We start from the raw sequence: 69324 nt of genomic DNA on the forward strand, positions 1-69324 counted from the left end.
GTGACAAGACGTTCAGTCACCCCCTTTATTTCCTGGGTCGACAACCCTCATCACTTCCATGCGATTGTCTTAAAGAGGATGTTATGTGTTCAGAGCTGCTCTGCACTTTCTCAGCCACAGCTCTATCACTTCAAACGCCTCTGAACTGCTTGTTTACAAGCTGCAGACCATTGATTGTACAGAATTAGTTTGCATTCTAGAGTACAGTACATGTACAACACACAGGAACTGTGGCCATCGTTTTCACTTTCTCTGCTCAAGGCTGTCATCTAGTGGCACCATGTTCAGTCAGTGTGAGAAGGAAAATACACAGGATGTGCTGTATCGCTGATTGCAAAATAATGGCGTATCTTTAATCACACGATGTTATCCTCCCGCCCTCTTTCCTCTGTTTTTTTTCTGTGTGCTTTTTTTCTGAGCGTGGTTTGAGTTTCACACAGCTGTGTGAGATGGGACTGGTGGTGATTTGTAGCACTATAATGGCTCTTCCTCTGCTGTGCTTCTCCTCCCAGACATTAAGATGACAGTTCTCACCTTACCTTGATCATTACTTACAAGAGCAAAGCCTGGTTTCACGGGGTGGATGAGGGCACCAAGTTGACCTGAGGGTGGGTGATGCAAGGCGAGAAAGGGTGGAGGACTTGCAGGTGTTCAAACTCCCCTGGCTATGCACAGGTGCACAGCACCTGCAGCACATATGTTAGTGTGTGTGTGTGTGTGTATGTGTGTTAGCTTGTGCAATCCTGTACACCAGCTGTGCACTATGAAGTTTCTCGCCTTCACACATTCATCACCCTTTCTGAAGCGCACACACCCACACGGGATTAACATACTACATACTGAAGCCCTCATGCATCAGGTGCTCCACACATTTCTGTGAAAAAAGGCCAACGTGTTAGCTCGTGTCATGGGTCAGTAGGTGTATAATCACTTGCTATCTGTCACTAGCAAACAAATGCGTGGCACATCTTCAAGTCAGATCTGATGAGGACATCATGAGACAATACTGTGACCTCTGACCAGGGATTAGAGGAATGAGAAGATGTTGAAACAACGAGGGAACAAAGTGAAAAGAACAAAGCTAACAAAATTAAGCCCTCCAGCCACACTTTAGATGTCTCTTTTTAACATTTTAGAAAGCGTTTGGCAGTGGATAAAAAAAATGGGTAAAAAGGAAATGTCATTGTTATGTGCTGGACACTTCCTGCTTCAGCAGGAAATCTATGCTGGAGCTACCAGTCCTTAACTGCAAACCCCTCTGAAACCTTATACTGCAACTTACAGTGTTACCTGACGTGCATTTCTCTATAATTCTAACTATCCCCTTGTGGGACTAATAAAGGTATATCAAAATCAAATCAAATCAAATCTATCATGTTGCGGACCGGTCTGTTTAGTACCATTGATTCCTCCTGTGCATTTCTGACTACGTTTTCGTTGCAGTTTTTGGATTTACCAGTGAGAGAATAAAATAATTGTCTAAATATAAGGAATCATTTTGATAGCATCAACACAAGGACTCACAAATGTCAGCAAATTCCTATCAGAAAGCAACCTACATGGTAATTAACACATACAGCACCCGCACAACCATGAATGCGAGCGAAAATGTGGGCTCTTACATAGATTGTTTTGTACAACAAAACATTTTGTTAATGGGTTAATTCATATTTTTTAGACAGACAACTAGCTAGAAACGAGTGTATTTTATTGGGTCACGAATAGACTACATTTCATGTAGTCATCTTGCTGTGGCCCAGAGTTTGACTGAAATGTCTCATTTTTACTGTGTCCCACTTAGGGGCTGTAAAGGCATCAGATTTTAATTCCACAATCAATGACATTATTGCCATGCATACAAAAAAAATCCCAATAATAATAGTGATAGCAATAATGAGTCAAATAACTTTTTTGTTCAGTTCCAGTTGCATTCACCTTCTCCTTTGGATTCAAATTTTGCTTTCTAAATTGTTTTTGTGTGGAGAACCTGGGAGTCAGTTTGTTCTGATGCTAATAATTAGATTTAAGTCATCAATTGCATGCAAGTGTCCTAAGTGTGCCGTTTGTTGTCACTGATTCAGCAGGCTGAAGGTCACTTTCAGACTGAAGGGAGTTTAATCAGGAGTCATTGTTCCAAAACAGTGGACCTCCACTCCTTCAGGGGGTTCCCCTCTAAGAAACAAAAGAGAGGAGGAAAGGGGCAGAGGTGACCAAATGAGGAGCTGAAGAGAAGAACTGCTACAGGTCAAAAGGGAGGGATAAAAGATTTAGTATAAAGAGATGAATGGAGCAGGAAGAGAACCATTGCTTCATCAAATAATATGTATATCACTACAAAAGGAGAAAGTAAAGAAGCAGGTACTCTGTAATTATCAATCCAACCAGTGTTTGGAGTATGATTATATTTACAAGTTAGGTCTCGAATCATTTTATTATCACAGACCGACATCAGGAAACTGCTCTGCTGCAGCTAGCATCCAACATAAAACAAAACCAGATCTCGCAAGTACACACATGTATAAACATGGGCACAAACAGAATTTCCTCAGCGTCTGGACAGCATTACGTGGTGTGTAGAGAGGAACCCCCCCCTACATACCCTCCCTCTCTCTCCCTAATTATAGTCTGCATCACTGGAGTCTGAGGGCTCCTGAGAACTTGTTTTATCACTGTATTATGGAAGCACACACACACACAGTAATAGACAGCATGTGCATTAAAACTACCATCTCCAACTAACAGTGTTCTTCTGTTGTGGTGAATATGGGAAGGAAAATACCAAGAGCGAGAGGGCAGAAGTGAAAAGTAAGGAAAGCCGGGGTCTCTGTCTTGTGGAATAATTTGATTTCGCTTGATGATGATGGACAACAAAAGGCCGCTGTGGGAACTGTAAACAACACGCACCGCAAACGATGGTGAGCCGGGTATCATGTGATGGTGCCAGGAACTCTCCCTGTGAAGCAGGGCGAAGGGGAAGTGTGGTGGAAAGGCAGAGGCCCAACTGATAAACAGAGCAAAGGGGTAATGCACATGAGGGCCTGCTACGTCGCTCTCAGGAGATGAATAATGAGCCAGGCTGCATGTAAACTGTGGTCAGGAAACAACAAAAGCTGCTGACTAACTGTAGTGGTGGAGAAGTGGGGACGCCCTGTGATTTGGACTCTTGCCTGCACAGGGAGGCCACCTAAACATGCTCCCTTACTCTGAGCCAAAGCAGAACCGTGGATATAAATGTCCATTCTGTTTTGTTCAATATGTGGGCTCTATGACAGAGTTAAAGTCGGTTAAACTGACGGAGCTAATGTAAAGATGAGGACAGAATTATTAGCACCCCTGTGAAATTTCAATCTTTTTTTTAAGGATTTCCAAAGCGCTGTTCAACAGAGCAAGTCATTTTTAAGACAGGTTTTCCAAACATCCCAGTTTATTTTTGGATTCTTAGACACAGCTGTGGGTTGTACTATGGCTCAGTGAAATGGTCAGTTTCTCAGGGGGCTAATAATGTTGATCCTGGTCTTTTTTTTTTTTGTTCTGAATTATTCTCTGGAATAATTTATCTTTTATTGGGAAAATCAGTATGTTTAGGAATGCTACGCTAAAAAAAACACTTTTTTGATAAAAATTTTGACAGAAAATTTCAATTTTATAGGGCGGGTAATCATTTTGACCTCATCTGTATAAGGTGCACTGGCATCATGGGGGTAAAATTATAGTAAATATGGAAAATATAGACTTATCAATTTTACACATAAAGACCAGTTGCTAGGTAACAGTGTGAAAACACTTTTGGAATGTGGTTATGGCAGAGCTGTGTTATGACAATGACATCAGCAATCTTATATTTGGGTTTTTAGTATCTGAGCATGTGACATACATACATAGATACTGGTGTCTTCCAGGTAGAACGTTCCACATTATGAACTACGCACAACCTGCATTATGAAAGCATGGATCCATGTTTTGGGGAGTCTGGTCAATTCTTAATTACCACATTTTACAATTAACAGCTAAATTATAAATGTTACATTAGAAAATATTTGTTATAGAGATGCACTTCATTTCCCTTTCTCTTACCTAATTTCAGACTCTCAAAAGTACCACTCAGAAAGAACACGCACATTTTTGGTTTATTTGCAAAGAAATAAAAAACAAATAGATTTTTAAAAAATGGGACAACTTGTTTTTCTTTTGAGAGCACTGACAACAATGCGCTGATTAAAAAGTTTCATCTTTTTTAATAAGACACTGAGGAAATTTGGGGATCTTCATCCCACTGATGCGTTCAGTCCCCGCTAACGTCAGATTTGTTGTTCTCCTTGGTGGACTTTTTGTTAAGTCCACTGAAGTACTTCTCTCTGAAGGCATTGTGACCCTGGTAGGCGCTGAAGCGGGGATCTGACAGATGGGCCAGGCTATCAAATTCCTGGAAAGAGACGCAGAGGTTACTGTGTTGAACCTGCTTAACTTAAAAATCTACAAGTTTCCCACAGATATTAAAACAAATTATTCAGTTTACTAAAATATTCTTGCTGCTCCAACCAACATGAAGTCTTGCTAATAAAGTTTTCATTATGAATAACATATATTACATCTTGAAAACAAAGAAATGAAGTAAATAAATAAATGAACAAAATCAGAAACACCTGAATAAAAGGCAGCTTTTATTTTTGCTTTGCTAAATTCCTCCTACAAATCAACACAGTACTCTTTCACAAGGTGTGCACATGTCTGGCATGTTTATAGAATAGGACGGGTTATGCGTGTATTAATAATACACACACAGGTGATGAAATAAAGGAAAAACCTAAGGAGATGTGGAAAACTCAACACAAAAGACGCCTCGTGGCACGTATAATAATGCTGAGCAGGTGTTCCAGGTTTTATATGGATGGGAGAAGGGAAAGACTTAAATGCTTCTGGAAAATTGGATTTTTCTAAGGTGCAGATGGCAAGCGTGCCAGTCTCAAAGGCTTCTCAGGTGGGCAGTGTTTTAACAGGAACAGTGACTAAAGTGGTATGTGGCTTTAGATCTACAGGAAAAAGTACATAGTGGGTAACAAATTTTGGCTTTGTGATGCTTGTGCATTAATGACATTAGATATTATTGTCAGAAGAAAAGAAGCTGCATGTGGAAAAAGTGCTGACAGCCTGTGAGGCATCCTTAACCATACTGCTGAGAAGTGCATGAGTATCATAAACAGCCCCGAAATGCTGCTCAACTCTGAAAATGAGGGGTTCTGTTGCGCTACCGTGACATCAATCATCCCAAGTTTGTTTTGAGTGATCGTCTTTATCACATAAATGAAACATTTCCGTTCTGATTGCAGTGGTCTCTCCCTTGATGAGAATGTCCCCATCCATGCAGCAATAGAGAGGGAGCACTGAATGTGGTTTAAGTATGAAAATAATGTGTATCATATGCTGTGGCCTTTGCAGCCACCAAATCTCAACCCAACTCAACACCCGTAGGACACAACTCTCCACCACCATCATCAAAACACCAACTGAGGGAATAGGATTGGGAAAAATGGCTGATCCCTCCAGTAGTGCTTCACAAGCACACAAGACCATTTATCTGTTACGCAGCTGAAAATCAGCTGTTGTGAATCTCAGTTTTACCTCCACTATTAAGGTAAATGAGGTGAGTTGAGAAATGATGACTCCAATCCTGTGGCCTGTAATTTGTCAAAGACACCCCCTCTTTGCTTGCCGATGCTGCCAAGCAACCTGGAAACGTTTTTTATTGCCGTTCTGAGGAAAAGATTCAGGTTTAAAAGGTAAAAAGACTGACAACATAAGCATGACCCCAGATTGATGAGGATAAAAAGACGTGACTACAAAATTGGCACAGAAGAAAACAGTGGTTCTTTACTCTTTCAGGTGGAGAGTTACATATACTGAATGTAAAAATGAGGTGAATGACAAGCGGTCTTGGTAACCAAACAAATTTTCTAACACCACATAAATAAGAAGAGGTGAGGTTTCTTTATGGAGCTTTACAGGAAACCTTCAAAACAATTAGGCCAACTCCTCCACTGTCAAAACCAGGAAACTGCAGACACACGCATAGTGTTGACACACATCAGGCTGCGAATCCTGATGAGCGCGTGCAGATAGGTGCAGACAGAGGCTAATTTTAAAAAACAAACAAACTACAAAACAAAACAAAAAAACTCTACAGACCTGAGCTATAGATACCAGTCAGATAACCTCACACAACGTGTCTCGGCGTGTGCGTGTCATACCGGGCGCTTTATGGGAGCAATTTGGGGTTTTGAAGCGGAATGGATGTCAGATCCAAAGATGGATTGTTTTCCATACAATGTGTGATTATGCCTTTTAGGGTTCCAGTATAAAAGAAATGAGCCAATCACAGCCAGATGGTGAGGATTTACCCGAGACAGACAGAGAGACACCATCACTTCCAGCGGGAGACATATAAAAGAACACACATACGCACATACTACATCCGTCTCATGATGCGTGCGTTCATGACAAGAAAAAAAAACTCCATGAAAAAACATTAAACGCGTGAAGGAGCAGGCAGACACATGTTCTCATTTTACTAGAAGAAAAAGATGTTATATCAGTTTATGTGTGTTTCATGCACACACATAAACAAATTCTGCAGCACGCACACAAATTTGGTCTGCTGTGAAGATATGAGGTCATTTGTAATGATGCAACCACAATAGATAACCTAAAAACAACATATTTAGCTAGCTGTGATGAAAATGTGCACTTTAAAATCCCTTGGCTTCATCTGGACAGTAACTGGATGAATGACATCACCTGAAGCAAACAGCTAACAGAATGAAAAATAATGACAAATGCCATCTATTTAATTCTTCTAATCAGCATCCGACGCAGCCTGATTTACTGCATTTGCTATCATGTGACGACAAACAGCATGTCCTCGCACTGGAACGGGAAAATATTTTCCTTCTCTGTAAATTAGGCAACCGATTCATTTTGTTTCATCTCTTACACAAACACCCAACATGGACACACCTCTGGTTCTTTGATCTTTTCCATGGTGATCAGACGCCGTGAGGTGTGGCTTGAGAGGGTCTGCTCACAGTTGCTGATGAGCTGGAGACATGGATGAAGAGGAACCATCTCCTCACAGTACCTGGAAAGAGTCCCCACACACACACAGATACACACACACACACACACACACACACACATGCTATAGATCAGTTTAAATGAGGAGGAAACAAAGAGAGAGATATAAAGCTAAACCAATATCCATCATCTGACTCTAATAAATTTTGATTGTACGCATCTACAAGTCTGAATGAGAGGAAGTGTAAGTCCCTTGTGATAACAATGCGCTACAGATTTCATCTGGAGGCCATTAAAAGGCTGCCAGGACACACAGTAATTCTGTCAAGATTACTACCTAACTTTTGCCAGCTCTTTGGGGTTTTTTTTCAGCGCGCTCTAATGTCTTTCTTTGCTCTGTATGTGCTTCATTCTGTTTCTCAAATAAACACGAAACATTCAAGAGGTTCGGTGCCACCACGGCTGGCGAGGCTAAGGTAGCTCATTTTGTGCGAAGATGAAGGTGGAAAAAGTGAATGTGACCTGTCGGGTTGGCTGCTGGCTCTGTCATCGCCGGCCAGGCCGGGTTAGGGCGTATTAACTGCAGCTGATGTATGTGTTTGCATATTTGTGTCAGTAGCACTTTCTCCGAACTACCGTCTCGCCAGCAACTCAGTCTGATTTGTGCATGACTGTTTGCCTTGTTGCCATGGCGGCAGTTGGGGCTCTGGGGTAATGGGATGTTTGGTTGTCGTGGTGACTAGGCAGTGATGCAGCCAGGCAGCAATTCTGAGCTGCCAATCAGGTGCTCAGTATTTCTACCGCACAAATGAACTGCATCATGACAAGGATGAGTTTCTTGTTTTTCCCTATTTCTCTTACATATTGTAATTACAACGTACCATGTTACTAACAGCCTATTTTATTTAACGACTTGTTTCCTTTAAATTACTTAATCTTAATTATTGAGATTGAAAAGATGAGATGGCTTTGATCTCCTGCCCTAGCTCTTTTTTCCCCTTTTTTTTAATTTTCATCATGGACGCGAGCCCATTTTTGTGTGTTTGACATTCTTGTTTTGTCTGGACAGGTATTTAAGATTCACAGTAAAACTGGTTCGAGACTTATCAACATTAAGATTTCCCACATTTCTAATGGGAAACTGTAATAAATTAGTAAATAAACAAAACAATTTTTTTTTTTAAAAATCAATAGATTTAAACAGTATCACAATTTGGCTCACTCACTATAACTCACCACAGAGCGAACAAATGGACAGTCCAAACACAGTCTGTATATAAATGATAGCTGTAGACTTCCGGGGCCAGATTTACTAACACTCCACCAGCACGAACAAAAAAAGAAGAGAAGAAGAAAAAGTAGTGTTTGCATTTATAAAGACAAAATTGGATTTAAATGGTGGAAACTCAGATTTTTGTGACAGACCCTGTTGCACCAAGTACACAAACTTATTTACTAATGTTTGCAAAACAGAATTTATTACTAATTGTAACAGGAAAAAAAAAACATATCTTATTATTTGCGCTTGGTTTTGAAATGAACCGACCGTGCCTGTGCTTAGAAAACAGCACATCTTCTGTAAATCAACCATAAACTAACCACACCTATGAGAGCTATATGGGGTTTGCACTAGGGCTGCCACAAACGATTATTTTGATAGTCGACTAGTCACCGATTATTTTTGCGATTAGTCGACTAATCAGATCATGCATCCATTGGACGTAAAACATACAGCTTATTGCACCAGCAGCATCTGCTCTTATATAACTGTCATTAGCTTACAGCTTTAAGTGTTTAAGGTATGTGCTAACTAAAAATAAAGACAAGATGATAGTTTATTAAATTTTAATGACATTTGCAGATTGTTTCGGTGAAGTTTAATAAACTCCTTGCTATCTAAAATATAACGGGACACCGGAGTATATTCTCGAGCATCTCACAGTTCTGATAATCAGTTGTCTGCTTGACGTTTATTCAGCTGTGTAAAAACTAAAACTTTAATCTCAGCCTAACCGATTTCCTCAGGAACAAATAAAATACTAAAAGAAAAGCCAAACAATAACATTTTTAAGTTATCTAAGTGACTTATATATCATGTTTAACCTGAGCAGCGAAAGAAAGATTTTGATAGTCGACGTAATCGTGACTAGTCGACTAATCGTGGCAGCCCTAGTTTGCACTGACACATTATTTTGCCCCGTTTCAGTGCTGCACCCTTAATCTATCACCAAGGTCTGAGTTGCAAGTCTTTCTTGTTTACAGACTGATGTTCACGTTTCCAACAGACAGGTCGCAGCTTCTGGGTACTACAGGTATCGCTTCCAAGTGTCTGCTTTACTGTAACTGACAGAGAAGACTTGCTGTTTAAGTTCAACAGTTTAACTAAAAATTACAACCGTACTGTTGCATCACACTGAATGTAGAAGCATGCAAAAGCTTAATTATTGCTATACGATTTCTCTGGAAACTGAAACTCGACTAAGAAATTACAATCTGAAAATGTCACCACTACTCATTTATTCATCTAATATTACTTCTGACTATGCAGCTGATTCATATCTTTACTTCCCTTATTTATGTTGTAATTAGCTCACTTTATGGCTTTGATGATGGATAACACATCATCCGTCTCGATACTTTTTCTTCATTTATTTTTTGAGGGCAGAAAAGGAAGAGAGTTTAAGCGGTCTGACCTGGTCTAGGCTCTGTCTTTTGCTGACAGGACTCTGTGTCCCCTGTCATCACACGCACACAGCCCCCATTTTCACGAGGCAGACGGACACACACACACAGTCCCCACTGTTTCTATCACAGCCACTGCCGCAGATACACACACACACATGTATGTGGGGGTATTGGAAACCTGATATCTCCCCTGTAGAGCCCCAGATTAGACCCAGGAGACAGGCTGCGTCTGGGTTTATACACACACACACACACACACATATCCAACAACACAAACACACACACTCGCGGATCAGCCTGCACACCATAGAGACATAGTTCATACATGTGACTTGCCTGGCCTCAGATGTTTATTTTGGCACGGCGCTCTGACAGGCACCGGGTCAAGCACCGATGAGATGAGTAGCAAAGACAAATGTGTGAACATGGTGACACAAACGTGTGCACGTGCGCGTACACGGGACCACACACACACACATTCGTGCATATGTTTCGATGCGTGCAGAAACACAAAGCGGCTAAATGGATAAAAGTCAAAGGGTTGCAAACTGATGTCTCTCAGTCACAAGGATACAATAACAGCCGGTGACTGGATCTGTGATTATCCCATCTGCTTCCTGGTCTTTTAATGAGTGACCAGAAAGCGTTTGAGCCCCGTGGCGCTTTTCCTTGCCTAACGTCCGTTTCTGCCTTAGTTTGTTGTGGTTCATACCTACACAAATGAACACCTGCACTGAGAGTCAGCACTTCGCTTTCTGCAAACACACAGAACCTTTAACAATACACAACTTTGTCTCTGATGAGCCGTCTTAGGCAGCATATAAAGTGCACATTGCTGTCAGTTGTGGTTTGCCGTGGCCCAGCTGTATGGGCAAGAAAGCCTCGGCACACCTGAACATTACTGTAATCCACACAGGTGGTTAGACATGGGAATCGGAATAAAGGGAAATACCCTAAGATAGTAGAAGGTCCTTTGTGAGTGTACAAATCCAGTAAAACACTGTCGTCTGTCTCTCGGATTCACTTTTCCCTTAATAAAAATCACAAAGCCAGTTTTAATTATAGACAGTAATCAGTCATTTTTATAAAATGTAATAGTGTCTGCTATGTATTCCCTCTTTGCTTCATATTGTTTAGTTATTTGGGTAATTAATTAGGCCAAAAACAAATTTAAACCTTGTCGGTTGTGCTTACAACAGGCCTGCATTGTGCACTTCTGGTTTATAGCGTAAGCCTGCCCCCTATTGTACAGATCATTATTTAAAGAAAGGCAAAGACAAACTGAGATAATGAGGTTTGAGCTTAAAATCTGGATTCCGAATTCAAAACTGTTGTTGGTAATCAACAATAACTAAACATGCAGTTGCCATCTTATCTTGGCAGTGACGCACCAGCTCACCTTACACAGCCCGGGTGTTTCCTTATAACTTGTTATAGTCCAAGAATATTGCAATGAATCCTGAAATCCTAACTCAGTGTTCTTTACAGCAGTGAAAAGGGGAATAAAGGAAAAAGAAATTACTAATGTTGTAAATAAGTGTAATTACAAAGCATCCACTGACTGCAATGATACTGATATGAAGATTGAAGGTTTTAAAAGCATCTGAGAGCCGCTAAAAGTCCACACAATATGAAAATAGTTTCAATTGTGTCACTGTATAAAACTGAGGATAGACACCACTTCAAAGATTATAGGCTTGTTTCTAAACTCCCACAATTCTCCAAGCCTCTAGAAAAACTGTTCAATAACCGATTCAACAAATTATTCGATACATTTAAATTACTCCCCGACGGTCAATATGGATTCAGATCAACATCACCATCATTAACTGAATCAATCAAAGAGATTACAGATACTATTGTTTAGAAACGGTATGCAATTGGAGGACTTCAAGGTATTTTAAAAACATTTGATACAATCAGTCATGACATATTAATTAAGGGTTATATTGCACTGAGTAAAAAAAACATTTAATTAATACATGTTTTTTGTGAAGTTGGGTGAATACTCCTGTAACTGCTTGGACTCTGTATGTGGTTTCCTCCAGGGTTCTGTATTGGCTCCACACATGATCATTATTTAAATAAATGCTATTTGTAAGATATATGATGTATTAAAATTAGTATTACTTGCAACACAAATATTTTTTGTTGTGGGGAAAGTAAAGGAGCTGCTGAACTGTAGTAATGTGTCAGCGTGACTCAGTTTACGTCGAAGAGGTATAAAAATATGGTTTTTACAAGGTATAGCGAGAAGTGACCCACTATTTATACACTTTGTGTTTGCACATGTGTATGGATATGTATATATGTCAATCCAAATACACATAACAAGTTGAAAGGACATATTCATGACTGGATAGGGCATAAACAAGAAGCAAAAATGATGCTTATTAGTTAGTTATTACTATTTCAAAAAAAACATTAGCTTGTTGATGCCCTCAGGTGACACTGCATTAAAAACATTATGTGTAAACACAGTCAGCCGTGCCATCCATAAATGCAGGTTAAAGCTCTATCATGCAAAGAAGCAAAGATATGTGAAAATGACCCAGAAACACTGCTGTATATTATATTTGCTTTGAATGCATTGAAAAAGCAGAAGCTTTCAGCTTGGCATCAGATGTCTTTCTGACGCCACCCCAAAATGCTAACAATTACAAAGTTCTACAAATTTAAGTACTGACAAGATAACTGGTAAGTTACCTCCTACACTGAACAGATTTATCATCACTCTGAAAATGTTTATGACTAGGTGATGATGCCAAGTCTGTTTACTCACTCTGGCCTGTAGACAGGCAGCCAGTAGACGAGCCTCCCTCCCATGACCAGGTGATGGGCGGAGAAGTTTAACAGATCTGTGAAGATGTCACTCAGGTGGTACGCCTGTGAGACTGGGACGTGAGACTCTTCAAAACTGTGCAGAAGATTGAAATGAAATACAACATTTAGAACAGAGCAGTGATGGCAAAACTTTGTGGTTTTATTTGGCGTTTCATGTACTAGTTTCCTCAGGACTAAACATTGGACTAATTCCCCAGTTATTTATATATGTATATGTATATATATGTATATGTATATTGATAGATTGATAGATAGATGGATGTTGGTATAACTATAATATGTGATGAACTTACACGCCTTCAGCGGGTTTAGCAATGTCCTTGTGGGAGCCTGTTCTCCTCGTGGCTTCCCGGATACCGTATGGAGCTAACAAGAAAAGTCACACAGTGAGTATCAAAAAAATAAAACAAGAAGAGCTTTCTTCCTGTTTACGAAGAACACAGACAGAATAGATGTAGCTGAGGAACGTGCTAGCTGCAGTACTGCTACTCAAATTCTAAAGAAACATCAAAAATCTTGGAGTGTCCGTAAGCTGAAGAGCCACACAAAACATAAAAAGATGATCCATGAAACAGACAGAAATAATGTGTTCAATAGACTCTAATGAGCAGCACATAATTTTCAAATTACAGCCTGAACCAAAGCTAAAGCTTTTCACTCCCTGTCAGAATCCTGATAATTGTATATTTTCAGAACATTTTTTATTTATTTGTAACAGCTCAAAGAAACAATCAAATCTAAAGAATAACAGAGATATTTAATGAAAGGAGATGTTAAATCCCTTGTGGTCTGGTTAGGGTGAACTAAAGGACCTACGGTCAGTAACGATAGCATCAAACAGAGCAGCATCCCTCCACACAGGCTTGGAGGCATCAGACACCATCACGTCCACGTACATCTTCTGTATCCCGTACTGCCGCAAGTTGGCTCTGATGTTCTCGTCGGGCCCTCGCCACTTTTGGTTTTTACGGCTTGACCGACCTAAAAGACAAAAGGCACCGTCAGCAAATCTGAACAGGGGATTGATCTGATTCAAATAGAAAAACAGCATAAAATAAAACTGCAATCCTTAACCTGTAAGACCCCAACTGCTGCAGGGTGTAATCTCTAATGAGCAGAGCTTACCTTTCCCGTGAATAGTGTTGTAATCAATGTCAGTTCCACATACATAAGCTCCAAAATGAGAACACGCAACCAGCAGGCTCCCTAAAACACATCGACTCACATTAAAGAAAGTATTTACTTTGCTGTCTATAGCTGTCTGTGGGGGGAAGCAACGACTGGATTAACTTACCTGTGCCTACAAATGGGTCAAAAACTAGGTCATCCTGTTTGACCCTGGCATGGTTGGCCATGATGAATGAGAGGCCAGCGTCCATGCTGGTGTTTCCTATGAAGTGTCTGTTCTTCACACTGTGGGAGCGAATCAGATCACGCTGACCGTCTGCTATCTGTAAAATGGAAGAGTTCAGCTGTAGATCGCTCCACATTCATTTAATGTACACAAGTAGCAAAATGCATCTTACCCATCTGCCGAAGTAGATGTAATTGGGATCCTCGGGGATATTGTTGGGGTCTGTGCCATAATCCTCTAATAAGCAGAAGATGTGCTGGGGATTCTTAAGGCTTACTGTCCCCTCAAAAGGAAGATACTCCAAGGCCTGGTGAGATTGCATTTTACTATTAGAATTATTATTATTTTATGTGCATATTTATATGTTTTTACATGCACTCGCACATCTAAATACTTACATCGATCCTTTTGATTCTGTCTGCAAACAGCAAAGTTTTGTTGAATGTGTAGACGTTTATCCTGTATGTGGAGTCTTTGTGCATGAATGGACTCTGCAGGGAATGAAGAGCAGAAACAGAAATGAAATGTGTTATTGTGTAACGTAAACATTTTAAATTAAAGTGCATACACTTGCAAAAATCTGTCTTTCCAACAGAATAGTATGACACAAACTCTAAACAACAAACCATTTTTTCTGAGGGGAAGTTCAGAAGGGATGTTCTGAGTTCACTGAGTGTTTGCCCGTGGCCCCACAGTTCAAAAGCAGACCTAGAAGGACAACCCAACATGAACTAAAGCCACATCTCAGCCAGTCTTGAATCTGTGCAGCATACAGTTATTCCATCATGTGGCTCTTTCACATTCCTAACTGCAAAGCTTAAACACTTACTTTGCACACACAGATCTGGCCATGATGCTGCGGACATCTTCCTCAGACAAACCATCCAGGCACCAGAAAGGAGACTACGGAGAAGAGGAGAGATGTGGAGTGACTGCCGGGAAATGTGGGATCTACTAAAGAGAAACTTCACCATTCTGCTTCCAATAATCAATGTCTTAGATTAGAATAGAGAGTTAGATTAGAATAAGCCCCTCAACATGCAAACCTTTTCTCTGAAGTTTTCACAGGGACGAAATGGTTTCCCTCTGAGAGCCAGCAAAGCTTTTATTTCCTGCATAAGACGGCATATAAAGCGAGAATACTAATGTTACACAAAACAGAAGAATCACATATGAAATATTAAATTAAATGATTACAAACTGGTTCTATGTGACGTAGGCATAAAATAATGCCATAAAACAACGCAATATACTCTATCTGCCAGACCATTTCTCAAGTTTGATGTATTGCTGTGATCAAATTGTAGACATCTCGTCTCCAAAAGAAGGTTACTTTTTTTGTTTGTGTTGGGCTCATACTTTGAATGAGCCCAACACAAACCGAGAGTCAGAGGAGACTCCAGTCTGCAAATTATCGCTTTTTACACGAACAGTTAATCACTCTGAACCAAAGAGAAACCGACAATATCTGATGCTTGTTACCGGTAACCTGAAGTCTAGATTATCCTGGGCAAGATGCAATAAATACTGGAGGCATGATCGACTACTGAAGGCAGCCATTGTTGTCGCAATTTAAAAATACGTCCGGCTTGAAACCGAGCTCTGACACAAAGTACCGCTTGGGGACTGTATTTCTATAAATGGCAGAAAAATTAGGTACTGTGTTTCATTTAGCTATGATACACTCGTATTAAGTTTTGTACTGCCGCTGTTTTATGCTAACATTATCATACATAAGCACAGGTGAATACTTCGTTTTTAATGTTATTTTGCAACCTTTATTTACATTAAAAAAAAACTCCTTATCACTTTTTTCATAAACCTGTGTGTATGTGTCTTTTTAATGTCACAAGTAAGCAAATTTTTGTCATCAGTACACATCGGTATGCTTTACTATTCTGGTCATACATGTGTGGATAAAGTCTGTAATCTGCTTTACATCAGAGCCGTCTTGTAAGACCGCCCCTCCTACTGATTGGCTGTCCGGGTTGTCTCTGCCGTGTCACTGGCTGAAGTTGATGTCCATCACAGTGGTTTTGTCTGGTGACAAAAAGGCATCCATCCGCACTCTTGCCTCTGTCAGCACTGCTGCAGTGTTGTTAAGTTGTATTACTTAGTAACAGTGTAACCAGGATTCTTGCTCTTTGGTCGCAATGAAGCGTAACTGCAGGTGAAGGGAGGATCAGGTCAGTGTGTCACTATTTAGATTTACTACGAGAATCTGAAGGACTGAAAACTTCCAGGTTACTTTACAAAGCTAGATGTTGACTCGTTGTTTTGATAATAACATTATATTAACTGTGTGAAATAAGTAATTTCGTTTTAATGAGCTGTCAGCTGAATTTACGATTTAAGGTTGGGGCTGCCAGTCATAACTGATGTGGTCATACACACAGCTGGATCACAAGAACAGTTGTGTGAAAAATAAGTAGGTGAGATTTAAAGAATTTGGAAACAATAAAGTAACATTGGGAAGATTAAGATGCTGTATTTCTCTGTTGAGAAATGATTGTATATTCAAATTTGTCTTGAACAGAGTCAAACATGGGAACAAACAGCCAGAGCGCCACCGTGGAAACAGAAGAGAACGCCCAAACTCCTGCGGCGTGCATCGTTTCTGTGAAAGGCTTGAAGGAAAACTGGCAGAAATGGTCCAGCGAACACCAGGAGTACCAGAAGCACAATCCCTTCAGTCACAACACCAGACCGAGCACGGTGGTCCCTTCGAGGGGAGGGGATGAGTATGGGAAACCCCTGCAGGGTTCCCTGACAGAGCAACGTGGGAAGGATGCTCACACACACATCAGCCGAGAGGTTCAGGAGCTGTGTGAGGTCATAAGGAGCATTGGGGAGTCGGGGGGCAGCGATGGGAAAGTGATTACTGTAAGATTTGGAAAGTTGTTTGAGCATTATGTGACTATCTCGAATAAACTGGTTGGGATTCTTCTGCGAGCGAGGAAACAGAGACTGGTTGACTTCGAAGGGGAGATGCTGTGGCAGGGGAAGGATGATCACGTAGTTATCACTTTGTTGCAGTGACCAGAAATGTTTAGATGCCTTGATTCATTGTGCGTGCAGTACACGCAGGTACACAGGCACTTGATGTGGCAGCTTGTGCAGACAAAGAACGTGGGGAAACCACTAAATGTCAGTCAAAATGAGAAAAGGTAACTGTTCAAACCTGAGCATTTTTTTCCCTCCAGCAGCTGGTTGACGAGGTGAAAGTGGAGCAGTGAGCAGTTGAGATGACATCAGATTCGCTAATGAGACTGAACCGAAGCCAAAGAGAACATGAGGCTGCCTGTGACAGACATAATGGTGCTATAGGATGAACTTAACCCGACTTGGCCTGACTGCTTCAACATGTATTTATTTTAAGTGTGCTTTGCAATGACACAATATTGCTACAGTTCCAAATTTTGAAACTAATAGTGAAGCTTTAAAGCAATAAGAACCACATCATAAGGAACTATAGACTGAGTACCAGCTCTTATTGAAAGTATGAAAGTACAGGAATATATTTTTTTAAACACACAGCATTAATAGATTAACACTGTCTCCTAATTGTATCATAATAAACATAAGAAACAATGTCTTGTGTGTTAAAGTGTTACTGCAGGTGAGTTAAGAGTGAAACTGAAAAAGGGTCTGTATGTAAACCATACTGAGATACTACAAAGGCACTGAGAAGCAACAGAATACTGTTTATTCTATATTAAAGCCATTCTTAAAGTGCATACCTTTTGTACAGTACCTTTTGTTGTTGTTGGTTTTATTCCAATTACCATTGTAAAGTATAACATCATTTCACAGCACATACTTTCATTCATCTTTCCACATGACATTGAACACCCCCCCCCCCTCCCCCCCCCCCCCCCCCCCATTGTACTTCACTGCTTGATGAGGTCATGAAGAACAAAATAAATTAACATTACTATCAGCGTCAGAGGATTACTGAGTGGTTTTCACAAAATGCAAGCTTGATGTAAGAACACATAGCCAAGATTATCAGTTTATATATGATTGATATCAATAATGCCAACTTTCAGGGGGTTTCTGCAGTTTCATGTTATAGAGCAGACATACAAGGCACGAAAGCAGCTGTGCAAGACAGGAAATCAAACGGCCTGTGAGAAATCTGAAATCCCAGAACACTCACTATACAGTGGGTTTTACACTGTATCTTCTGTGCTGTCTCTGTGTCAGTGTGTACAGGGCAATCTAAGTAGCCCATAATGCCTCACAGAAAATAGCACACTACCTCTGGCCTTTACCCACATTGTATAATATCTTGCACTGTGTCAAAGGGAAATTTACAGTCAGTTTAAAAGAAAGAGAGAAAGACGTTTCATTAATTTGCTGAGATATGCTTGGTATAATATGGACTTATCACAAACATTCATGTCAGTATTTATATTTAGCCAACAATCTAGTACCTTTAATGCAAAAAAAAAGTAGTGTCCCAAGTGTGTTTGTCTAACTGAGCTCACTATACAGTAATCTAAGAAGGAAGAAGGAAGCAAAGCGTACTGAAGTGTTTCTGTAACAGGATGATAATGAACACACTGTTCTATTTTATAGGAATTCAAAGTTGATTGCTCATTGGTCCCTAAAAGCAATACAATTTTATTAGAGCAGATTTAAATAAATTTACCTATCTTGTCCAAACTCCAGTGTTCCTTACAGCACTTGTTAGGGATTTTAAAAGAGGCTTTAAGGCTTTATGTCTCATACTACTTAGGATATAAAATCTCACGCAGGTATATCACCTGTTTAAAATACAGTCATTAGTTGTAGCCAAACAGTCAGCAAAGTAGTTTCCAGTATGACATCTGCAAGACGCCTGATCTGCAAGTCACCTCGGTGCAGTCAGTCACGTATGGCAAGATCTAAATGATCAGTTTGTCTCGCCTTTAGAGTTGAGAAGATCAATCAGCTGGTCTGCCTGCAAAACATTAACAAAGGCAGACAGAACAGAAGTCAGACTGTCAGCAATCTTTCTGTGAGACCCTAAAACGTCACCTGGGTGAACTAAGATGATGCCACTAGGAGTTACCAAACTGAATATATTAATGTGTTGACAATGCAAATCTAGAGGGCAGTTCACTGATGCAATCAAGTTACTTAAAACCAGGTTTACACAGCAATGTCCTTATACAGAACAAGGTAGAGACTGACACTGGTCTACATTTTTTCATTTGAAATTTCCAATACCACACAAAAAGTTTAAATAAAGTTTCTACACAGTAACTTGTAGTACTGAAGTACGGGGCTTACTGTGATGAACCAGTAGGAGTTGAGTCTGTAGAAGAGACGTGACATAAAGCCCATTTGACTGGCAGGTGCCAGGACGTGAAGGTGGAGGTGTGTGACAGAACAGAATGGAGGCCAGTGGAAACCAAATCTGCAGACAAAGAAAAGGGTTTAGAAATACTACTTCTTCTTTTTTTAACTCATTTTATCTGATATAACAACAAAGCAAACTGTAACTAAGGCTATGCTAGTCATCAGCAATTAAACTGCATTACAAATGATCTACTTTAATTCTGACTAGATAAAGTGCTTGTTCTATTGGTAACTAAAAAACAAAACTGACCGCAAAACGGTGAATATTTGGTGGTCTGGTAACAAAAGATGAATGACTAAAACTGTCTGAAGGTCATACATTCATAACCCACTAATGTAAATTACCATGGAGAGCTGTGACGTACCAAAACGAAACCCACCTGACATCACTGAGGTCCGTTATGTTGTTTTTTTCCAGGATTTCCTTCCCTTTGTCGACCATCCGCTTCACTGGACATAAACAATAAAAAAAGATGATCCATTTCAAACATTTACAGTTACTTTTTAAAAAATAGTTTCCAACCATCCATAGCATTAGTCAGTAATATGTCAGCAATATTGTCTGAGGTGATATAAAATGAAAATCCATAAGCGTTACTTAAAAAGTATGCAGTTTAAACTTTACCCAATGGTACGTGGTCTTTAGTGAGGGATTTACAGTTTCCTACATGTTTGGTTGGGACAACAAGGTAGTGATGGGGGGCTCCAGGTTTGATGTCCCTGAAACATGAGATCTCTTCATCCTGCAGTAATAACACAACATAACACACACACACACACATATTTACACTTTAAACGTGAACGACATTACAGAATGCCTCTAGCATTGGTGCCAAATGCAATTAGTATACTGAATATAATGTAATTTATTGGAGTCTGATTTATGTATATGTATATGTATAAATATGTGCTTATTATTCTCTGTATTTTTAATATGAACTGATGCTACGGTTTAACCAACCAGCCTTCGGTATATGTCGGGGGTGAGCCACACCTTTCAACACAGTAAATCAATAACTCTAGAGCTATCGGACTAACTAGCTACAATACCACTCAATTACACTTGTATACAGTGAAATTAAACGTTTCTGAAGGACTAGTTTTAGAGCTTTTACTACTTGTAAACGCAGGTATTGACAATTAAAGTGTCTTAGGCTAGCTAGCAACGCATTCGTAATTATTTATTACAGTTTTCTTACACAGTGAAGAAGCTCTGTGCCCATTTCATTGTTTACAATCCTGCAGAAAATACATTTCTTATCATATCCTTCGGCTGGCACATTGCTGCTGCTTTTGGAAATATCAACCCGAGCAGGTTGTGTATCCTGGATTTCGGCCATTGTGCTGTATAGAGCTGTCAACAATCAGGCATGCTGCGTCGATCCAAGAGAACATCGAACGCATCAAGCTCGATCGTTCGTCGATCCTTTTTGCAGATGTCAGGGAACAGAATTGTCAGAAGAGGGCGACATATTTTCTCATTTCTCTGGTGACCGAATCTGTCGCACACTAACAATTGTGTCAAACGCACCTTTGATGTTCTCTGATGAATACAGAAGGGCCCTCATATGTAACTTTTTATATAAGTCGTATTTTCAGCACTCTCTGGATGGTTGTCTCACAGAAATAAATAAATAAAAATAAACCCAACACTTACTGTCAGAGAACAAAACCAGTCAGTTATCTTACTATATGATCCAAATAGAAGGGGTTAACTAAGGGTTAATTTGCTCAGGCTAGAGAATATTAAAGTGGAAGTGTTGCATTAAAGACTCCGAGGTCTAAAGTCAACAGCACAAAGCTTAACTGAGATAGACGTTAAGTGATGCTATATTGTTAGTCAAGGCTGCAGTGAAACTGCTCCACTTTGTAACTTAAACAAAACTAACCACCTACCAACCCGCCCCTGCATTTACTCATGTGGTTAGCCGTGGTTTTCCCTTACTGTTGGTCTTTCTTAGTTCCTTTCCCCTGTGACACATGCAATGGGTACATATACGTTATGGTCTGTTGTTAGGTGTTTGCAAACAAGTGTGCCTCCTCTGCATTAAACTATGCTGCAAGGCTAAAGACTGTAGTTTAAGGTGTTCAAGGTGATATGAGATGGATTTCTTGAGCAGTCAGGCAGAAATGTGAAAAAAATGTGTTTTTTTGGACTAAATCACATAGTGAGCTGTAGCATGCCATGATATTATTATACACACAACAGTGAGTTTGAAGGGTTGACTTGGCCCCCCAAATCCCCCAGATCTCAATCCACTTGCTAGACAACTCGTTCTGATCCATGGAGGCCTCACCTCATAGCTGACTTCAGTTACCATCTTGGCACAGGTGCTACTCTGGCTGTGATTTCTGGTTGCGGGGGGGTCTTGGAAGCCTGTTTGGGCTGGGCTTGATGTATTCTGTGCAACAGAATAACAAATTAAAATCATTAGTCATTACTGTATGTACCTTTTAATCATGGCTTCTCATCCCAATGCTTTTGTTTAGTTTCTTTGGAACAGAAGCAGCTGATGATTGTAGCGTGGTGATCACAGCCAGGCTCGGGCCTCTTTCTGTGTGTGTTCTCTGTTTAGTGAATTTAAACTGGCTGTAAGTGTGAATTGTTGTCTATCTCAATGTGCTACCCCTGCGACAGACTGACAATTATTACAGTTATTATGATTTTGTATTTTCGGAGTACTTTTTTTTAATTTCGTACTGACATTTTTTTTAGTTCATTTTATTTTCAGTTAATTTCCAGGGATGGATATTCTAGTTTCAACTTTACTTTTTATTGTTTAAAAATGTTTAGTTTTTGTTAGTTTCAGTACCAGTTTAGGTTTATTTTTGTTTTCTTTTTTCAAATATTACGATATGGAAGTTTTATGTCAGAGGAAATATTTGGTCAAACAAGTACAGGTATTACAAAAAACACATGCTTCTTGAAAACAGTTGACTCACAGGCTTGTAGACATCCTGAGTCTCAATAATCAAGCCTAGCAGTGCCTCATCAGGCAAGTTGGAAATGTATTTTACTAAATTAACAGATTATAAAATTAAGGATATTTCCCTTATATTTTTATTTTAGTTTAGTCAGTTTTCAAAGTCCACAGTTTTTTACATTTTTTTTTTCAAAACTGTAGAGTGTAGGCCATTGGACCATTTTCCTTCCTGGATGGATTCTCTGTTTAAATATCTGAAGTGTGTTCTTTCGGTATTTATAGCAGGTAAAATAAATATTGAACATGTCAACAGTTTTCTAAGTAAATATGTTTCTTAGAATTTTATTGACATGAAATTCTAACCAGATGTTGGCAACTACGTCAACATCCGTATCAGCATACAACACTGGCATGCTTCATATAACTTAACGGAAGGATGAATGAAAAAATGTATCTGCTGCCAGGATGATGATGATGATGAAACAAGGGTGGACGTTTCATCAAGACTGATGATCCCGAACACAGAGCCAAGGAGGTTTCAGAGGAATAAAATAAAGCTGGTAAAATAATCCAGCCAATCAGCTGACCTAAATCCAAATGAAATTCTATTGAAAGAACTAAAGGTCAGAGTTCACAGAAGGGGTCCACTGAACCATCAGGACTGTTTGTGTGGAAGAATGGGACAAAATCACACATAGGCAATGTATGCGACTAGTTTCTCTTCATATAGGAGGCATTTTTAAGCTGTAGCCACCAACAAGGCTTTTGTACAAAGGCTTTTGAATAGATTTTTGAAAGTGTGTTCAATGCTTTTCCCCATTATTACACATAACGTGTGGATTGGATGGGTTTTGTGTGAATAGCACCTTTACAAATATATTTAATGAGAAAATTGGTGATGTGTTCAATACTTGTTTACCCATTTTATCTCAGTGATATGGTGAAAGTTGTTACAGCGAAACATGAAAGCAACTGTAAGGAGGAAGAAAAAACTTTAATGTAGTTCTTCAAAAGAAAGAACAATTAACAAAGGGACAGAGGCAATATCAGACTATCAGTAACATGATATTTTGACGTTATTCGTAACAACTGCTGACTACCTCAGTGACTTGGTAAAAGTTCTTATACTAAGAAATGACAGCGACAGTATCAACTGGAAATTTTTTCACAAGAAAAAAGTAGCAGCACCTGCACTGCCTGGCAGTCATATGTAAACTTTTACTATTTACTGAAAGTGTATTTAAATAAACAAATAACCAACGACTAGACAATGTATGTGACATTTTATTCAAAGTGTTTTTCTCTCCAAACAGGCAGGCTGGCGTTTTACTTACACAAAGCAGAACTTATATTTTACAGTTAAGGTCCCTTCTTCCTCCAGTAGCATGTCTAGCAAACAATCAGCTTTTGTAGTGAAATGTTGCCCTTAAATTATTTCCAGTGCTCCTATTTTGATCCTCACTTACATGGAAAATGTTCAAAGCAGCTCAGATCAGCGATTTTGTTCATACCAGTGTTACAGTGATTTCACAATTAAATAGTTAATATAATATGAAGACACATTGACATTTAAACACAGATGTAAACTTTAAAAAAGTCTTTTAAAATTGTCATTTTATAAAAATGTTTTGATGTAAAAATAAAATAAAAATAGACTCTTTCTTGAATCCCATTACAGTAGCTGCCCCATCAGCAGGCTTCAAACTGTACAAGAGGAACTCTGAACCATGTGCACAGACGACAGCAGACGCTCCATCAGGATACGAACAGTAGTGGCTAAACGACCCACACGCCTTGAAGTCTGGGAGCTCCACACAGAACAACAGGTCCTGCTTTGTTTGTAGCTCGGCTTTTTAGATGTTCACAGTCAATTCTGCACAGTCCAGACCTCCAGGTCTTGTACAATAAAGTCCTCATTTGTGGAGAGAGGTGCATTGTGAAAAGTCGCACTGGAAAAGCTTGAACCACGGTACAGATCAGCATCCAGCCACAGGGCAAAGCCACTCCTTAAAACAGAGAACACAATAGCACTTTAATATCAGATCTTTGAAAACTCACTGATAGGAAAACAAATAAATAACTGTATAACTTACCCTCCTCCACCGAGCTGCAATGAATCCCTGTTTCCACTCACAAAGTACGAGTTCAAACCACTCCACTTGTATACCTAGATAACAAAGACATAAAAACATCTTAAACTCTGTGCAGATTTCTACAATAAGTGAAATTATTTCATGAAAAAATCATCCTGTAAATAGACTAGAGGTAAAACATTAATAATAGTTCAACTCTTACCTGGAAGTCGGGATTGAAGCTGAACAAGAAGGTTTCTCCAGTACCGTAGCAGTATTTACTGACTCTGAATGGATCTGAAGAAAAAGCCCCAAACACCTGCAAATACACCAAGACACCAGTTTGTTAAAGGAGATGCTGGTAATGGAGGAATCAGTTTGATTTACTTGGTACAGAAAAGTGCTGGAGACTAAAGAGCAGGATACAAACCTTGTTGTGCATGTCTTTGACCACCAGCAGCACAGGGCTGTCCACCTCAGCCATGTTCCTGTACAGAGTCTTCAGGCTGCTTCCATGGACGGCTGTGCTGTAGACCAGCTGCCATTGATAACCTCGGGTCCTTGCTGGCATGTGAGCAGCAAGCTGTTTGACAAAGAGTTGCTCATCAGATCATGTCCTGACAAAACTAATGCATCACTCCATCTAAAATCAACACTGTTCTTCTGCTTGACTGTCTACAATTTGCATAAAAATATTACGGTGTGAGCACAACTTCCGGGCAATGCTGCCGCTTATGTCATAAATAATGACTGTTGTGAAATTTTAGCTATAAATTTGGAGATGGTGAAGCAGAAAATCATCTAAACAATTGTACGATTGTTTAGATGATTGTTTTTGATAGCTGTGATCCACACACATACATATAAATAAGTGTTATTTACTTTTTCTAGGTGATAGTCATCTAGCAGATGACTATGGTCAGTGAGGACAGGAAGATCATCATCAACTTCCAGCTGGTACTCGGGCTCTTCTTCCTCAGAGGCGTCTGAGCTGCACAGACTCTGGCAGCGTTTGGACTCTTTCACTGTGATGATCTGAAGGAGGCAAGCAGAAAAAGTGTCATCATGTTACACCGCTATCCACTGCTCTCCTTTTATTTGTTATTTGGGACGTTTTTACTGCATTACATATATAAGTTTGATGGCCTTAAGTACAAAGGTTGCAATTCATTTAAACCACAAAACCAGAACTATTGAATGGCAACAAAACTGCAAAGTATGGTGACAGAAAACATTTGAACCTCCACAGTAACCTCACTGCACTTCCTAACACAAATACATTCAGCAGAGTAATCTTACCTCAACATAAGGCTCCATACAGTCACTGGCGATGTAAAGCACCTTAATAGTTTCTGCCAGCCGCTTCATAGCTCCTGATTTCCCTGTCAAGCGCTGCTCTCTGCTGTACCACATGTCTGCTAACCAAACTGCCATCCAGGAGCTCTTTTATATACACTGGGTTACTTTCCCTTTCTATCTGCAGGCTTATTGGTCAGACATATGAGTAGATGTCTGCTGATTGGTCAGCTCTGACATTGAATAGTTTTTTTTCTCACTAAACAGGAAAGTGAAGCCATGTTCTGGGATGTAGAGGGAAAGAGGATGTCCATATATGGACCCTACAGCCTCAGGGATAACCACCAAGCTCTGTGACTACACTTACTGTAAGTCTCTAAGGAGGGCGTTCTGTGTAAAAATGCCTGAGTGTAAGCGTAAGCTCACTGCAAGTCACGAAGGACGGCTTGCTGTGTAAAAATGCCTGAGTGTGTAAAAGAGCTTGAGAATATAAACTTTGGAAGACCTTTGTTTATTACTTCCACATTTAGCTGAGCAGGTTGGTGCAAGTCTTACTTCCTAGCTTTTAAAGGTGGGGTTGAAAGGCTTGTTGAGGAGCTTGTTGATTGTTGCAAAGTGGTGTTCCACAACCAGTATTTTGCTCTGATTTTCTTTTTAATGATATAATGTGATTTTCACTCCTTCTTGTTGCTGTAGCTTCAGGTCTCTGGTTACCATGCACAAAGATAATGTAGAGGTGGTCAACTTTGCATTGCCAAAGGTGCAAAAGTCATTTAGACAGACTCAAAAGTAATTGTACAAACAAACGTTACACTGATATTTTTTTTGTAAATACTTGGATGAAAATCCTTTACAGTCAATAACTGCCTAATTGTTATGAGTCTTTGATTCAGTGTTTTTCTCTGTTCAAGTTTTGGTTTCAGTATATATATACTATAGTCTTAGTTTCTTTAGTGTTTCTATTTTCTTTGTGTATTTTCCTTTTTATAATTAGCCGCAAGCTCTTAGTTCCTGCTTATAGTTTTGTTTACATTTTGTATTTTATGCCTCCCTTGTGTTTCTCCTTCAGTGTCTTTTCTGTTGTTCTCATGTTCTTGCTTTACTTTGGTAGTTTTTTTCTAATTTGTGTCTCACGCTTGCTTTTACTTGCTTGCTCATTGGTTACACCTGCTTTGTTTATCCACCTGTTCCTCTTTTCCTAATCAGCCGTGGTTTATTTAAACCCTCAGTTTTTATATTCAAATGAAAAAATGTTTGGATAGTTAAAAATTTTTAAGATAATCTAAGTATTGTATTTCAAAGAGACATGTTGCATTATTGTTTTTTTTTATCTTCTGTCTCTTGAGGTGGACATTAGGTCTTGTCTTGTCAGAATGATATGCCGGCTGAGTCAGGTAGAAGGAATTTTACTCAGAAGTGTGGAAGTGGACTCATACTTAGAGCTGCCAGGAGATGAGTTGGAGGAGGGCCAGATATCAAAGCAAGAAGGTGAGAGTTCAGATGAAGGACATACCAGGTTTTGAGCAGCCTGATCAGAGTCAAAATGATGACACCCGAAGTCCATTATGGACAAGAAGTAGGGCTGTGAAGTTGTGGGATTTGGTTTCTCAGCTACCATACTGGACACCAGCCTGTGAGGGGAAAAGGAGATCTCCTATCCATGGCAGCCTGCAGCATGCATTCTGTTTAAGAGTTCTCACTTTTGAAGGGGCTTTATTCTCCTCCCCCCATCAAGAGATCATTTGTTACTTCGATGGACTGCTCGTCCTGTTTTTATGTTTCATCCTAGAAAATTATCAACGCAATTTCATTATAGTTGAAAGTAAAGTGATAAAGACAGGAGACGTCTAGATTTACATAAATTGCATAAATCAACTGGATAAAAAAGGAATCAAACTGTGTGTATTCAACTAAAAAGCTTTGTTTATCTCCTTTGAGATTATATTGTAATGGCTACAATCTTGTGTCTCCTATATTAGACAGTTCCTCTTCTTATGGATGTTAGGCACTGTCACACTGTCTCTGCTCAGGGTCCTCAAAAGCTGTCCTCCTCTGAGAAAGCTCAGAGGTGTGACCATCCTCCACCTCATCCTCTGACAGCATTAAAAGGTACTAGGTTGTTGAGTCACGTTGTTCGTTTTTCATTTCCAACACTTGTGTTACACAACTATCCAAGCACTATTCCCAGCAGCCATCGCTTTTAATTGGGTCCCATTGACAGTTTTATGGCCAAAGTCCAAAACTACACCACAGAGCAAAAACAATTAATCCAACTTTGTCGGGTTTGCTGCCAGGGATAGGCTACTATAAAAGTTAAGCGTCAAGGAAGGGTTTTTCACAAAGGCAGAGACGGGCAACAAGAGCCCCAGGTACATTCTCAGGTTTGTTTACTATATTTGTTAAAGAAGTGTGGTTCACAACTTTCTGGCAGCAAAGATGGGCAGAGAGGCTCCCAGTTGCATCTTGAGCAGGATCAAGTTTATTTAACCCTATGTTTGGACTTGTCACCGTTGGCCATAACACGATCAAAGGTTACTTATTTATCCTAATTACTACATTTCAAACAGTATTAATCAACATGTGATTATAAAATAATAAAAAAATAAACAAAACAAGTGTTACGAGCTTCATCAATATAAACGTAGATAATATTTGACCTAAATACATGGTTCTTGTGATTCGATCATGTAGGTTAAATGCTTATCACAGTGATTCCATTATACACTCCAGTGTAGGCATATATGGTGTATATGAGCATATATGATTACATAGTATATTATTGAGTATATGTCCAGTGTATACAGGTATATATGTCGCAAAAAAATCCACAACAAAATCCAGCTGTCGACTACAAAGGTCACTCAAAGGTTTTGGAAGGAGTAAAATTACTGTGTATTTTGTTAGGGTTGAAAATGATTTTAAAAAGCAGTTTTCATTTTTTGTGTACACAAGGCAGTGTTTTCATAAATGTGTCTAGCTGACATATTGGGGGTTGACATAGTAGTGTAGAGGAATTTGCAGCATGCTTACATATCACACTTGGGCCATTCTCTGGGCCAATGGAGTCCAAACGAATGTCCTGAACTAGATAATCAGTAATATTAAATAATAAAGGCTGGGCAGGGAGAGGTTTTGTGCCTGTCTTTTTGATTCCAGGAAAAAGGAGCAGATGGAAGGCTGACAAGAAGTGGACGTGAACAGAGAGGATTTGTAAGGAAACAGCATGACTGCCACATTGCTTCTGGAAGAAGATAGCCATAATAATCATTTGCTATTGTCGCAGTACAAAAACTGCGATGAGGGTCATCCTTTGTGTGAAGACAGATGGTTGATTTCACACAGAGGTCCAGCACTGAAACTTGTAATTTCAACTGCCAAAGCAAATTAAATCTTTTAAACGACAGATATTTCTCCTGTACGTCCTTCTGAAAAAATTTGTTTGGCTTTTGTACAAAGGCTTTTGAATAGATTTTTGAAAGTGTGTTCAATACTTTTCCCCATTATTACACATAACGTGTGGATTGGATGGGTTTTGTGTGAATAGCACCTTTACAAATATATTTAATGAGAAAATTGGTGATGTGTTCAATACTTTACTTGTTTACCCATTTTATCTCAGTGATATGGTGAAAGTTGTTACAGCGAAACATGAAAGCAACTGTAAGGAGGAAGAAAAAACTTTAATGTAGTTCTTCAAAAGAAAGAACAATTAACAAAGGGACAGAGGCAATATCAGACTATCAGTAACATGATATTTTGACGTTATTCGTAACAACTGCTGACTACCTCAGTGACTTGGTAAAAGTTCTTATACTAAGAAATGACAACGACAGTATCAATTGGAAATTTTTTCACAAGAAAAAAGTAGCAGCACCTGCACTGCCTGGCAGTCATATGTAAACTTTTGCTATTTCCTGAAAGTGTATTTAAATAAACAAATAACCAACGACTAGACAATGTATGTGACATTTTATTCAAAGTGTTTTTCTCTCCAAACAGGCAGGCTGGCGTTTTACTTACACAAAGCAGAACTTATATTTTACAGTTAAGGTCCCTTCTTCCTCCAGCAGCATGTCTAGCAAACAATCAGCTTTTGTAGTGAAATGTTGCCCTTAAATTATTTCCAGTGCTCCTATTTTGATCCTCACTTACATGGAAAATGTTCAAACCAGCTCAGATCAGCGGTTTTTGTTCATACCAGTGTTACAGTGATTTCACAATTAAATAGTTAATATAATATGAAGACACACTGACATTTAAACACAGATGTAAACTTTAAAAAAGTCTTTTAAAATTGTCATTTTATAAAAATGTTTTGATGTAAAAATAAAATAAAAATAGACTCTTTCTTGAATCCCATTACAGTAGCTGCCCCATCAGCAGGCTTCAAACTGTACAAGAGGAACTCTGAACCATGTGCACAGACGACAGCAGACGCTCCATCAGGATACGTACAGTAGTGGCTAAACGACCCACACATCTTGAAGTCTGGGAGTTCCACACAGAACAACAGGTCCTGCTTTGTTTTTAGCTCGGCTTTTTAGATGTTCACAGTCAATTCTGCACAGTCCAGACCTCCAGGTCTTGTACAATAAAGTCTTCAGTTGTGGAGAGAGGTGCATTGTGAAAAGTCGCACTGGAAAAGCTTGAACCACGGTACAGATCAGCATCCAGCCACAGGGCAAAGCCACTCCTTAAAACAGAGAACAAAATAGCACTTTAATATCAGATCTTTAAAAACTCACTGATAGGAAAACAAATAAATAACTGTATAACTTACCCTCCTCCACCGAGCTGCAATGAATCCCTGTTTCCACTCACAAAGTACGAGTTCACCCCACTCCACTTGTATACCTAGAAAACAAAGACATAAAAACATCTTAAACTCTGTGCAGATTTCTACAATAAGTGAAATTATTTCATGAAAAAATCATCCTGTAAATAGACTAGAGGTAAAACATTAATAAAAGTTCAACTCTTACCTGGAAGTCGGGATTGAAGCTGAACAAGAAGGTTTCTCCAGTACCGTAGCAGTATTTACTGACTCTGAATGGATCTGAAGAAAAAGCCCCAAACACCTGCAAATACACCAAGACACCAGTTTGTTAAAGGAGATGCTGGTAATGGAGGAATCAGTTTAATGTTCTTGGTACAGAAAAGTGCTGGAGACTAAAGAGCAGGATACAAACCTTGTTGTGCATGTCTTTGACCACCAGCAGCACAGGGCTGTCCACCTCAGCCATGTTCCTGTACAGAGTCTTCAGGCTGCTTCCATGGACGGCTGTGCTGTAGACCAGCTGCCATTGATAACCTCGGGTCCTTGCTGGCATGTGAGCAGCAAGCTGTTTGACAAAGAGTTGCTCATCAGATTATGTCCTGACAAAACGAATGCATCACTCCATCTAAAATCAACACTGTTCTTCTGCTTGACTGTCTACAATTTGCATAAAAATATTACGGTGTGAGCACAACTTCCGGGCAATGCTGCCGCTTATGTCATAAATAATGACTGTTGTGAAATTTTAGCTATAAATTTGGAGATGGTGAAGCAGAAAATCATCTAAACAATTGTACGATTGTTTAGATGATTGTTTTTGATAGCTGTGATCCACACACATACATATAAATAAGTGTTATTTACTTTTTCTAGGTGATAGTCATCTAGCAGATGACTATGGTCAGTGAGGACAGGAAGATCATCATCAACTTCCAGCTGGTACTCGGGCTCTTCTTCCTCAGAGGCTTCTGAGTTGCATAGACTCTGGCAGCGTTTGGACTCTTTCACTGTGATGATCTGAAGGAGGCAAGCAGAAAAAGTGTCATCATGTTACACCGCTATCCACTGCTCTCCTTTTATTTGTTATTTGGGACGTTTTTACTGCATTACATATATAAGTTTGATGGCCTTAAGTACAAAGGTTGCAATTCATTTAAACCACAAAACCAGAACTATTGAATGGCAACAAAACTGCAGTGCATGGTGACAGAAAACATTTGAACCTCCACAGTAACCTCACTGCACTTCCTAACACAAATACATTCAGCAGAGTAATCTTACCTCAACATAAGGCTCCATACAGTCACTGGCGATGTAAAGCACCTTAATAGTTTCTGCCAGCCGCTTCATAGCTCCTGATTTCCCTGTCAAGCGCTGCTCTCTGCTGTACCACATGTCTGCTAACCAAACTGCCATCCAGGAGCTCTTTTATATACACTGGGTTACTTTCCCTTTCTATCTGCAGGCTTATTGGTCAGACATATGAGTAGATGTCTGCTGATTGGTCAGCTCTGACATTGAATAGTTTTTTTTCACTAAACAGGAAAAGTGAAGCCATGTTCTGGGATGTAGAGGGAAAGAGGATGTCCATATATGGACCCTACAGCCTCAGGGATAACCACCAAGCTCTGTGACTGCACTTACTGTAAGTCTCTAAGGAGGGCGTTTTGTGTAAAAATGCCTGAGTGTAAGCGTAAGCTCACTGCAAGTCACGAAGGACGGCTTGCTGTGTAAAAATGCCTGAGTGTAAAAGAGCTTGAGAATATAAACTTTGGAAGACCTTTGTTTATTACTTCCACATTTAGCTGAGCAGGTTGGTGCAAGTCTTACTTCCTAGCTTTTAAAGGTGGGGTTGAAAGGCTTGTTGAGGAGCTTGTTGATTGTTGCAAAGTGGTGTTCCACAACCAGTATTTTGCTCTGATTTTCTTTTTAATGATATAATGTGATTTTCACTCCTTCTTGTTGCTGTAGCTTCAGGTCTCTGGTTACCATGCACAAAGATAATGTAGAGGTGGTCAACTTTGCATTGCCAAAGGTGCAAAAGTCATTTAGACAGACTCAAAAGTAATTGTACAAACAAACGTTACACTGATATTTTTTTTGTAAATACTTGGATGAAAATCCTTTACAGTCAATAACTGCCTAATTGTTATGAGTCTTTGATTCAGTGTTTTTCTCTGTTCAAGTTTTGGTTTCAGTATATATATACTATAGTCTTAGTTTCTTTAGTGTTTCTATTTTCTTTGTGTATTTTCCTTTTTATAATTAGCCGCAAGCTCTTAGTTCCTGCTTATAGTTTTGTTTACATTTTGTATTTTATGCCTCCCTTGTGTTTCTCCTTCAGTGTCTTTTCTGTTGTTCTCATGTTCTTGCTTTACTTTGGTAGTTTTTTTCTAATTTGTGTCTCACGCTTGCTTTTACTTGCTTGCTCATTGGTTACACCTGCTTTGTTTATCCACCTGTTCCTCTTTTCCTAATCAGCCGTGGTTTATTTAAACCCTCAGTTTTTATATTCAAATGAAAAAATGTTTGGATAGTTAAAAATTTTTAAGATAATCTAAGTATTGTATTTCAAAGAGACATGTTGCATTATTGTTTTTTTTTATCTTCTGTCTCTTGAGGTGGACATTAGGTCTTGTCTTGTCAGGATGATATGCCGGCTGAGTCAGGTAGTGTGGAAGTGGACTCATACTTAGAGCTGCCAGGAGAGGAGTTGGAGGAGGGCCAGATATCAAAGCAAGAAGGTGAGAGTTCAGATGAAGGACATACCAGGTTTTGAGCAGCCTGATCAGAGTCAAAATGATGACACCCGAAGTCCATTATGGACAAGAAGTAGGGCTGTGAAGTTGTGGGATTTGGTTTCTCAGCTACCATATTGGACACCAGCCTGTGAGGGGAAAAGGAGATCTCCTATCCATGGCAGCCTGCAGCATGCATTCTGTTTAAGAGTTCTCACTTTTGAAGGGGCTTTATTCTCCTCCCCCCATCAAGAGATCATTTGTTACTTCGATGGACTGCTTGTCTTGTTTTTATGTTTCATCCTAGAAAATTATCAACGCAATTTCATTATAGTTGAAAGTAAAGTGATAAAGACAGGAGACGTCTAGATTTACATAAATTGCATAAATCAACTGGATAAAAAAGGAATCAAACTGTGTGTATTCAACTAAAAAGCTTTGTTTATCTCCTTTGAGATTATATTGTAATGGCTACAATCTTGTGTCTCCTATATTAGACAGTTCCTCTTCTTATGGATGTTAGGCGCTGTCACACTGTCTCTGCTCAGGGTCCTCAAAAGCTGTCCTCCTCTGAGAAAGCTCAGAGGTGTGACCATCCTCCACCTCATCCTCTGACAGCATTAAAAGGTACTAGGTTGTTGAGTCACGTTGTTCGTTTTTCATTTCCAACACTTGTGTTACACAACTATCCAAGCACTATTCCCAGCAGCCATCGCTTTTAATTGGGTCCCATTGACAATTTTATGGCCGAAGTCCAAAACTACATCACAGAGCAAAAACAATTAATCCAACTTTGTCGGGTTTGCTGCCAGGGATAGGCTACTATAAAAGTTAAGCGTCAAGGAAGGGTTTTTCACAAAGGCAGAGATGGGCAACAAGAGCCCCAGGTACATTCTCGGGTTTGTGTACTATATTTGTTAAAGAAGTGTGGTTCACAACTTTCTGGCAGCAAAGATGGGCAGAGAGGCTCCCAGTTGCATCTTGAGCAGGATCAAGTTTATTTAACCCTATGTTTGGACTTGTCACCGTTGGCCATAACACGATCAAAGGTTACTTATTTATCCTAATTACTACATTTCAAACAGTATTAATCAACATGTGATTATAAAATAATAAAAAAATAAACAAAACAAGTGTTACGAGCTTCATCAATATAAACGTAGATAATATTTGACCTAAATACATGGTTCTTGTGATTCGATCATGTAGGTTAAATGCTTATCACAGTGATTCCATTATACACTCCAGTGTAGGCATATATGGTGTATACGAGCATATATGATTACATAGTATATTATTGAGTATATGTCCAGTGTATACAGGCATATATGTCGCAAAAAAATCCACAACAAAATCCAGCTGTCGACTACAAAGGGCACTCAAAGGTTTAGGAAGGAGTAAAATTACTGTGTATTTTGTTAGGGTTGAAAATGATTTTAAAAAGCAGTTTTCATTTTTTGTGTACACAAGGCAGTGTTTTCATAAATGTGTCTAGCTGACATATTGGGGGTTGACATAGTAGTGTAGAGGAATTTGCAGCATGCTTACATATCACACTTGGGCCATTCTCTGGGCCAATGGAGTCCAAACGAATGTCCTGAACTAGATAATCAGTAATATTAAATAATAAAGGCTGGGCAGGGAGAGGTTTTGTGCCTGTCTTTTTGATTCCAGGAAAAAGGAGCAGATGGAAGGCTGACAAGAAGTGGACGTGAACAGAGAGGATTTGTAAGGAAACAGCATGACTGCCACATTGCTTCTGGAAGAAGATAGCCATAATAATCATTTGCTATTGTCGCAGTACAAAAACTGCGATGAGGGTCATCCTTTGTGTGAAGACAGATGGTTGATTTCACACAGAGGTCCAGCACTGAAACTTGTAATTTCAACTGCCATAGCAAATGAAATCTTTTAAACGACAGATATTTCTCCTGTACGTCCTTCTGAAAAAATTTGTACACGACAAACTGGTGACCCCAACCTGATTTTTTCAGTTGGAAAGGAGAAAAGGACAACTGGGAAGGCTCCTGATGGAGTTGCTGTCAGACGCCAGAACTAAAGAGACACCTGATTCCGGTCACTCTCACAGAAGGCCTTCAAAGAAACGGCAAGCAGAGCCTGTTTCTATCGAAATCTGCAAAATTGCATACATACCAAATTTAAATGTGAGTGGTGAGTGGTCGAAGTTCTCTCAGTCAAAATGATGAAGTGTTTATATGATATGATACATGCTTTATGCATAAAGTTGGAATTACAAGTTTAGGTTATGGTTAACAAGGAAATTGGTTTTAAAGGCAATTTTAAATTGCTAAATCACGTGATCAAACCTGTGTCTGTGTGTGCGTGCGTGTGTGCGTGCGTGCGTGCGTGCGTGCGTGCGTGCATGAGTGGGTAGGTGACTTGTGAGAGCTCTCAGTGTAGTTTTTTTCTGCTAAGGGAGCGCATGGGTAAGATTTGTTATCAGTTGTTATCATTTAATACATACAGAGTTACTGTAACTGCTATTTGACTTTGTATTCTGAGTTTCCTTTACATTTTTGTTTTCTGTTATCAGTTGGCAGCTATAGAACTAACTGGTATTTGATTTATGTTCATTTTGTGTTCTGATTCTTCTATTGATTTGCCATCAGTTGTTATCAGTTAATACCAGTAGAAGTTAACTGATAATTGGTTTTGTATTCTGATTCTCTCTTAAGTTTATCTCTGATATCGGGAAACAGCTAAAAAGTTAAATGTTTTTTTGTTTTTGTGCCCGTGTTGGAATTTTGAATTGTTATCAGTCAGTAATCAACTGACAGCTATAGATTTAACTGTATTTGTTTCTGATCCTTGCAGTTGATCTTATTAATTGAGCAGGTGATCTTAGATTATTTTCTTTTACTGGTTGATGACAAGCAATTGGTCTTGGGGTTAGTTGTTTCGCTTTTACATTTGATCTTAGCCTGATCTTATAATTGATTTTTGTCAGACAGATAAGCATTAACAGTTCTAAAATTAATTGCTATTCTGTTTTATTCTAATGATTTTCTTTGATTGACTCTTATCTGTTTAATATGTAGTTAACTGAGTGAGTCAATTCCTAAATTCATTCTCATGTTTGCTTTGTTTGATTCTGAGATAACTACCATTGAATTGATTGTTAAATTAAATCATACTTTTGTTTGATTCATTTCTTATCAAGTATTGATACAGATTCTTTTTGAGTTAATTCGGAAAGTTGAACCTTGACATTTTTGATCTCAACCTTTATTAGTTTAATACAGTTTGTTTGTTTTTGAATTATTTGCCAGCTGGGATGAACAGCTATGATTTTGCTTGCTTCAAATTAGAAACATTAAGTTTGCAGTTTTATTTCAGAATTACTTTTTGTCAAATTGAAATCTGCAGTTTCAGGAAAAGAAAAAGAATTGCTTCGTCAGAGGGACAGGGGGAGACATTTATATACATGTGTGTGTGTGTGTGTGTGTGTGTGTGTGTGTGTGTGTGTGTGTGTGTGTATCCTTGATTGTTTGTTCCCAGATACCCTTTCTCCAGACCCCGTTAAATCGCAATTGTCATGGAAAGAATCTCTTCACTGGAATATACACACAGAAAATACAGGTAAGTTTTCCACACAAGTAAATGAATCAAAATAAGCACCAGAGCCGGGGTTCTAGTAACTGTTACTCATTTAACATTCCTGCAAAGACTGAATCTCAGCCACTCCCTTGAGTAGTGGCTTTGAGAGGAATCAGGAAGCCACGAACCTGGCACGAGTCCCACTAGGACACACACACACGGCAAAAGTAGAGAGGCAAGGTGGCGAACACGGACAGGGAAAACAAAGAGAGAAGGCAAGATAGCACAAAGAGGATAGAGAGAGCATGAGACACTCATGATGTAGAGGTCTCAAAAACTCACAAAAATCATGAATCAAATACAACACCGCAAGTGATAGCCAGAAAATGGGCTGAATTACTTGAATAATTGGATTTTTTTTTTGTTTGTTTTTTTGAGTTTATGTTAAAGTAACAGTAATGTAACCTTTCTTTTGTTTTTGGCCCACAGATGTGAAAAACAGCCGCCCCCCTCTGTATCACTCTGTGTCACCTTTTTCCTTTCCACAGTCAACCCACAACTTTCCTTTGTCCTTGATTGCTTGAGACTATTTTGATGTTGCGGGAAATAACACGATATCTCCCACAAATATACAGAATAATGTTGTTGTTTTTTCTTTTTCTTGTCTCAGGATTTTTTTTTTTTTTGATTGTTGCTGAGGAGTCTAGGTCATTGAGCAGTATCATCTCAAACATGTGAAGCTTCACAATGGATGGATGACTTTTCTTGAATAACTGAACAGTTTGATGTCTGGGAGACTGCAGGTTTTGATAAATATATATTTTAACATTGCGAGTATTTGTCAGTAATTCTCTATTCTTTCATATTACACATAATATATATATATGATATTACACAGAAACATTACCCAGATCTGATATTTAGCATTCTCAGTTTGTTTCTTGTAACACTTGCTTCGTATTAAATACCTTGCTGATGCAACATGTAGTAAAAAATGACACCTACTCAGTTTCAACAGGAAACATAAACCTTTAATGGGATTTCACACAAAAAAAGTGGCAGTGCCAGCGCTGCCTGACAGGTCATAGACAAACTTTAACCATTTCCTGAACAGTGTGTTTAAAAAGACAGAAAATAAACAACTGGGCATATGTGTGTATTTGACGTTGTCATAAAAGTATTTTTCTCTCCAAATAGACAAGCTGGTGTTTAATTTACAAAAAAAAAAAAAGAATTTTTCATTTTACACTTCAGTTGACTTCTTCCTCAAGCAGCACATCCAGCTTATCCAGCAGCTGTTGTAGTGCAATGTTGTCCTTATATTATTTTCAACTTTCCTAGTTTGGTCCTTACTAGCAGCCACAGATTTGACTGGAAAACATTAAAACCAGTTAAAATTGTTTGTCCTAACAGTGTTATACTGATTTTAACAATAACTGGTTAATATAATTAACCAGTTATTGTTAACACACACTCACTTAACCAAAGGTAAAAAAAAAACATTATTTTATAAATATGCATTGATATAAAAATAAAATAAAAATAAACGTTTTCTTGAACCCTGAATATCATTGCAGTAGCTGTAGACTTATCATTCAACGCTGTTTTTTAAAATCCGCAAATGCTCCATCTACACATCTGAGTGACTAAACGGCACACACGCCTCACATTGATGTAAAAATAAAATAAAAATAGACTCTTTCTTGAATCTCATTACAATAGCTGCCCCGTCAGCAGGCTTCAAACTGTACAAGAGGAACTGTGAACCATGTGCACAGACGACAGCAGACGCTCCATCAGGATACGTACAGTAGTGGCTAAACGACACACACATCTTGAAGTCTGGGAGCTCCACACAGAACAACAGGTCCTGCTTTGTTTTTAGCTCGGCTTTTTAGATGTTCACAGTCAATTCTGCACAGTCCAGACCTCCAGGTCTTGTACAATAAAGTCCTCATTTGTGGAGAGAGGTGCATTGTGAAAAGTCGCACTGGAAAAGCTTGAACCACGGTACAGATCAGCATCCAGCCACAGGGCAAAGCCACTCCTAAAGACAGAGAACACAATAGCACTTTAATATCAGATCTTTGAAAACTCACTGATAGGAAAACAAATAAATAACTGTATAACTTACCCTCCTCCACCAAGCTGCAATGAATCCCAGTTTCCACTCACAAAGTACGAGTTCACCCCACTCCACTTGTATACCTAGATAACAAAGACATAAAAACATCTTAAACTCTGTGCAGATTTCTACAATAAGTGAAATTATTTCATGAAAAAATCATCCTGTAAATAGACTAGAGGTAAAACATTAATAAAAGTTCAACTCGTACCTGGAAGTCGGGATTGAAGCTGAACAAGAAGGTTTCTCCAGTACCGTAGCAGTATTTACTGACTCTGAATGGATCTGAAGAAAAAGCCCCAAACACCTGTAAATACACCAAGACACCAGTTTGTTAAAGGAGATGCTGGTAATGGAGGAATCAGTTTAATGTTCTTGGTACAGAAAATTCTTGGAGACTAAAGAGCAGGATACAAACCTTTTTGTGCATGTCTTTGACCACCAGCAGCACAGGGCTGTCCACCTCAGCCATGTTCCTGTACAGAGTCTTCAGGCTGCTTCCATGGACGGCTGTGCTGTAGACCAGCTGCCATTGATAACCCCGGGTCCTTGCTGGCATGTGAGCAGCAAGCTGTTTGACAAAGAGTTGCTCATTAAATCATGTCCTGACAAAACTAATGCATCACTCCATCTAAAATCAACACTGTTCTTCTGCTTGACTGTCTACAATTTGCATAAAAAATTTGATGGTGTGAGCACAACTTCCGGGCAATGCTGCCGCTTATGTCATAAATAATGACTGTTGTGAAATTTTAGCTATAAATTTGGAGATGGTGAAGCAGAAAATCATCTAAACAATTGGACGATTTGAGAGGAATTGCCCTAATCACAATTTTCTCAGTTCTTCAGGAGAAAAACTTTTGATAGCTGTGATCCACACACATACATATAAATAAGTGTTATTTACTTTTTCTAGGTGATAGTCATCTAGCAGATGACTATGGTCAGTGAGGACAGGAAGATCATCATCAACTTCCAGCTGGTACTCGGGCTCTTCTACCTCAGAGGCGTCTGAGCTGCACAGACTCTGGCAGCGTTTGGACTCTTTCACTGTGATGATCTGAAGGAGGCAAGCAGAAAAAGTGTCATCATGTTACACCGCTATCCACTGCTCTCCTTTTATTTGTTATTTGGGACGTTTTTACTGCATTACATATATAAGTTTGATGGCCTTAAGTACAAAGGTTGCAATTCATTTAAACCACAAAACCAGAACTATTGAGTGGCAACAAAACTGCAATGCATGGTGACAGAACCTCACTGCACTTCCTAACACAAATACATTCAGCAGAGTAATTTTACCTCAACATAAGGCTCCATACAGTCACTGGCGATGTAAAGCACCTTAATATTTTCTGGTAGGCACTTCATAGCTCCTGATTTCCCTGCCAAGCGCTGCTCTCTGCTGTACCACATGTCTGCTAACGAAACTGCCATGAAGACAGTTCTTATATACACTGGGTTACTTTCCCTTTCTGCCTGCAGGCTTATTGGTCAGACATTTGAGTAGATGTCTGCTGATTGGTCAGCTCTGACATTGAATAGTTTCTTTTCTCACTAAACAGGAAAGTGAAGTCTGGTTCTGGGATGTAGAGGGAAAGAGGATGTCCATATATAGACCCTACACCCTCAGGGATAACTGCCAAGCTCTGTGATTGCACTTACTGTAAGTCACTAAGGAGGGCTTCCTGTGTAAAAATGCCTGAGTGTAAGAGAGCTTGAGAATATAAACTTTGGAAGACCTTTGTTAATTATCTCCCGAAAAAATTATTCAGTAACAAAATTGTGTATAGTATTGCATCTGTATACCACCAGAGTGGATTTTTAAATCCAAGAGTCATCATGTACATCAGCAAAAAAGAAAAAAAAAAGTAAAGTGGTAGGATTTCAGCAACTCGGGTGCAAGAAAAAAAACAATAAAATATTTTAAATTTGCCATTATGGAAAAATACGGTAAATTCATGTGCTTTTAATAGGATAATAACTTGAAGATTTTTAACTTTAAATTGTTTTGGGTTTTTTTACAGATTTTTATATTTAAAAAATGTATTTCCATGTGTAAAATCAGTGAAATTACCTAATAATTTTGTCCTATACTGTTATAATGCAATTAATGAGGCTTAAAATTTCAGGAAAGCACTTTTATTAATTGGATTTTACTATGTGATTTTATGTCAGAAATCTTGTACTTTTATTCCATGATTAATGTAATATTATTGTCAGGTTCAGTGCAAGAACAGGATGCAAATGCAGGACTTTCCAGTAGCAACAGTGAGTTTATTTACAGTAAAATAGAGAACAATAAAGTTAACGGTTTCCAAAGGCGTAGCTTCCTCTGTGGTACTCCCAATTCCTGCACAGTGCTCGTCTGGTGGTGAAACTCCAACACTTGATAATTCCCAACAGCTCCGCTCCCGTGACACACTCCTTTCCAGGTTCCTATGAAGAAAAAACGTGATGATCAATTTGGCGTACTCAAAGACACAAGCAAAAGACAGGTTCACCTCAGAGTCAGGGCTGTACTATGTCACTCAACGATCCAGCGTCGAATGAAGCTCAGCCACACTGTTAAGGGTTGAGCCACACGCGAATAATCAGCAGCAGCCAATTGACCACAGGTGTGGCTGGCTTCAGCACGGGAATTCCTTCTGGCCTGATGTTTGCCCATAAACTGGCATGCTGGACACACACACAGAGACATACACACAGAAGAAGCAGGGGACCGGGACATGGAAAAACATAACAAAACATAACACATGGGCCAGTCGACTGACAAGGACAAATATGATATGCATTTTTTTTTTAAATGTCAAAAAAATTGTCGCTAAACTAAGAAATGAGTTTGGAATTACATGAGTTTTATTTTTGATTATATCAGCTGTAAGATGGCTTTGTATAGGACACTTCAAGATAAAAATCACAAAGTGTTTCACAGAAGCTAAAACATAGAAGCAAAAATTAACCAAAAGCAAGTTTAAAAAGATGAGTTTTTAGCTGTTTTGTAAAGAAGACCACTCAGTCTACAGATCTCAAGCTCAAAGGAAAAGAGTTCCAGAGTCTGGGGGCCACAATGCCAAAAGCTCTGTCACCTTTCGATTTCAGCCTTGTGTGCTGGACAACCAACAAGCCCTGATCACATGACCTAAGGGACCTGCTGGGGAAGTGATAAAAACAGGAGCAAAGCAGAGATTTAACATGAGCATCCATAGTCAGAGTTGAGTCAAAAGTTATACCAAGATTCCTAATAGAAGATTTGCCAAATGTAGAAAGATGACCTACATTTTCCATAACCTTGGGCAAACAATTATGAGGAGCACATACAAGGACTTTGGTTTTCTCCTCATTAAGTTAAAGAAAGTTGTCAGTCATCCAACCTCTGATAAAGTCTATGCACAGAACCTTGTGGCACAGAATATGCAAAAGAAGTAGAAGAAGACGTAAACTTAGAGGCAGCCAAAGAAAAGGATCGTTCACACAAATAAGATGCGAACCAATCAAAGCAGACCCAGATATACCCACACAGTGTCTCAGCCTATCTAGCAAAATGTGATGGTTGACAGTATCAAAGGCAGAGGTCAGGTCCAACATCAAAAGAACAGAGCATTCTCCTGCATCACATTTCATCAAGGTGTAACTGGAGACAAGTACAGTTTCAGTAAAGTGAGCTGTACGAAAGCCAGACTGGAATTTTTCCAGAATGCTGTAGTCATCCAGAACTGAGCTGGTTAGCCACAACCTTTTCTAAAGTCTTAGTGATGAATGGTAGTTTTGAAATTGGTCTATAACTGCTAAGAAGAGAAGTGTCAAGCTTGTTTTTTTTAAACTGTGGGTGAATGACAGCATGCTTACAATAAACAGGGACCTGACCAGAAACCAAAGAAGTATTGATAATTACAAGCTCACAGGGACCGATAGACTGAAAGACATTTTTAAACAAAGATCCAGCTAAAAATATAAAGAGAGCAAGAGGATGCTTTCATTGAAGTAACTAATTTGACAAGCTCGGGTAAGGACAGGGGTAAAAATCTTTCTAAAATAACAGGCCTAGCTTGAGTTGGAGCAGACAACAGAGACAGAGAAGCAGAGATACTGTTCCTCACATTACTAACTTTTTCAACGAAGAAAGAAACATTTTTAATCTGATCTTCATTCCATGAAATTGGGACAACAGGTGGAGCAGGAGCAACAGTATCACTAATGGTGTCAAATAGTACCTTGGGGTTACCTCTGCTCTTTGAAACCAAGTCTGAGAAACAGGCAGCCCTCGCATCTCGAACTGAAGTGTTAAATAAAATGAAGGAGATGAACATGTAAATGAGTTTTCCTCCATAATTACTCAACTTTCCAACAGAGAATCCTGTCAATTATCCAGGTGGGCGACTTTAAAACAGGAGCTAATCTGGTTTTGATTGTCTAAAAAAGAAAGACAATGATTAGTAAAAAGATTTGTTAGTAAATCAACATCTTTATAGGAAGGTAGATAGGCTATTACTCCTTTATGATTACAAGGCAGTCTGGGCAATGAGCTATCCGAACCTTTTCTGTAATTTCACAGATGTATTGGTTACAAATGAAGCCCAAAGAGTCATGCTGACAGATTTCTTTCATTATGTTTCATTATTTATGTGGTAAAACTGAGAAATGCTGTTGAAATTGCACTTTTTTTCTTATATTTAGATATCACAGGGATCGACTGTGTAGGTAAACTTTTTTCCACTGACAAAAAGGGGATTTTTACTGGTCGGGCCTACTTAAGATCAAAGTGCGCTCTATGTGGCAGCTGATTTAAAATGAGTTTGACATCCCTGATCTCGGCTGAGCTAAGATCAGGTAGCTGAAAAGAAAAGAATAAATGGAAAACCAACATTTGGCAATGAAGATTGCTCATGTGAAATAAGTCAGAATAATACGGAAAGACTGATATGGGACTATTATCTCATCAACTGAGATGACTTGGCTAAATATAGAGAATCATAAGTGGGTATCTGAACACTCTGACGTCTGACATCAACACCACAGCTGATAAAACACACTTGATAAGGGAGACTTTTAAAATGTTAGCTAATGTTCCAGTAATAATGATAATACACACTTTGGCCCACAGATCTGAAAAACAGTTCCTCCCTCTGAGCTAAGTGTGAATTTTACCTTTTTTTCAACAGTCAAACCACAATATCTCTTTCTTCTTCTGTTGCTTGAAACTATTTCGATGTTGCTGGAAATGAGACTAAAATTTCCACAAATATATTTTACTGCAAAACTGTACAAAATGTTTTGGATTGATAAGCTTTCTTAAGTATCTGAAGTTTTTATGTCTGTGAGACTACCAGTTTGATTTAAATTTTAAACATGTATTTAGGCTTCTTCAATCGGAAATATTTCCTTGTTTATATTCATTCATAATTTTGCACGAAAGCTCAGCTTCCGATTAAAATAAGGAAATCACCTAAAAATGACACACAAGGTTTAGTCCCTTCGTATTCCTCATGACAAGTAACTAACTCAGTGATGTGGTGAAAGTGCGTATAGTGAAAAATGACACCTCTACTCGAGTATAACAGGAAACACAAACTTTTAATGTGATTTCACAAGAAAACAGTGGCAGCGCCAGCACTGCCTGACAGTCATATACCATTTTTTGCCATTTCCTGAACAGCGTATTTAAATGCACAGATGATAAACATCTGTCTATTTGACGTCAAATCCATGTGTTTGACGTTTTATTCAAAGTGTTTTTCACAGGCTGGTTGCTTGATTTACATAAAGCTGAGCATTTTTCAGTTAAGGTCTGTGATGGACCGAGCAGTGAAGGAAACCAGACAATCTCCTTTTGCTCCTCTGCCACTCCTTCCCATTCTGTGCATGGCTTGATAAGTGAAGAGGGGGGAAAAAAACGAAAAAAAATCCTGTGCCTTCAACTGCTGATCCCACTCCTGACACCACTTGTGATGTCCCGAGCAGTGAAGGAAACTTAGGCACAGGTTAAAGTCCAAAAAAATGATTTTTTATTTAACCCAAAACACATAATTGGTTAAATCATGCAAAAAGAAGAGGTCAAAATAACAAAACTCTACTCAAAGTTGACAACACTACCGATAACTCAAACAAACTGACCTAACTTAACGAAACAAAGGGGAAACTTAAATAGTGGCTGATCAGCCCACAAAAACAGGAGAAGGGGTAAAACACACAAAACCTAACTAAACCAAACATAATGAATTCCAATTCCCCCCATGGTCCCGAGTTATGGCATGAACCAATTTGCAGTCTTCCTTTAAAGCTCGCTCCGCCCCTTTTCCACCTCTTGGCTCCTTAATCAAGGGACTGGAACAGCTGCAACTAAGGTAACTCAGAAAAAAAAAAGATTAATCATACATAACAGTGTAAACTAAAATGTGCGCACTTATTTTAGAATGCAGTGTTATGTGGGTATGTGAATGAATTCTAAACCAAAACCAGTTATTTATTGTACCCTAAATTAATTCCTATATTTAAAGAAAGACAAATGTGAATGCGATGTTACTTATAAGCCTCTACACTAACATGGTGGGTATTACCACTGTGTGGCTGTAAGTGCAATCGGAAATATTTCCTTGTTTATATTAATTCATAATTTTGCATGAAAGCTCAGCTTCCGATTAAAATAAGGAAATCACCTAAAAATGACACACAAGGTTTAGTCCCTTCGTATTCCTCATGACAAGTAACTAACTCAGTGATGTGGTGAAAGTGCGTATAGTGAAAAATGACACCTCTACTCGAGTATAACAGGAAACACAAACTTTTAATGTGATTTCACAAGAAAACAGTGGCAGCGCCAGCACTGCCTGACAGTCATATACCATTTTTTGCCATTTCCTGAACAGCGTATTTAAATGCACAGATAAACATCTGTCAATTTGACGTCAAATCCATGTGTTTGACGTTTTATTCAAAGTGTTTTTCACAGGCTGGTTGCTTCATTTGCATAAAGCTGAGCATTTTTCAGTTAAGGTCCCTTCTTTCTCAAGCAGCACATCTAGCAGACAATCAGCTTTTGTAGTGCAATGTTGTCCTTATATTACTTTCAGCGCTCCTGTTTTGGTCCTCACTTACATGGAAAATGTTAAGACCAGATCAGCTGTTTTTGGTCCTACCAGTGTTACAGTGATTTTACTATTAAATACTTAATTTAATATGACAACACATTGACACTTCAACAAAGATGCAAACTGTAAAAAATCCTTTTAAAATCATATTTTTATAAATATGCATTGATGTAAAAATAAAATAAAAATAGATTCTTTCTTAAATCTTGAATCTCATTACAGCAGCTGCAAACTTTTCATTCAATGCTGCTCTCTTTAATCAGAGAGGAAGTCTAGGAGGTCTTTGAGCTTCAGGAGCCAGTTACTGACTGGGCTTAGCACAGAGGGGCTGGTGAGCAGCCTGCAGCTGAAGTGGCATGACCCTGAACTACACGATTACAGGGGGGCACTCATCTTCAATAGGCACAGCTCCAGCAGGCAGAAAGCCCGAGAGCCCCGTCAGCAGGCTTCATACTGTACAAGAGGAACTCTGAACCATGTGCACAGACGACAGCAGACGCTCCATCAGGATACGTACAGTAGTGGCTAAACGACCCACACATCTTGAAGTCTGGGAGTTCCACACAGAACAACAGGTCCTGCTTTGTTTGTAGCTCGGCTTTTTAGATGTTCACAGTCAATTCTGCACAGTCCAGACCTCCAGGTCTTGTACAATAAAGTCTTCAGTTGTGGAGAGAGGTGCATTGTGAAAAGTCGCACTGGAAAAGCTTGAACCACGGTACAGATCAGCATCCAGCCACAGGGCAAAGCCACTCCTAAAGACAGAGAACACAATAGCACTTTAATATCAGATCTTTAAAAACTCACTGATAGGAAAACAAATAAATAACTTTATAACTTACCCTCCTCCACCAAGCTGCAATGAATCCCTGTTTCCACTCACAAAGTACGAGTTCAAACCACTCCACTTGTATACCTAGATAACAAAGACATAAAAACATCTTAAACTCTGTGCAGATTTCTACAATAAGTGAAATTATTTCATGAAAAAATCATCCTGTAAATAGACTAGAGGTAAAACATTAATAAAAGTTCAACTCTTACCTGGAAGTCGGGATTGAAGCTGAACAAGAAGGTTTCTCCAGTACCGTAGCAGTATTTACTGACTCTGAATGGATCTGAAGAAAAAGCCCCAAACACCTGCAAATACACCAAGACACCAGTTTGTTAAAGGAGATGCTGGTAATGGAGGAATCAGTTTAATGTTCTTGGTACAGAAAATTCTTGGAGACTAAAGAGCAGGATACAAACCTTTTTGTGCATGTCTTTGACCACCAGCAGCACAGGGCTGTCCACCTCAGCCATGTTCCTGTACAGAGTCTTCAGGCTGCTTCCATGGACGGCTGTGCTGTAGACCAGCTGCCATTGATAACCCCGGGTCCTTGCTGGCATGTGAGCAGCAAGCTGTTTGACAAAGAGTTGCTCATCAGATCATGTCCTGACAGACTAATAATAATTTTCTCAATACTTTCAGAGAAAAACCTCTGATGATTGTGATCTGCACCAAATGTCCAGCTAGTTTAATGTGAAAGTTAGTTTTACTAACTTTTTCCAGGTGGTGGTCATCTAGCAGAAGGCTGTGGTCGCTGAGGACAGGGAGAACATCGTTGTAACTGAGTTCTTCTGCCTCAGAGTCGTCTGAGCTGCACAGACTCTGGCGGCGTTTGGAGTCTTTCACAGTGATGATCTGTGAGGCAAGCAGAAAATTGCAAAGATATATTCATTGTCATCAAACAAATTCACTCCCTGCTTACTGTCACAGTAATACTCACTGCTGTCGCATTTTTGTTACTCAAGAAAAGTTTAGGGGCTTTGCATATTAAAAAGTTTTGATTTATTTAAAACTGAGCACAAGTATCACAATAACTGAACTACTGGATGACAACAAAGCAGCAAAGTATGGTGACAGAAAAACATTTGAACCTCCACAGTAACCTCACTGCACCTCCTAACATGAATACATTTAGCAGAGTAATCTTACCTCAACATAAGGCTCCATACAGTCACTGGCGATGTAAAGCACCTTAATATTTTCTGGTAGGCGCTTCATAGCTACTGATTTCCCTGTCAAGCGCTGCTTTCTGCTGTACCACATGTCTGCTAACCAAACTGCCATCCAGCAGCTCTTTTATATACACTGAGTTACTTTCCCTTTCAATGTCTGAAGTGTTATTGGTTGGAAATCTTAGCAGATGTTTGCTCATTGGTCAACTCTGACAGTGAACAGTTTCTTTTCTCACTAAACAGGAAAACGAAATCTGGGTTAGGTTTGTAGAAGGAAACAGGATGTCCATATATGGACAGAGGGCATTCCCACAGCCTCACTTTTAACTTTTAACAATAACTGCCAACAAATTTGTCAGGCCACCACCCATTATAAGGTTTATGCCACAGCCGCACTAAATTAACAGTATTGGTAATTAACAAAATCATGTTTTATGTTTCTGTAATTGTTAACCTACCAGTATGTGCAAATGAATAATGCATAATATGAATATTATGTATATTTTTTAGAGCTAAAGTATTACTATCCATGAATATTCAAACTAAAAAATATTTGGGTTTTTTTCTTTTAATGAAAGGTAGTTTAAAAACATTTTTAAGCACCGTAAGAACACCTGAGCATCAGAGAGCTGATTCTTGGAGTGTTCTGCAGGGTGTGTGTTTAACCTTCGAGATATACTAATGTGTGTTTTTGCGTATATCTTACCTCCCACTTTTTAGCGGCGGTGTTGATGGGCTTGCTGAGGATCTCATTGATCGCTGCAATGTCCTTCTCCACAACCAGAATGTGGTTCTGATTTTTGTCTTTGATGACGTAATGCGGTTTCCACTGGTTCTTGTCGCCTTTGTGGCAGACCTCTGGTGACCACTGCGCAAAGAATGTGTAGAGGTGGTCAACCCTGTAAAAAAATAGATAAAATTTAGGGGGTTTTTAGGTTACCAGTATACTTATATAGCTGTAGATGGTTGACTTCTTATACCTTAGATAAAGTGTTTAAAGGGTTCCTGAGATCAAGTAAAATGCTAAGAAGCACAATGACATAGCAATATCAGAAAACTAAATAGTTACTCATAGTGAATAACAACACAGGCTACATTTTCTCCATTTTCCATAGAAGTTAAAATATAATAACAACTAAAAAAAAGCCTCTGTGATCTAAGATGTACCTGGAAATAAACTGCAACAGTTATACTTGTTTTAAACTTTTTGAGCAATTATCATCTTTGAGTTAATCCTGGAACATGTGTGGGAATGAGAAATCACTATTTCCAACTGTCCATGTTGGAGTCTGCTTTGTCTACAGTTTCAATCAGACATGACTGACAGTTCAGAAATCCCCTCTAGTCTCTCCCTGTCTGGTTTACCATGCCAGACTCTTTGCTGCAAGCCAGCAAACTCTTGAAAAGAAATCTCAGTGACTCAATGACTAAGGCTGCTTCCTTTGGTTCAACGAATGTCACAATGTACGCATCCAACATAAAGAACACTCATTTCAACATTTTCACATGACAGTTTCTTTTTGCATGCACTTGAAGTCTGACGTGCAAAATCTTTTACGTTTCTGCAGTTTTAAGTGCACGTTTACTTCTTTGAATTAGCTGAAACTAACTAAAGCTTTGTCTGATTCAAATGCAGTTAGCATCACCATAATCACCCAGCACCCAGCATAACAATGCTCATAGATATACTGATTTGTTCTACTTACTCTCCAACGCTATATGCAACTCCCATGGCTGAATGGAGATGAATGTCCCGATAAAAATCTCTTAAAGAAGCAGTCAGGACTCTCAGCGCTGATGAAGCGTTTGAACTGTGGGTCTCTGCCATTCCCGCTTTTTATATGAGCAGGACAACTGCTGAGCCAAGCTTCAGTGAACATTAACCCTCCCTCTCCCTCTTCACACAGCTTACACGAGCTGCACGTATTCATGCAGGGATTACACAACGGCGCCTGAAAGCCAAAGCTAGTGATACATTAGCTTGACCTGCTCTGCAGCTCTACCATTAAGGTTAGCAGGAGCACAGCTGAATTCTGTGTCAAAGCTCAGATGTGGATGAGTGGTGAATGACACCACTGTTGCACTTTTCAGTCCAGTACATTCTTCTTACAGCTACACTTCATGAGAGCTTTTGAGAGAAAGATTTTAAAGAACTAGTGCAAAATGATCCAGAACATTAAAATGAATCATGCATAGCAAAGTTAACACCAGATACTGAAAAGCTCCTTATGTGTAAATGCATCACTAAAACAGTGAAATTATATATAAGAAATTATATATAAGAATACGACAGTGGATAAGGACTTTCTTGCAGCTGGCGCGCTCAGGTTTCCTTTGAACAATATAAAAGGGGAAATGGTCAACGGCTTGGCATCAAATCAGGAAGGATGAGGCCATAAAGGAAGGTGGTCTGTAGAAATCACCCAGTTAGAACAGGGTTATTGGGTTTACGCTACCTCAGTACATTTTTATATTGAATGACTTGATGATTGCAATGACATACATCTGCCTGCACCTATGAATTGAGAGGGTTTTTTTTTTTTATCTTATCCTTCCCATTTCTTATAAGACTGGTATAAAGTCTTAACAAAAAGGACCTCAACTGTAGTATTGACCATTTAGAAAAGATGAGTTTTCAGTGCTGACCATTTAGATTAACACACAAATGTTTCAAGGGCCCCAAATGATCTGAACACACTGAGCTGATTCAGTAATCCAATTTGTTCAGAGCTGAGTTGAGCTTGTACTTTCCAAATAACTTCACTTTCTTGACCAGATTTTTCCACAATTTTCTTCAGCAATAATGACATAGGTTTGATCATGTTCAGCCAAAGAGGTCAGAAGATTACAATGGGTACATTCTGGGGTCAGCAATCAGCCTTGATATTCCTACACAAAACCAATAGAACGAAAGAGATAAAAATTCAGACAGTGTCCACTGTGACACAGCGACAGGATTGATTAGTAAACAGATCAACAAACATAGATTTACCCAGACAGATATGAGCATATACAGTAAATGCACGTGCAAACAAGCAGATGCACGCACTTATTGTCAAAAACACACAACTGATGCATTCATCAGTCAGATATGTCAGCTTGACACGTGTGCACACACCTGTAGGAACACTCCTACCTCCTGAAAATCGCTTGTTATAATCGACTCAAAGAGGACCTGCTTGGATTTATTTTTAATGTGAGATTCATAATGTTCCCGATGATGCTGACATCGTGCTTTAAATGTAGTTCTCCTGTGCTGACTGAAACGTGCATGTTTACAGCAGTCAACGTGCAAGAAACTAGTCTTGCACAGTGGGATAATGGAGTGACAGGGTTCGTCACAGTTGAAAACAGCTGTCCGTGCGCACAGGCCATCCTGAGATCCTAAAAAGATTTTCAGATTTTCAGAAGAAAGAACACGTTGCTCTTGGCAATACTGTCTAGAACATTTCTTGCTCCACCTCTTCTTCAACCCTGTCTGTTCCCAGCCAGACATACAAAAAAAACACAAAAAAAATCCTACCGAGTCCACATCACACACATGCACACGCAGCCTCACGCAGCCTCACACAGAAGAACACAAATACCATAAAACATCCAAGCACGCATGCACGTACAAACTATTTCCTCAATCCTGCAAGAGGAGTGTAAGATTTAAATGTATGTATGTAATTAAAATTTGTATAAGCTGTAGATGTTTTTTTGGTTTTTGGCGACGACTAGACGACAAAAAAGTTGTATGAGTCGGTGGAGGGGGAGGGGGCCCTCCGTGTTCTGGTTACCAGCACCGACCTTTGCAGTGAGCAGCTTCGGTTACGTGCAGCCCGTGTTTTTCACCCGCGCTGAGCACAAAAGAAAAGAAAAAATTATTGAACTTAATGAAGTTCGGTAAACACATCTATGTGCATCTCCGATAGTTCCTTCATAATAAAAGCATCAAGCTGGATCACCATTTCAAAGCTTTTAACTTGAAGTAAGAAACGCCGGAAATGTCTCGTTTGCATTCACAATAGCGCTGAGACATAAACAGTCCTTCACAGCGAAACGTCTTGAAGGTACAAAGACGAGAGGAGACAGACGGGAGTTTGTGGCACAGCACTAGCACGTGCTGACCGTGACCGACCGGTTTTTCGAGCACGAGCAGCATTAGAGTGATGATGGGTGTAAAAAAAAAAGAATAATGTGCACGATTTTTCATGTAGATTGCACTGTACATAGTATTATATTAATGTACAGTATGCATAGAGATATGTGAAGTGAATTTCAAGTGCATGTAGGCTTTATGAGTTTACCTAAAATAAAAGTATTCATGCAGAACAGTCAGTTTTACTAGTTCACCGGTTGTTGTTTATGAGAAGTGATAGAGGAAAGCTCATGACGTCCCTAAATTAAAATTCAGTTTAGTCAAATTATCTGTGCAGATGAGTGAAAAAGACATATTCATCAGCCCAAAGGTAGCTTTCAATAAAATGGGCCTCATATATTAACTGTAAAGCATGATGAGGAAATGGTCAGTGTGCAGTCACTGACTCAACGATTCAATGAATCTATTCAGAGAGCTCAGGATAACTTCTCTAAAAGTTGAAGATGGACTGAAGGTAGACCTTTCAACAGGACGATGACAATTTACAAATAAATAGTATCAAAAAAGGACTCGTTGCCGGTGGGTGATGGGCTCCGTCAGGGCTGCCCTTTGTCACCGGTTCTGTTCATAATTTTTATGGACAGGATTTCTAGGTGCAGCCAATTGGCGGAGGGCTTTCACTTTGGTGGCCTCAGAATCTCATCCCTGCTTTTTGCGGATGATGTGGTTCTGTTGGCTTCATCGGGTGGGGGCCTCCAGCTCGAATTGGAGCGGTTCGCAGCCGAGAGTGAAGCAGCGGGAATGAGGATCAGCACCTCCAAATCTGAGGCCATGGTTCTCAGCCGGAAAAGGGTGGAGTGCCCACTCCGGGTCGGGGATGAGTTCCTGCCCCAAGTGGAGGAGTTCATGTATCTCGGGGTCTTGTTCGCGAGTGATGGGAGAAGGGAGCCGGAGATCGACAGACGGATTGGGGCTGCAGCTGCAGTAATGCGGACGCTGCACCGGTCCGTCGTGGTGAAGAGGGAGCTGAGTGTAAAAGCGAAGCTCTCAATTTACCGGTCGATCTACGTCCCTACCCTCACCTATGGCCACGAGCTGTGGGTAGTGACCGAAAGAACGAGATCGCGGATACAAGCGGCAGAAATGAGCTTCCTCCGAAGGGTGGCTGGCCTCTCCCTTAGAGATAGGGTGAGAAGTTCGGCCATCCGGGAGGGGCTCAGAGTAGAGCCGCTGTTGCTCCACATTGAAAGGAGCCAGCTGAAGTGGTTCGGGCATCTGACAAGGATGCCTCCTGGGCACCTCCTAGGTGAGGTGTTCCGGGCATGTCCCACCGGGAGGAGGCCCCGGGGCAGACCCAGGACACGCTGGAGAGATTCTATCTCTCGGCTGGAGATAAGATGGAGGAGGTGGCTGGGGAGAGGGAGGTCTGGGCCTCTCTGCTTAGGCTGCTACCCCCGCGACCCGGCCTCGGATAAAGCGGATGAAGATGGATGGATGGATGGATGGATGGATGGATGGATAGTATCAAAAAAGATCAAAGGAAATCCTTTTCAAAAATCCAATTAAAACTTTGAGCGAAAACCTTTAAACACTCTGGCACAGAGACGATTTTCATGGACCGGTTTTCAGTTTGTGTTATACGTATAAGTCATTTCTGCCTAAGGGGGTGATGTTGTTTACTACCAATGGTGTACTTAACCTTTCCCACAAAATACACTGATACTCATCCAGACACGTTCAACAAGCTGGCAGTTTCACTTACCATGACGTCATCACTAAATATAGTTATTATTGTGTTTTTTGTAATGGTAGACAAAGTGTTTGTGGTTTGGTAATAGAGCAGCAGCTATTGGGCAATGCTAAGAAAATGCAAAAACACACCCAAGATAGAGCAATACTTAATAGTTTTTTTTGTATTCATATGCAGGACTCACATGCACAACAGTGTGTCAGTGCTGTAGATGTTACACTTTTCTGCTGGTGAGCACTTGTTATTACACAATGAACCATCTGAATACACCAACAATGGCAGTGAAGAAGAAGAAGGCCACATTCAGGCTTATTCAGTTATCACTGTCGGGCCTTGCCGGACGTGTAACCTCTAACGCATCTTAATTGTTGCAAACAAACTAGACTCAAAACTGGATGTTGTTCCCGGTTAAGCACTACATTTGAACAGGTTCAGTAGATGATTTCATTTTGATGTCATCCTGTAGAGATATTTCCTAAAACAGTTATACATAATGTAAAAATATGTTTTGACAGTTTGTCATTACTTAAACCTCATATGTAAAAACAATTTACTCAGTCTTGCTAAAGAAAAAGTAAAGCTCTGTATGTGTGCAACTAAAGAAACTTGTTTCGAGTCTGTGTTGAAATCATATTCGATCAGGTCATATGTATATAAGAAAAATGTCCTGCCCATAGTTTGAACTGTACATGAGGATTGATTTGATTCAGAAATCAGTTTAAGGGTCAGGATACACTTCATGGTCATGAAGCGTATGCATGTGCTGTTGTAGACAGGATCTGTCTCTGACATGTGTAGTGTAGAGACATCCTGATTCGTGTGTAGGTTGCGGGGAAATTTCGGCACATAATTGATTTGTCACTTTATTACAAAACTGATACAGCAGTGGTCTGTGTGTGGGTGAACAAGCAGGTAAACCCGCAGTGTGTGCGTGTGTAAGTGAGTTCATTGTGGAAAGCGTAGTGACAGTTTCCGCACAGTTTTGGTGAAAGTGTCTGATTTCAGTTTGGTTGTCCTACTAGACTATATATTGTACGTTTTTATTACAATTGGAATAATTTTAAAGATTTTAATCCAATCTTGTCCATAAGTCTATGAATGATCAGGTTACCTACAGTTTAACTACATTATACATGTTTTAGGGTTTACATCATTTCATCTTGTTCAGTCCGTAGCTGGTTTCCTTTTTGTTTTTGAGTTTTTGATTTTCCTTTCCTCAAAATCTTCTTGCTGGGAGCTTTGAGTACACATAACCAGATTAAGGCAATCATGCTTTTGTTTCTTTTTTTCTCCTGCAGCAAATCTGATAGTTTACAAAAACTGGTTTGTACTAGTTCATAGACTCTTAGTCAGTGTGTTCGTTGTGTGTTTCTGTCAGAAGCTACAACGTCAGCATGTAATACAGTCCATACCTTTACCTTATAAGCCTATGTGACTGTAAGACATCAATATTTCATCTCATACAACCCCTTAACCTACTCCAACGAAAAGTGCTTCTTCAGCACTTTTAAGTAGCTGAGACATTTTAATTTTAACTGCATTTAATGACACTCTGATGTAACAGGCGATAAAGGACAGATTTAAGGCTGATGACAGTGTAATGGGTCTAGGTGTCCCAACTCAAGGTTAATCAGTGATGTTTCTATGAGTACAGCTTCCACTGACCTACATGCAAAACCACTCTAAGGGGCACAGAGGTTAAAAAAGACTACAGTCTACAGCGACTGCGCACAATGAACCAGAAGAAACCAAAGTGAGACTTCCTCTGCAGTTGGGGCGTCAATGTATGGGAAATGTTTGTGGTTTAAAAAAAGAAAGGAGATAAAATATGCGTCATTTCTTGCATACTTCCTGTCTAAAATTCAAGTGAATTGTTTTGCGGTAATTTTACTTTTTAAAATATCAAAACAAACATTCGATGACATGTGTTATAAAAAAAATTATATTTTTCTCATATATACCGTGCTTATGCAACAAAACAACTGAGATATCAGTGAGGGTGGTTTCTGTCTGAGCAGCAGGGTTGGAAAAACCCCAGACTATTGTAATAGTTGTCAAACCACATCTTTATTGATATACAAATTTATTGGGAATCATGACTTTATTGCATTACTTTATTGGACCTTGATGTCATCTTGTGATGACATGTCGCACCCTTTGTTCTAAATTGTTTGGCATTGTCGCGTGGCTTATTTCGTGACACGTGACCGTCTCCTCCATTATGTGCATAATGCCTGTATGAATGTGCAGAAACATTATGGATGCACACTCACAGCACTTTTCATTTTGTATCTCGTTAGAAATTAATTGCAAATAATCACAGAGGCAACTGTTGTTGCTGATGAATTCAATTGAATTGAATTGAATTGCATTGCTATGTGCTGCCTGTGCTACAGTCTGCTAGTTCATTTCAAAGGTTGGCTCTTTTCCTACATTCTGGCTAACAGGTTCTGGTGGCCTGCCAAAACCAATACTTACTTAGCAGAGTGAACATTTTTTGCACTTTAGACCAGATTGTACTTTACTTAGCAGAATCCAAGGCCACCTCTGTGCTCCCAGTCAATTTTTTGCTGTCACAGTACAGTCTTCCACAGACAGCCATAAAAGCTACACACGTCTTTCTACAAGTAAATGACCCAGTGGGAAAATGCTGCATCAGTTTACATTGTTAAGTGAGTTAGGTCATCTTCAATGTCACATAAGGCCAGATACATTAATGGCTAAAATGCAGCAGGAATAAAGTGCAGCATGAATATGTAAAGACCGTACTTGTTTAGTCATTTGCCCAGTAAAGCAGTAATATGAAACTAGAACTACAGAATCATCCTCTCAAATATAAAAGTTTAATAAACAGGGCAATTGGGTTTTTAATTTGTTTAAACATTGAAAACTTACTATAGATTTAATATCAAAGTTTAAAGGTGTTTGTCGTAGGATTATGTGGTCTGGAATCTGCGTGGGTCCGTGACCTACTGTAACGCTGACTCAGAGCTGAACCAACTTTGGAAATTTATTCTTCCTTGTGTGGGGGACACACATCCCCCGTATCACACTCGAGGTCAGAAGCCAGTGCTTCACTATCCTGCCAGTTCATTCTGCTCCACTATCACTGCATGCAGTTCACATACAGTAGCTGCAGTGATTGCACTCCGTTTAAACTCACAAAAGCTTATCAGAGGAAAAGTGTGTCATTATGTAGAGTAGAAAAAAACCAGCTGAGAAAGTCTTCTTGCATTGCAAAAGTTCATTTTTGCATCATCCTTGCTTAAGCTCCAGTACTGCACAGTGCCTTTCCAGAAGTATGATGTGTCCATCCAGATGCATGACTGAAAATCAATATGTTTTGCCAGAAAAGTGAAAAGATACACCTCAAAAATTTTAAGCGAGAATGAAATTTGCATGTTGAATCCAGCATCTAATAAAACTCTGTTTTGTTGGTATTCCTTTCAAACATATGTGAGACTGAAACTACTGGCAAATACTGGTCACCATCCACTGTGAAGTTGCTTTATTGGCACATCTATTCGCAGTAAATTCTTGCTGAACGAGGATTATTTTTCAGGCCAGTGGAAGTTCCCAGCCTCTGAAAGCTGTTGTATAATTTCCTGTCTGGGAAAAATTATTATCCTAAATAACTCTAAAAGTAATATTCCCTGAATTTTTTCTTTAAAATAGGATGTGCAGTTCATAAGACAATGCTATTGTTTACATTTATCTTAAATAAGTTTGTTGTTTGACTAAAATCTCCTATATAGAAGTTTTATCAAACAGTTTTATGCATTTCATTATTTTAGTTATATACACAGAGGAGGTATATTTTTAATAACAGTTAAACAATTAGGAAGCAATTCTGAAATCTCTGCTCACTGCTAAGAACAGGGCCTACTTACCCAGAAACCAACTAAGATTATTACAAAGTGAACACAAGGAGAGACGCTGTTTCATAACTAAGCTCCACATTTTGGGTTTATCAATGGATTTGGTAAAGCACTGGCACCTATCTGAGAAGCAGTGGTGCTGGGAGCAGTAACACTGTTGTTTGAAAAGGTCAAGACGGATCTAAAATGTGTCTGCAATCAAATGACCATAAACTAACAAATGGAGAGATGGCTTTAAAATATATGTTTAAAAGAATCATCACTTACTTGATAACATAGATTCTTTGATTCAATGTCTGTAGATTCTATGTACTATAATATAGAGATAAGAGATAGAGATAACTCTTTATTGTCATTGCACAGTCAGACATAGTACAATAGTACAATAAAATTGGAAAACTGTCCTACGTCGGCACTACATATAACACGACACGATACGACACATCACAACGCAACACAAACAACACAACACAGTATATTAACTTAAATTAAAAAAAAGAATAATAATTATAAAAAAAAAAAAAATACACATGACATATAATGTGATTGCAAGGAGGTATTTCGGTAGTCTATAAATTACTAGATAGTGGAAAAGGGGTGGGATTAAATAAGCTCATGCTTCTTCCTGCTCCTTTTTGAACATAAAAGATATTTGTAGTTGTGGTTGCTCGTTTTCTTTTTGTTTTGCTTTGTTTATTTGTCTCTTTTAATTCTATGTTGTTGTACTTTTTTAACATGTTCAAAATAAAGATTCAATCAATCAATCAAAACTTAGTAATAAAAAAGAAGGATAAGTGTATTTGAATTGCACACTGTTATTATTGCACATTAATTGTTATTGCACCTTGTTATAAATATAAATATTATTATTGTTACTGTTTTTAACCGTTGCTACCCCCCCCCCTCCCCCCCCAAAAAAAAGTCCAGGTAGGTAGCCAGTCAGGTCAGCTATTTGCATTGATTAGGGCTTAGGTTAGAGCTCCATTGGAGGTCTGTGTCTATGTGCACACCCAGAAACTTGAAACTGGAGACCCTTTCCACACACTCCCCGTTGATGCTGACAGGCTGCAGCTCAGACTTCCTTCTTCTGAAGTCAACTACCAGTTCTTTTGTCTTGGTGGTATTGAGGTCCAGGTTGTTATCTACACACCAATCTGACAGCCTCTGAACTTCAGCTCTGTACGCCGTCTCATCTCCCCCAGAGATGAGTCCCACCACGGTGGTATCATCTGCAAACTTGTTGACTGAGTTGTCATCTAACACAGTCATGTGTGTACAGAGTGTACAGTAGGGGACTCAGTACACAGCCTTGTGGAGAGACGGTGTTAAGGCTGAGGGCTGAGGAAAGATGAGGCCCCACTCTAACTCTTTGTACACGGTCTGAGAGGAAGTCTCTGATCCAGCGGCAGGTGGTAGAAGGAAGTCCGATTTCCAGCAGTTTAACTGTTAGTCTGTCTGGGAGTATCGTATTGAAAGCAGAACTAAAGTTAACAAAGAGCAGCCTGGCGTAACGGCCCTGCACTTCCAGGTGAGAGATGGTGGTGTGGAGCGTTGTAGCAATGGCATCTTCAGTTGATCTGTTAGCTCTGTATGCGAACTGGAGCGGGTCGAGTGTGGGTGGCAGGCAGGACATGCTGTGACGTCGGACCAGTTTCTCGACGCACTTCATTATAACAGGTGTTAGAGCAACTGGTCGGTAGTCGTTGAGGCTGCTAATGTTAGTACGCTTTGGCAGTGGGACAATTGTGGCTGACTTTAGGCACAGCAGGATGCAGGACTGGGACAGTGAAAAATTGGTGATATGGTTTCTGAGATAAGGTTTAATCCCAAACCCAACCGGATAAATCTCTTGGAGGGAATAGTGCTATACAATTTTATCTGATTTGTTTGCCTGCAGACAAAACTTGTTAAATATGAGTAGGACTGTGAAGGGAACACTGGTCATCACCCCTTTCTGCCCAGTGTTGTGTTGTCAGTGAGCACTTTTTATAGATAAATGCAACAAGGCTAAAATGCAGTTATGGCTTTAACATTAACATTGAGGGTTAGCTGACTTTCAACAAAAATGTGCAAAACATTTTCAAAAAGAGTGAGTGGCCCTTCCTGCTACAGAGGCTTAGGGAATGTGGACGTAGCCCCGGTTTTCTGCAGCTTTTCAGTAAATAAGCCACATGGACAGCTTCCCAGGCTTTTGTTTTCTGAATTAATATGCTCAGGGCTCGCAGAGAACAACAAGACCACACTGAAAAGGATCACGCTTAAATCTAAGCATTACTGGAACCAGGGCTCGTAGCATTATGACCAAGGGGCAGTAAGGAAAATGTATAAGATGACATCTAGGATTACTTAGGAGGGGAAAAAAAATTTTTCTAAACTTTGGAAGCTGAGTGTGCACGTAACATTCATGATTCTCAGAAGTTATATTCAAAATAAAGATTGCCAGCATAACAGTAGGAGCCACAAATCAGGTCACTTCCTGTTACAAAACAATAAGGTCACTTGGGGAATTTATATATTACATAAAAAAACAGCTTTGCTTTTGTAGTTTAAACAAATTCAGCACACATGAGATACAAATAAGTCCTCTGCAGTGGGACATCAGCATCTAATGAGCAACAATAGCAAAAGCAAAGCTCTATTAGCTCAGATAATTTAACAAATTCAGGCTAAAGCTGTACCTTACTGTGTACCATTATACACGGCTCATCAATGTATGAAGATATGTGCTAAGCCGCAAATATTCTGTTTACAAGCTCAATGATGGCATCTACTGGGGAGATAAGTGATTCACATGACAAAAAAAAAAAAACTTGCATCCATTCGGACGAGCAGCTGAGAAATCTGCAGCAAGGATGTGATGCCATCATGTCAATATGGAGCAAAATCTCTGAGGAATGTTTCCAGAACCTTGCTGAACCTCTGCCATGAAGAATTGAGGCTGTTCTGAAGGAAAAAGGCGGTGCAACCCATTATTAAGTGCAACTAATAAAGTGGCCAGAGGACATTATATGCATGAGTAATGCATCTTCAACTCTACCACCTCCAGCTTTCTGCCTTACGTATCTTTGTCAGTGCCACTTTCATTTTACTATTGTCTTGAAATTGTCATTTCACTCATCTCCTTTTGCATTTCATTCCCGACACTATATGCATAGGAAAAAGTATAATGTCAAAGTATATCAACTATTGTGTCGTACAGTAAAGTCACACTCATATGTGTAGTGTTCTGCTCTCAGTCTGAGAGTGTTTAAATGTTTGTGGGGTTTTGTGAACCACGGTGCCACCTTCTGGCAGTCAGTTGTAGTCACCCATGGCAGATCACGTGGTGTGACTAGCTAGTTCTGCTGTGGATTATTTTCTTCCACTTTTGCCTTGGAAACTATCTGTCCGTGAGTAAACTGAGTAACTGTGTTTTTAATCTTTTTAAGAGTGATATTTTTAGGTCTGATCAAATGTAACTGCAGCCAAAATAACCGATGTTTAGGTGTGGAGTAAATCTGTTTCCTTTTGTATTCAAGTCAAAGCATTTGGTCTGTGCCGAGTGAAGTAACAGTATTGTCAGTAATGATGTTTGCAATATGTTTATGATTTTTTACAGTTTTATAGTAATATGATAATTACTTTTTGGGAGCTTCAGTAAAGTCAAGAAAAGTGCAGAGTGTAAGCTCCTGTCAAACTTTGAAGATGCAAACGCCAAGGACAGCATATATTGTTCTGTGTAGCTGGCAGTGTTGGTCAAGTTACTTGAAAAAAAAAATTAGTTACTAATTACAGATTACTTCTCCAAAAACGAATCCTGTTACTTTATTGATTACTTGTTTTCAAAAGTAATTAGTTCCTTTATTGCTTAATTTATCGCTGTAGAAAGCAGTTTTATTCCCATGCAGAGTGTACAGCGGGCGCTAATGTTTTTGTCACTTTTTATGGAATCAGACTCAAAGTAATGTCAGTACTTTCAAGCTTTAAACGCTGTTTGGTCGTACTCTCTCTTGCACTCCATATTATCCATTATTGATGAGCCACTCTGACAAACAAAATCGCGGTTTAGCGTGCTTACGGGAAAGTAACAGTAATCTAATGACTTTTTTTGCGATAGAAAACCCTTACTTTACGTGAAAAAGGTAATCGGATTACAGTAATGTGTTAGTTGTAACGCGTTAATGCCCATCTCTGGTAGTGAGCAATCCATCGACCTCTGATACAAAACTGAGAACACGTGTTTCTACTTGTCTTCAAATACAGGGTGATTTCACTACTATCACTGATAGTGAGTGGATCAGGGGCTGTTTGTGACCCAGCAATTTGAGTTTATTTTGTATTTTTGATTCCTTATGTTACATAGGAAATATGTTTAGTTCTTGTGTTGTTATTATTCATTAGGATTTAGCTGAGTTTCATTATAGTTTTGGTTTCACTCTGTAATTTTAAGTCTTTTCTTGTCCTCCACATAGTCTGTCTTATCCTCAGTGTTTTACTTTCACTTTGCTTTCAGGTCTATCCCCCGGTTTCATGTTCTAATTGTCAAGCTTGTGTTGTCATGTCTATGTCTCTCCATGTTTTCTGTTTTATTTTGAAGAGTCTAGTGTTTCCATGTTCAGTTTGTTTCATTTTATTCCCCCCTGTGGTGTCATGTTCATTTGTGTCAGCTGTGTCTCCCCAGGTGTTCACACTTCACACTTCACACACTAATTACCCTTCTGTGTATTTAAGTCCTCTGTCTTCCTCTGTTCAGTGTCAGGTCATGACAGTGTGACTGGCTTTACTCTTTCATGCATATTTGAAAAAGAGTCAGAGACTGTCTTGGCTCACCGCCTATATGTCTGGGTGTTGCCTGGTGGATGAGACAGTTGTCTCTTTGTGCCTTTGGGTCAGGAATGGGTTCTGACTGTCATATGTGCTTACGGTTATTCAAGAATCTCCTCAGTCTCATTGACACACCTCCCGTAGAGGAAGCAGAGTCTGGAGATGATCCCTCGTTACTGCAGATGAGGCCACTGAGAAAATTAAACAACCCCTTGGAGATTTGCCCTGAATTCCTTAAGCAGGAATTACACTTTACACATTAATTTTATTGCTAACACAGACAGCATGCTAACATTAAACTAGCCAAGAATCCAGAGTGATGTTAAAGCTGAGTGAATGCTGACCCCAACCCAGCAGCCAGACCCTGAACTTCAAAAGATAATAAACAGATGAACAGTCAGGCTGCTGCCTCTGATTTGACCTGTTCATGTCCCTAAAGTAGAATCACTGTGGGGATCGCTTTGTTTCTTTGTGCTGGTTTTCATCTTTGCTTTCTGTTTTCAGCTTTTTGTTTATACTTAAGTACTAAGAGAAAAATCATATGTGTGTCCTCATAAGAATAGGGATTTGTGTTGATGTGTGAGACTGCAGCCTACAGGTTTATATAGTTTACTGGTAATTATGAGACAATGCGTTTCAGGTCATTTTACAGAGAAACGTGAAAGTAATGAAACAAGTAGTAGTTTCTCCTTGGAGTAAATGAGTAGCATCCTGCATTACTTTTAAGAAAAGAGCCCTGTGTAGGACTAGCAAAAGGCATTTCGTGATTAACAACCTGCCACTGTGTGACAGTCATGAGCTCTTATTTGTATTACAAACAGGACGGTCATTCTTGTTTATATTATCTTAAATATTAGTTTGTGGCTTGCACAAAATATGACATTTCTATTTTGAGGCCATGCCTACGTTTTTGAAACTGTAAAATTGTCATATTTGTTAGTGATTTGTTTGCATACACAGTTATACATACTGCTGCATTCTTGCAGGTTAATTATTGTTAATAAATTAAAATATACTTAGGGAGAATATGGGGAATGGACAGACCAAAGAAACTTGTAGTTCAAACAGAGTCAAAATGAAAAAGCGCTTTCTTCCTCTTCTGTAACGTATGCGTCACAGCTCCGCTCGGCTACGATAATAGTTGGGCCGACGTGGTCTGTCGCATCTATGGCACCCCACAGGAGCTGGAACTGTTTGATGGAGAGGCTGTTGATCAGGTCAGAGACATTTGATGCTAAAATATTAGCTTCACGTTATAACCATGTGAAGAGTTCTTTAATCATTTAACCTATTTTAATGTGATATTTATTTACAGATTTTTATTTTTTTGTGGTGCATAGTTTTTAACTTAATTACTTCGTTTTTTTAACTTAATTTCTTTGAATTCTACTCTACTTGCATCATCATCATCTATATCATTAATCTGTTTTAAATTAGTTATTTGCCTACATTTTAGATCTCTGGAAAATTGATAACAACTACATCTATCAGGTGATATTTGGGACCTCCAGAGGGCGCTCTCTGATTGTCAGCCAGCCCACTCAGGTCTGGCACATTCACTGGTTACATTTCCTCTTTGTTGACATGTGCAGTGCTAATGTTCATCATCATGTGTTGACCTTTGGTCCTGCATTGCAGGGCTCCTTTAACGTTTACCCGACCCACCCTGATGCAGAGCTCAGACTGCTGAGCGGACGACTCAGTGGTAATGGGATTACGTCCCTGGGAGCTCACTGGGGAGTGTTGTTCATTTATTAAGGCAGCAATACAGATGAAGTTATTAATGAAAGACAGAAACACTGATTAATCTTTTTGTCATTTGTTGCTATATAAATAAAACTGAACTGATTAAACATCGAACAAAAAATCTCTTAAGAAAATAGCAAAGTGGGTGCACTGTATTACACTTTTTTCTTTCTTTGGAAATTGGGTCTGCAGTTTACTGTTTTCCTGTAAACAAACAGAAAAGTCATTTTGTAAGATGAGTTTAGTTTGTCTCCAAGGTTAAATATATAATATGTGCTAATGACAGGTGGGGGTTTTTGGTATTAAATGAAAAGACATCAGTGAAAAAAAATTTGCACAATTGCATCAGTGAAGAAGCTGTGACATTTTGCACTTTTAATCAAAATCACACAAAGCTTATACAAATGATTTTACCATTTTTATTTATGCTTTATGGTTGAAGGATAAAGTTGTATAATGTTCAGTGTTTTGTGAGCAGCACGTTTTTGACTTGATCTTTTTGGAAATTGGTGGCAATCAAGAGAAAAATCAATACACAAAATAAAAAGCATTTTGGGTATTAGAACAAACGCACGTTGTACACATGGGTACACATGGTTCAGGTCATTTTTATGTTACGTCCTTCACTGCTTTATCTTCTCAAACTGCTTGTATGTAGACCACTGGTTGCACGGCTGCATCACACAAACAAGGTTAAATATGTTGAAAACAAGTGGCTGCTCCGTCACAGCAAGTTTTTCATTTTTCTACTGAACTTTACTTCGTTAGAATTTGGTCACAGAATTCACAAACGCTTGTGTTGACAGAGAAAAAGAAGGATGTTGCAATAAGATGAGAGGCAATGACGCTACTGCTCTTCTTCTGTGGTTTTCCATGTACGGTAGCTCAGATAACTGCTTCCTGCATAACAAAGTGTGGTCAGAAATGCAAAGAACTGAGAGGTGAACGAGGAGATGAGAAAAAAAGGGGGGAAACAAAACAGACACAAAAACAGGCTGAAGTTAGATTTGGACATAATATTTGTATTGTGTATATATATATATATATATATATATATATATATATAATGAATACATTTTTTCACTTCCATTTACAGCACCAAGAAACAGTCTACAGTACAACCCATTATGTTGTCCTTAGAGTTATGCTACAGTCACACTGGGGAAAACAGTGGTTGTGTGTAATGAACTTGTAATTTTGGTGCCTTTGAAATGGTTGCTGGGACGACTCGGCTCAGGCATGCGACCACTTACAATCAGTTGCCATCTTTAAAGCGACTTTGGTAAAATAATGCATTGTACTGTATCATATTTGACTTTTACACACATTTTATTCTATTTTTACTTATTTTGTCATATTTTATTAATTTAATTTACTTTATTTAAGTTATGCTTAGCTCTAACATTTGAGCTATAAAAGTATATTTTGTCTTATCAAAACAAAACAAGACTTTAGACTAGAGCTGGGCGATATATCGAGTTTTTAAAAAACATCGATATATTTTTATTCGAGATATAAGATGTGACAATATCCTTTATATCGATATAGTCTATGTTACGTTATAACTATACTTGTGGAGCCGCAAGTTTGCCTCTCTTTCGTCCACTTTTGTCTTTACGCAACATTACTCGGCCTCGCCCCTCCTTCACTGAACACAACTCCCCCGCCTCCCCCATCGCTTCACCTGCAGGAAGCGACAAGATGGACACGGCAAATCTCCGTTAACGAGTTACTGCGCATCGCCCCGTGCGTGGGGCTGGACAGCGTCAACGTGTTAGCTAGCTAACCACGCTAACGAGCTAACCACGCTAACGCCATGCACGGCCTAGAATCCTTTCATTTTCTCAAAAGTTGACAGCGCGCCTTATGTATGAATTCCGGTTGTGCTTGATGGCCGCGAACCGATTTTATGTGGAACACAGCGCTCAGCAATCTGTCAAAAAATGTTTTAGTACGACTTTGGTAAGCTGCGGAGCTGCACCGCTTGATGGATTGTCAGAGCATTACGGCTACCGAGGAGCCTCGCGGAGTGATACGTACTGTGCTTCAACGTAATATTACCCTACTGTGTATAAGGACCATAAATGGCACCTGTTAAGAGACGTGGTTACGAAGAGGATTTCAAACTCAATGCTGTCAGTCACACAGTAGAAGTTGGGAACAGAGCAGCTGTGAAATCTGTCTTTGTTACTATGCTCTGCGTCTTTTAGTTTACATTTTGACTGCACAATTGTGAGCTTTTTGTTATGCACAAAAACAACATTGTTTTCTTTTATTTAGGGAGCATTATTATTATTTAATAAATGCTCATAATTTATTTTTGAGTAAATTTTATGTACATCTATGCTCTATGTTAATAAAAGTGCCTGTGTGACATCTGGGACACAGCTTTGACTAAGAACTCTCTTTTTGTTCTTACTTTATGGCTTTAAAAAAAGATATCGAGATATATATCTTATATCGCCGTCCAGGTAAAAAATATCGAGATATGAATTTTGGGTCATATCGCCCAGCCCTACTTTAGACCAATAATCTCCATGGTAGCTACAGTCGCTGTGTTTGTAGAAATGCTGCATTTATAGCTTTCTGCTATTCTTTCTTTCTTTTTTGTCTTTAAAAAAAATAGTAGGTGCTCTTACCGCTGATGCCGCCCAGCAGTTATAGTTGTGTCGCCCCCTGACGTCCTGGTTGACGGAGAGAGCATCTACTACTGCTGTCACAAGATATAGTGCAGTAGCAATGCAATTAATGCACAGTGACTGATAGAGACAAAGACAGAGAATTACGGGTTTTAAAAACAATTTGCAAAATTCTGGAAAAATAGTTTTTAACAAAAAGAGTAAAGCAGCTTGTTTGTGCAGTATTTGCATGTGTCTGTGAGTTACCAGTGTGGTCCAGGGGACCTGTGGTATCCTGTTGTGGACTCCAGTGAGGTAAATTATAAACAGGCTAACTGTTAGAATCCAGAACAAGATGGAAAGAAACATCACCCAGCAGAGAGCAGGCAGATGAAAATAGTCTGTACCCCCAACCAGAATCCACACTAACATGCCACATATCTGGAAGAGAGGGGAGGAGAGCAGACAGAGTCAATACTGGCTGAAGCTCTAATCTCTAATCTCTTAAATCTCAAACCGCATAACTCTAACTGTATTTCATGTCACTTTAATCGCTTTAATTCTCCATCTCAGTGAGTGGGTGAGTGCTGTGGTTGTAAGTGACTAAATCTCCTTCCTCCCAACACTATTCCAATCTCCACCCTTCCCCTCCACGACAAAAGATTCTTGCTGGGTGTTTCATATCACAGGAAGAAACTGTTTTCTGGTGTGAAGCATGACTGTGAGCTGTTTTGGTTTCCTTTGAAATCAAATCATTTAGTGCTCGGGAACTTAACAAAATAACCTGTTGTGTTACTGAAATGGTTCAGTGCACCTGCTGCACTCAGCCAAAGGTTAGGATTTGAAGTTAAAGAGGAGTTCCTATGGTTTAATTTTCAAGTTTTATCTGCAAGTATTAGATCTAAAATTGCAACTAATATGCCAATCTGTATGGTCACGTAACAGTTTCTTAAATCTGCAAACATAAACCCAACCAGAAAGTTGTTAGGTTTTTCTTAACAACCTAACTGCAATGGTTTGAAATCAGATTACTTTAGCTCTGGCGTGCCCAGCCTCTGAATGGCAGACAGCCAGACTGTATTTAGAGTAAGGCTATCCTGACTTTTTCCTTCAGCTGATTTAGAAAGGAAGAGGGACAAAGAGGGAGAAAAAGGAGGAAGAGTTGATTTGCTTGGAGTTTTTTGGTCAACTTCCGATTTTCATAGAAACAGTACTCCGTTTTATTTTATCACTGCGCATAAAACATTCAAGGGAAATATAACTTTTCTTTAAAATGTGTAAATAGAAAAACTTCTGGAAAAACAGTCATTATTAAAACATAACTCAAGACCTGTCTTTATATGGCCCATTTTTGAGTCTTAAAACAACCACTTATTAAGCTGCCTCTAGCCTCTAGCTGCCTGTGTGTTTCACAGCTATTAATGTAAACTTTTACCATAACTGTAAGTTGCTTTATATTTCTATTGATGTCTATTGTTAACATCCAAATTACCGCCCTTCCTGACAAGGATTCCTGAATGAATAATCACTTGCTTCTGGTCATTAGCTTGATTTTAGCAGTGCTGATAATGTACAAGGATAAAGGATCATAAACTCAAAAGTCACACTTACTATCTCAGCCTGGAGGAGAATTCCTTTGAGAGTTGTAGTGAAATGCTGGTCAAAGGCCAAGGTGGAGGTCGAGGTGTTGTAATCTGGTAGTGAGGGACTCCTGCGCACCGACACCACAACAGGTCTCTCCATGATGCACTCACGCCGAGAGCCTGTCTGCTTTCACTGAGACTGCGACTGCAGCAGAGGAAGTTTTGTTCCTTTCCCGGAATCCAGCAAGGACACCCATCTATGAAACAATACTATAAACAAACACGCCATTGTCTCTTCTCATCTGATTGACTCAAGAAAGACTTTTTTTCTCTGTGTTAGGGTTTTTTAAAAGTTTACACCAGTACTGAGTAAGATTCTTTTTTACGGTTTTAATTGTCGTTATATTGTCATGTCCAGTAAAAAAAAAGAAGTGATGTAGATTGGAAGGAAATAGATAACTTATAGTTTAAGGTGAGTAGAGTAAAACTGTGTGAAATGTGTTTCAGGACATATTGATAATAACTGCTTTGTGCTGATGATACTATATGGTAAATGGCCTGTATTTGTATAGCGCTTTACTAGTCCCTATGGACCCCAAAGCGCTTTACTCTACATTCAGTCATCCACCCATTCACACACATTCACACACTGGTGATGGCAAGATACATTGTAGCCACAGCTGCCCTGGGGCGCACTGACAGAGGTGAGGCTGCCGGATACTGGCACCACTGGGCCCTCTGACCACCACCAGTAGGCAACGGGTGAAGTGTCTTGCCCAAGGACACTACAATCAAGACTGTCAGAGCCGGGGCTCGAACTGGTGATGGGTTATGATGGGTTGCTGGCTGATGGTTGGGGGTTGCAGGGGGTGAAAGAGGGGGCACTGACAAGTCTTGTCAGCAGGGCCTAAAGCGAACCGGAAGACCACTTTAATGGCTAAAATTTGACGTGAGGGAGGTTGATTACTGGTTTATCCAGGAAG

At 39.3% G+C, this 69324-nt stretch overlaps 9 protein-coding genes across 14 annotated transcripts in view; 2 read left to right on the forward strand and 7 right to left on the reverse strand.

The window, feature by feature from the left end:
• Window positions 1–4119: 4119 nt before the first annotated feature.
• On the reverse strand, window positions 4120–15515 carry trmt11 (tRNA methyltransferase 11). Its single transcript, XM_087848053.1, has 13 exons — window positions 15434–15515; window positions 14998–15063; window positions 14781–14854; window positions 14578–14659; window positions 14350–14442; window positions 14124–14258; window positions 13892–14048; window positions 13723–13803; window positions 13414–13578; window positions 12891–12963; window positions 12536–12670; window positions 7012–7132; window positions 4120–4423 (listed from the first exon to the last, which is right to left on the reverse strand). The coding sequence occupies exons 1-13, from the start codon at window positions 15509–15511 to the stop codon at window positions 4283–4285; spliced, it is 1401 nt and encodes a 466-aa protein (XP_087704179.1). The 5' UTR covers window positions 15512–15515; the 3' UTR covers window positions 4120–4282.
• A 399-nt stretch (window positions 15516–15914) lies between these two features.
• Window positions 15915–17497, forward strand: LOC102784359 (actin-binding Rho-activating protein). 3 transcript variants are annotated; one of them, XM_087848052.1, is made up of 3 exons: window positions 15915–16137; window positions 16307–16383; window positions 16488–17497. In XM_087848052.1, the coding sequence occupies exon 3, from the start codon at window positions 16496–16498 to the stop codon at window positions 16988–16990; it is 495 nt and encodes a 164-aa protein (XP_087704178.1). In that variant the 5' UTR covers window positions 15915–16137; window positions 16307–16383; window positions 16488–16495; the 3' UTR covers window positions 16991–17497. The 3 variants fall into 3 exon arrangements, with proteins under 3 accessions (XP_087704178.1, XP_087704177.1, XP_035765457.1); XM_087848051.1 differs by having other exon boundaries at window positions 16307–16379; XM_035909564.2 differs by lacking the exon at window positions 16307–16383.
• Window positions 17498–17812: 315 nt separating this feature from the next.
• On the reverse strand, window positions 17813–20668 carry hint3 (histidine triad nucleotide binding protein 3). The gene is made up of 5 exons (XM_087848050.1): window positions 20497–20668; window positions 19923–20040; window positions 19678–19747; window positions 19229–19355; window positions 17813–18896 (listed from the first exon to the last, which is right to left on the reverse strand). The coding sequence occupies exons 1-5, from the start codon at window positions 20635–20637 to the stop codon at window positions 18849–18851; spliced, it is 504 nt and encodes a 167-aa protein (XP_087704176.1). The 5' UTR covers window positions 20638–20668; the 3' UTR covers window positions 17813–18848.
• A 2882-nt stretch (window positions 20669–23550) lies between these two features.
• On the reverse strand, window positions 23551–25727 carry LOC148100469 (nuclear receptor coactivator 7-like). Its single transcript, XM_087847700.1, has 6 exons — window positions 25593–25727; window positions 25176–25328; window positions 24724–24876; window positions 24517–24612; window positions 24315–24388; window positions 23551–24227 (listed from the first exon to the last, which is right to left on the reverse strand). Exons 1-6 carry the CDS (start codon window positions 25725–25727, stop codon window positions 24089–24091), a joined length of 750 nt encoding a protein of 249 aa, XP_087703826.1. The 3' UTR covers window positions 23551–24088.
• A 3857-nt stretch (window positions 25728–29584) lies between these two features.
• On the reverse strand, window positions 29585–31782 carry LOC148100470 (nuclear receptor coactivator 7-like). Its single transcript, XM_087847701.1, has 6 exons — window positions 31648–31782; window positions 31231–31383; window positions 30779–30931; window positions 30572–30667; window positions 30370–30443; window positions 29585–30282 (listed from the first exon to the last, which is right to left on the reverse strand). Exons 1-6 carry the CDS (start codon window positions 31780–31782, stop codon window positions 30144–30146), a joined length of 750 nt encoding a protein of 249 aa, XP_087703827.1. The 3' UTR covers window positions 29585–30143.
• Window positions 31783–37703: 5921 nt separating this feature from the next.
• LOC148100471 (nuclear receptor coactivator 7-like) lies at window positions 37704–40224 on the reverse strand. The gene is made up of 6 exons (XM_087847702.1): window positions 40090–40224; window positions 39695–39847; window positions 39206–39358; window positions 38999–39094; window positions 38797–38870; window positions 37704–38709 (listed from the first exon to the last, which is right to left on the reverse strand). The coding sequence occupies exons 1-6, from the start codon at window positions 40222–40224 to the stop codon at window positions 38571–38573; spliced, it is 750 nt and encodes a 249-aa protein (XP_087703828.1). The 3' UTR covers window positions 37704–38570.
• A 5394-nt stretch (window positions 40225–45618) lies between these two features.
• LOC102798254 (nuclear receptor coactivator 7-like) lies at window positions 45619–49707 on the reverse strand. Of its 2 annotated transcripts, XM_087847703.1 has the most exons (7): window positions 49586–49707; window positions 48586–48778; window positions 47422–47562; window positions 47127–47279; window positions 46920–47015; window positions 46718–46791; window positions 45619–46630 (listed from the first exon to the last, which is right to left on the reverse strand). In XM_087847703.1, exons 1-7 carry the CDS (start codon window positions 49705–49707, stop codon window positions 46492–46494), a joined length of 918 nt encoding a protein of 305 aa, XP_087703829.1. In that variant the 3' UTR covers window positions 45619–46491. The 2 variants fall into 2 exon arrangements, with proteins under 2 accessions (XP_087703829.1, XP_087703830.1); XM_087847704.1 differs by lacking the exons at window positions 48586–48778; window positions 49586–49707 and adding an exon at window positions 47857–48576.
• Window positions 49708–63421: 13714 nt separating this feature from the next.
• LOC148100472 (zymogen granule membrane protein 16-like) lies at window positions 63422–64152 on the forward strand. The gene is given in 5 exon segments (XM_087847911.1): window positions 63422–63449; window positions 63514–63611; window positions 63851–63865; window positions 63868–63939; window positions 64033–64152. Coding segments are annotated over 5 exon segments (333 nt in total).
• Window positions 64153–64545: 393 nt separating this feature from the next.
• cmtm8b (CKLF-like MARVEL transmembrane domain containing 8b) overlaps window positions 64546–69324 on the reverse strand; it is an 8576-nt gene continuing 3797 nt past the window's right edge. Inside the window, exons 1-4 of one of the 3 annotated variants that reach the window (XM_087847707.1) lie at window positions 68370–68991; window positions 67026–67199; window positions 66780–66899; window positions 64546–65074 (exon numbers count right to left, since the gene is read on the reverse strand). In XM_087847707.1, coding sequence (XP_087703833.1) covers window positions 64988–65074; window positions 66780–66899; window positions 67026–67199; window positions 68370–68501 — 513 coding nt within the window. In that variant the 5' untranslated portion in view covers window positions 68502–68991 and the 3' untranslated portion in view covers window positions 64546–64987. Of the gene's footprint in view, window positions 65075–66779; window positions 67200–68369; window positions 68994–69324 lie in introns of those variants that run through there. The other 2 variants (XM_087847706.1, XM_087847705.1) reach the window with 2 other exon arrangements.

This window comes from Neolamprologus brichardi, chromosome 11 (genome assembly GCF_056152115.1).
Source record: "Neolamprologus brichardi isolate AB-2024 chromosome 11, ASM5615211v1, whole genome shotgun sequence".
Classification (NCBI taxonomy): domain Eukaryota; kingdom Metazoa; phylum Chordata; class Actinopteri; order Cichliformes; family Cichlidae; genus Neolamprologus; species Neolamprologus brichardi.

Bases quoted from the DNA above. Each gene is read 5' to 3' on its own strand.
- trmt11 (XM_087848053.1), bottom strand. From the start codon at position 15,511: ATGGCTGCCTTCAGTAGTCGATCATGCCTCCAGTATTTATTGCATCTT. The intron at 14,049-14,123 runs GTAAGATGCATT...TCCATTTTACAG, and splicing joins ACATCTACTTCGGCAGATGG to ATAGCAGACGGTCAGCGTGA. The intron at 13,579-13,722 runs GTAAGCTCTGCT...TTTGTCTTTTAG, and splicing joins CAACACTATTCACGGGAAAG to GTCGGTCAAGCCGTAAAAAC.
- LOC102784359 (XM_087848052.1), top strand. From the start codon at position 16,496: ATGGGAACAAACAGCCAGAGCGCCACCGTGGAAACAGAAGAGAACGCC.
- LOC102798254 (XM_087847703.1), bottom strand. From the start codon at position 49,707: ATGGCAGAGACCCACAGTTCAAACGCTTCATCAGCGCTGAGAGTCCTG. The intron at 47,563-48,585 runs GTAAGATATACG...CTTGCCTCACAG, and splicing joins CCGCCGCTAAAAAGTGGGAG to ATCATCACTGTGAAAGACTC. The intron at 47,016-47,126 runs GTTTGTATCCTG...GTGTATTTGCAG, and splicing joins TCAAAGACATGCACAAAAAG to GTGTTTGGGGCTTTTTCTTC.
- hint3 (XM_087848050.1), bottom strand. From the start codon at position 20,637: ATGGCCGAAATCCAGGATACACAACCTGCTCGGGTTGATATTTCCAAA. The intron at 19,748-19,922 runs GTAAAGTTTAAA...GTTTATGTCCAG, and splicing joins TAAAGACCACGTACCATTGG to TGAAGCGGATGGTCGACAAA. The intron at 18,897-19,228 runs GTAAGCCCCGTA...AATGTTTTGCAG, and splicing joins ACTCCTACTGGTTCATCACA to GCAGACCAGCTGATTGATCT.
- LOC148100471 (XM_087847702.1), bottom strand. From the start codon at position 40,224: ATGGCAGTTTCGTTAGCAGACATGTGGTACAGCAGAGAGCAGCGCTTG. The intron at 39,095-39,205 runs GTTTGTATCCTG...GTGTATTTACAG, and splicing joins TCAAAGACATGCACAAAAAG to GTGTTTGGGGCTTTTTCTTC. The intron at 38,871-38,998 runs GTACGAGTTGAA...TTTGTTATCTAG, and splicing joins GCTTCAATCCCGACTTCCAG to GTATACAAGTGGAGTGGGGT.
- LOC148100469 (XM_087847700.1), bottom strand. From the start codon at position 25,727: ATGGCAGTTTGGTTAGCAGACATGTGGTACAGCAGAGAGCAGCGCTTG. The intron at 25,329-25,592 runs GTAAGATTACTC...TGCCTCCTTCAG, and splicing joins GTATGGAGCCTTATGTTGAG to ATCATCACAGTGAAAGAGTC. The intron at 24,228-24,314 runs GTAAGTTATACA...CTCTGTTTTAAG, and splicing joins TTGCAGCTCGGTGGAGGAGG to GAGTGGCTTTGCCCTGTGGC.
- LOC148100470 (XM_087847701.1), bottom strand. From the start codon at position 31,782: ATGGCAGTTTGGTTAGCAGACATGTGGTACAGCAGAGAGCAGCGCTTG. The intron at 30,932-31,230 runs GTAAATAACACT...TTTGTCAAACAG, and splicing joins ATGACTATCACCTAGAAAAA to CTTGCTGCTCACATGCCAGC. The intron at 30,668-30,778 runs GTTTGTATCCTG...GTGTATTTGCAG, and splicing joins TCAAAGACATGCACAACAAG to GTGTTTGGGGCTTTTTCTTC.